Genomic DNA, 60,948 nt, shown 5'->3' with positions numbered 1-60,948 from the left:
TAAATTTATTTTGAATTAAAAGTGGGTATAAAGAGTAAATTTATTTTGAATTAAAGGTGGATTATCTTTAAACATGTTTCCTTCTTTTTGATTATTTATGTCTCAAAAGTTTATGTTTGAATTTTCATTTATTGATAAATGCTTTTATTACTTATGCAAAAAATATATTTATTTTGAATTAAAAGAGAATTACTCTTAAACATGTTTTATCTTTCTCATACAAAAAGTAAATTTATTTTGAATTAAAGAGAATTGGTTTTAAACATGTTTTCTCTTACTCATGTAAAAAGTAAATTTATTTTGAATTAAAGGAGATTGTTTTTAGACATATTTTCTTATTTTAATCATTTATGTCCCAAAAACTTATATTTGAATTTTCAAATCTTGATTTTTTATGCAAAAAGTAAATTTATTTTGAATTAAATGTGAGATATGTTTTCTTATTGTTTGAGAAAGTCTAAACATTTTTTGAATTTCAAATTTCACATTAACCTTTTCTTTAGTGGCTAAAATACTTATAAATATCCCTCAAACTCATTTTTTGAGTATTCATTGCACATATTACACATCCAAAACTCCCAAAAGCTCTCAAGTTAATTTCCAAACATTCAAAGCTCTCAAAGATTTATTGTTCATCTACCGAAGAGCCACAAGGCAAGAAGAGAAAAAAAGATCACAAAGTCAAATCCGATCTTCTCCATTCAAACTGAGGTCACCGTTTATTTATTTATTTAAATATTATTGCCTTGTATAATTTGTTCTTAATTGTTTATTTGTGTTAAAGTGTGGACAAATTATTTGTAAACATTTAAATTACTATTGTGGATTGTATATGTTTCATAGAATCGTTAAAATTTAGGTGAATCTAGTTTCCAAGGTAAGCTAGGGAGAAAACCTTGGTGTTGGTGGTTTTCCTAAAACTCATTGTAATTTAGAAGTGTATCTAGTTTTCAAGATTTGTTAGTGTGAAAACCTTGGTGAGATTAGTGAACCCCAAGAATGGTTGAGACTTCGGGAGAGTGGAGTAGATGTGTATGGAAACACCGAACCACTATAAATTGTCTTATATCTAATTTATTTATTTTTACTATATCTTGTGGCTTGCAATTTATTAATCTCAAACTTACATATACATAGTTATAAAATCTTAATTTGTTTAAAATTAAATAACTAGAATTTAATTAAAAGAAAATAATTTATATATATTCTTAGAGAAAGTAATTAATCAATAATATTTATTAAAAGAGAGAAAATTTTTAAACACTCAATTCACCCCCTTTTGAGCGGTCATACTATAAGAGACCAACAATTTCCTATTCAGTATTATATATTATTTGAAATGTCAAGGCATGATGATTTATATTTGTTGCATTGATTCTATATTTCCCCTCATTATAACGCTTGTTACCCCTCACTAAGTCAGTGTCAGGCTTACCCTTTAATATTTCAGATTTTGTAGGTTGTCATACATTTTGCCGATAAGAGTCATGGTATACGATTCTATTGTATATACCCTAGCCACCATTCGATATAGCATATACACGTCATTTCATGGGGTTGTGCATGTGAAGGTTTAAGTTCTTCTTATTGCGAATTGGTAACTTGTGATTTTTGTAAGTACATGTTTAATATTGGGCCGATGGCACCTTAATTTTTGCATACATGTGATGGTAGTATTTTTGTAAATGAATTGAATGTTTATATGTTAGAGGAATATGTGTATTATAGGCTTGCTATCCCCTATTGGAGTCTTCGACTTCTTAGGGGGTAATGCCGGTCATGGCCGTTAGATTTTGGGTCGTGATATTAATAAAGTATGTTTATTTTTCCAAAAAGAAGATGATGATTTCATCGTAACTGTTAATCTAACACTATCATTGTAATACCCGGGACTTTTGTAAGCTCTATTTATTTAATAAATAGGAAATATCTCGAGAAATTGCAAGAGTTCGGGATTAAAACCACTACTTTAAGAACAATTGGGTTAAAACGTAATTTCTCAAAATATCAAAAAAATGTTTAGGGAGACGTTAAATGGTTAAATGAACCTCTTTTAAGGAATCCAAGAATTAAAATAAGAAGCTACGTGAATGATTAAAATCTCAAAACTTAGGGGGGGCAAAGTGTAAAAATACCAAACTTTGGGCCAAAGTGCAATTATTGAAAACCTTTAACAAAACTCGCTTGAGTAACCAAACGGGCCAATCGCTGGCTGGAGTGGCCATCATGAACCCTCAAGAATAGGCTTGAGGTGGTAGGGGAGGTGGAAGAAGGAGATTGACCAATTTCTCCTATAAAGTTGAGCTTTTGGATAGGGGTGAAGGAAACTTAAGAGATTAAGGTAAGGTCGAGCTGTTTTGAGGGGATAATCCTGCTCTTAGGAGTGTGGATGGTATTCTGAAAGCAAGAGTGGGTGATTTCACTAAGAAATAAGGGAGAAAGAGGGTTACCGGAGTCGCAAGAGCACTCGCCGAAAACTGGGCGTGGGTCACCTGAAGCAACATGGTAAGTCAAATTTTTAAGTTAAAATCCTGTAGAGGAAAGTAAGAGGGAGGTGTAGGATCAAACATGGAGCAAAACGGAGGTAAAATGAGTGAGAAAAATGCAAAAAACAGAGGGTTGGTCGCTGTCGCATAGGACGCTGCCGAGGAAGACGATCGGTGCGTGTAACGCAAGCGCCAGATCTACTTGCGCGTACAAGCACGTGGGGGTGTGTGCAAGCTCCGTTTTACTTGAAATTTTCCAGAAAAATGCATTTAATTATTGTCTATAATCTCATGTAAAAATATTTAATATTTGATTTCCGAAAATATGTGGTTTATGTAGAAAATGTAACAAGCTGCTGTGAACAGTACCCTAGATAGATTGCTGAAGTGAGTGACTCCTGTTTGTGAACTCCCGTATTTCTCGCATGTCATATTCACATTTGGGTGACCGACGTTTCATTCATTTACCTTTGTATTGTATTTTATTTACTTGAGCACGCATCACTACATTCTTGGCTAGTGACATGGAACGGGCTGCATCATGCACGTGGTCTTGGACCACACCATTCCAAGTCAAGAATGGCTATGGCTTTATGATTACATGATGGCCAACGGGGGTGATTGCAATATTCTGGCGTCACTACCATCGGATTATTTCATGACATTTTGCATAATACATTAACGTGCACTATAATAATGAATAATCTCATATAGATATTTGTATCTAATTTGAGTGTTTATACCCCTGGCGCAATAGATGTTACAGGTACATCAGGCTCAGGCAAAGACAAAGGGAAAGCATCAACTTAGTGTTATTTTTAGTAGCTTTTGTAAAAATAGCTATTTAAATTAAGCTTCTAAAATACCGCTTGTTTTATTATAAACTTCTAGTTGGGTGTTTGTGAGATTTAATCTTTATAAGAAAATTAAGGAATTTAAATGTGGTAATTTGTAAATAAGTAATATATTTGTGGTTCATGATCAATTTCCCAAAGGAAACGTTATTAAATCCCAAGTTCCTTTATCCATTTGAAAAAGAAAATAAAAAAAAAACAAGTAAGAATTACTTTTACCATTTTCTACTAAAAATGATTGGTCTATGGGAAGTTCATTTCCAAACTAATTAATTAATTTATGAGCAGAGTCACCTATTTCCAAACTATTTTTGTGGTCATCAATATAAGAGACCTATGTTTTATATCTTCGTACATTGGGTTTTCCATTTTTAAACACCAAATATACGACCATGTGAACTTGAATTGTCCTTATTATAAAGGAGGTTTCTCCACGGAAAATTAATTTGGACACTTGAATATAAGTTATGGAATCCAAAATACATGACAATAATGAATTTTGAAAGTTTTCAATTTGAGTCATTCCTTCCATATGTGTGGAACAAAGATTTACTATTTTAAAATTAAAGAAGATAATGTTCTTAGCTCATTTCAAAAGAAAAAAAAATAAAGATAAAAATGGATTTACAAAATTAATTAATGCCTCCTTTATTTTAAATTTTTGAACTTAATTCATTAGAGCATATGGGGCGTTACAATCATATTTTTGCAAACTCTATCCAAGGTATAATACAAAAATCTAACAAAATTTCATCTCAATCGTTGGATAAAAAGTGATTTAATCTCAATCGTTAAATGGTATTCATATATCTACCACACCCTATTCAAGGTATGACACAAAAAGCTACCAAAATCTCATTTTAACTGTTGGATGAAAAGTGTTTTAATCTCAACTGTTAAATGATATTTTTATCTCTTACATACTTTACCCAAGGTATGACACAAAAATCTACCAAAATCTCATCTCAATCGTTGGATAATTTTTTTTTTTTAATCTCAATCGTTAAATGATATTCTTATATTTTCCACACTCTGTATAATACAAAAATCTACCAAAATCTCATCTCAACTGTTGGATGAAAAGTGTTTTAATTCCAACCGTTAAATGATATTATTATACCTTCCAAAACTAATCTATAAATAATGACTCATTCTTTATCAAAATATCTCAAAACATTTATCTCTTTCAATTCTTGCCACTAAACATATATTTCCACAACAATGTCTTCAAGTAGGAATTTAAGTGATAAGTTTTACGATACTCTACGAAGTGTTTCATATTCGAATGAGAAAGACCAACTCTTATGCCATGTATATCTTGGTGTTTCTCAAAATCCAATTATAGGTACGAATCAATTTAGTCTTTAATTTTGGTCTCATATAAAGATTGAATATCATAAGGCGTTACCAATGCATATTAGTCAAATTTGACTTAAAAGATCTCTAACATCGCGAATGCAAGTAATCAATGCAACAATTAACAAGTTTTGATTAATAATTTATATTTCTAATTATTAATCAAAATATACAAATATAATAAAATTAATAAAAGAATTTATTTTAAAGTTATATCAAGAGCGACAAAATAAAAAATAAAACAAAAAAATAGATTTGGTGCGCAACACCAAATTTGATGCTAAAGATTCGTGCCATACATTAAGATGATGTATTCGTTAAAGCTTGTTTTGACACCAAATTAATGTGTTCATTAGAGATACTCTAAGAAATATAATCGATATATACACGACCCATCATTTTTTACCTTTACCCCAAATAGAATCTTAAATTTTATTAATTTCCACTAGTCAATATTATTTCAAACATAAGCTTTTATCCTCCTGAAATTTAAAACGTTTCATCAATCCTAATTATAAAATCAACTTTACAAAATGAAGACAAAATTACAAAAAAGAAAAAAAAGAAAGAAAAAGAGAACATTTACAGGCTAAGAGGTTTCCTGCACTGAGATGGCAATATTAGGAGTGATCGAGATTAAATCGCTTGGCGTTGAGGATGCATGCAAGTAAAATAGTCTCTTATTTTTTTACGATGAATTCACTAATTTTATACTTTAACTATAAATAACTATAAAATTTATATGTGTATGTTATACTTTTTTCCTTCTCCCCACAATCCAAAAGATTGACATTTTATGCTGTGCATGTAAATAAATAGAGAAAATTAAGAAAATTTAAGGTATGTTCTCTTTACTATTTTGAATTTTTAATTTTTTAAAAGATTGAAAATATGTTTATTTTCATATTTTTTAAAAATTATAAAAAAATTCAAAATAACAAATTTTGAGTGTTTTCAACCAAAACAATCTCAAATTCAAAAACACGAAAAACATCACTCCTCCCCGACTCGAGCATCCATCTCGCAACCTCTCTATGGCAACAACCCACTTTTCTCTTCCTTCTTCTTCGTTCTCACACCAAGCCATTGATCAAAGCCTCGATTTCCTCTAAACCTATTTTTCTCTCCCGTCGATTGTCACGGAGAAAAAGAAGAAGACATAGTAGTAGAAGACGAAGAAGTCAAAGCAGAAATAGAGTAAAAAAAAAGATGAAGAAAATGAAGATGGAATCAAATATGATATTTGAGCGTTTCAAAGATGAGTTTGAATTGAAGAAAGGAAAAGGGAATAGAAAATGAGAAGGAAAAGCTCTAGGCGGCCGTTGCAAAGAGAAGAATTCGAATTTGGAGTTTGAAGTGAGGGGGAGAAGGAGAAAGCTTGGAGCCCTAAGGCTCTTTTGGTGTCACATGGGCTTGGCTCATCTTGGACCTCTCTAAAGAACAACCACAAATGCCTTCACAGACGTAGCACAGATGGTTCACAGAGTAAAAAATTACACTTAAGGATGCAGGTTCGAGTCATAATAACCGCAGTGTGAGAGTTTCATCATCTTGTGGGGTGACTCTTTGTGGGCACTATGCATTATGCCTCTTATCTCGAGAGCCGCTATGTACTTTGATTAACCCCTCTCACATACGTGGGATAGTGTGTGAGGGCTCTTAAAATAAGGAATTTCATCATTTACCTAAAAAAAAAAAAAAAAAAAAACCACAGATTGGACCTTACAGAAATACTCAGAAACCACGTGCATCATTTCCACTACTTCAGTAACAAGAAGTTGGAAGTACAAAATGGGTACCTGTTTATATAGAACCCATTTATACATATATATGTAAGATGGGGGACTGATTAGGACAGGAGACCAAATCGGTAAGGCCCAATCTGTGAGAGGACGTTCAGGTAGGGACGTGTATTTCCAACCACAACCACACGCTTGAATTCATAACTCCCGATTCGGGCAGGAGAACAAATCGGCAAGGCCCAATCTGAGAGGAGAGGACGTTCAGGCTCTCTCTTTCTATCTCTCATGGCAACGAAGCTCGCCTTCTTCGCTCCCTTGAGCGACCTTCTTCCCATTGCCACTGACAAATTTCCAAAATCCCGTCGAATTGTAATCCCTAAATTTCCTCATCTCTTACCAAATGGTGGTCCTGGTTACGACCGTTGCTCTAATACGAGCATTTTGAGCTTCGGAGGGGGAGTAGCAGGTGCATCATCACCATCGCATTCATCGCTTATTTGTCATGCTAATGCTCCTCCGAAAGAACTGGATATTCGATCCACCGAGCGCTCTGAATCTATTCACCCTTCCTCCAAGCTCGTCCTTGTCGTTGGCGGCTCCGGTGGCGTCGGTAATCTTCAACTCCCGCTGTTCACCTGCTTTTCTTTTCGAATTTGCACAATCTATTTTTTTTTTCTTCTTATGTATACTTATTTACATATATAAAAGGAGTTCCCCCATTCCACTTAATTTCTGACAATGTTTGGGAACACCAGACAAGGAAGGCTTCAACCAAAGGGCTCTATTTAAACTACAGAGGATCTTATCTTATGTAAGGCTCCTAAAGTATCTTCTTGAGAATAACGGGCAAGAAAACCTACAGTGGTCTTCATTTGTTTTAAGGGATTTCTTGCCTTCTGCCAACATATCTTAAGGTGTATCTTTAACCTAAAACTTTATAAACATTTAACATGAAATGCTCTTTTTGCTATCAGAATGATTTCCAAGGAGAGTGCCCAGCTTGGGATAATTACTTACTCTTGAGGTGAATTTAAAAGTAGACACGGCATTTCCTGAATTCTATTATGGGATGTGAAGCTTACGATTGATAACAATGTTCATACAGTCAAACCTTGAGCTCGTTAAACTGAAAATAAGTCATGATGATCCTGCTTACTTTTTTCATACCCTTCACACAAAAATTTACATCTCAATGATTTTTGGTTATATCTTGTTACAATCCGTTCATTATCCATGTGCTATTAAATTCTTTATACAGGACAGTTAGTTGTAGCATCATTACTCAGCCGGAATATCAAGTCGCGGCTATTACTACGAGACCCTGAGAAAGCAATTACACTTTTTGGTAAGCAAGATGAGGAAAAATTACAGGTGAGGCTTCAGTTTCTCTTTGTGTCGTACTTTGTTGGGGATGACAATAATTTTTTTTTTTCCATCCCAATTCACTTTTCTCATCTGATCTGAAAATGTTCTGCTCGAACCTTCTCCTTGTTCTTCAAAATGCATATTTCTCTAGCTGAAAAGATCTAATGATTATTAGGTGTGGAAGGGGGACACTCGAAACCCAGAGGATCTACATCCTTCAATGTTTGAGGTGTGTGCTTTAAGATCATTCTGACTTTTTTTTTTTTTCCCAGTTCTCTTCGAAGAATCAAACAGCTCCTCAACTTTATGAAATTTATGATAATTTATTCTAATTTCATATGCTGCCAAATAGGGTGTCACACATGTTATTTGCTGTACGGGAACAACAGCCTTTCCATCAAGGAGGTGGAATGGAGATAATACACCAGAAAGAGTAGGTCAGGATCATATTTTGTGAAATGAGATTTGGAACTGGTATTATATTTTGCATCTCATTATATTTTCTTGACTTTCTTAATAGCCTTAGACAGAGTATGACTTGATGTTTCAAAGAGCTGTTTGTAAGATAAAACAGTTAAAAATATCTTGTCAAAAGAAACAAAAGTTACAGTGACCACAGTTTAAGAAATATAAGTTTCAGTCCTTTGAGTTTGCACAGTGGGAGACTCTTAGGTATAATATAAGGGCTTTACAGAAGATAAGGCTATAGATAGAAATGAATGATTAAGTAGAATTCATGTAGCCAACCTAACATAGTGGGATTGAGACTTGAAATTCTGTTGTTGTATGTTTACACGGTGAGAACAGATTGCTGTTGCTACCAAAATTGTTCTAAATTTCCCTACATGTTACCAAATTTGTCAAGTTGAGGTGAGTTGCTAAAACTTTTGTTTACTAAAAGATTACATTAAGGGATAAATATCAGTTTTGTCAGTATAACCGAACCACACATTGTATATTAAGCAACTATACTATGATTCACATTCCAGATGAACCCACAAAAGAAGAAAATGAGGCATATTAAAAAAAAAAAAATACATATCCTCTTATTACTACTCAATTTCTAACTATGCTTGGGACCTTATTTATCCCCCCCTAATGCAGAAAAGCTTTGGATCGTATGTGGGTCTTCAAATTTCCTGCCTTATAGTGCACTATATTTCTCTTTTGAGTGGAACTTCTTTAGTGCCTTAGATGTGATTAACTTTATATATTTACCTTTGAAGATTGGGAAGGTGTAAGGAATCTTGTATCTGTTTTGCCTTCGTCGGTGAAAAGAATTGTTCTTGTTTCATCAGTAGGAGTAACCAAGTTCAACGAACTACCTTGGAGGTACTGCTGTTATACTTGATCAGTAAGTAGTGTTTAGTTACATAGTTTTGATTGGCATTAGTTCTGATAATTATATGGAATTACGTACTAGTCACCTGAAAATTTGTTATGATTCCCCAACCACTGTCTAAATTATCTGGTATCTTTTGCACTACACTGATTAAAATATGAATTAGTTAATGATCTTGCTTGTCTGTTCACCATTTCATGTCTTTGCTTACTCTGGGACACTTTTCTATACTCTCTCTATCTACTTTAGTCGATGGTTCAGTCAACCTCTAGTCTACCTGGAAAAGAGATCAAATGAATTTGTAAGTATTGTCTTAGAATGGTAAGTAAGATCCATACAGCTGAATGGACTGTGATAATAAGCCAAACAGAAAATAAATTCCATGACACTAACACAAGATCAAAATCAGAGAGACAAAAATTTAATGTGACTTGACAAATCTTTAACTAATTAAAATAAAATATTAAACAAAAATAAAATGTAACAAAATAAATTTAGTACTAACGTTTCACACTAAGTAGAATTTAAAACTGTCGACAACAGAATTTCATATTTTGAAAGCATTGTAAAATCAACTCATTATCGATGCTATCAAATACATCCATCTCAATGTATGTTACCAAGCAATCATTCATTCAACCATGCCATCTGATTACGTTATCGATTTTTAATTATCTTCATAGCTGAAAGTGCTCTTTCCACGGTTGTTGTAGCAACAGGTAAAATCTTTCTAAAAACTTTAATATTTAATCTTTATAAAGACTTTAATAGTTATGATTTATCCATTCTTTTTTTACCATAAATATTTTAAAAATATTCTATAATAATTTGTTATTTATGTTTTATTTTTCTTTTAAATTGACCCCTATTATACACACACACACATTAGGGGACAATTTTAAAAAATGTTAAAAAATTCATACAAATTCAATATAAAGTGAATTTTCAGTGAAGTTAAGGGGGGCAATTGCGCCCCCCCCTCCTGATAATGTAGCTCCACCAGTGTCCATGGGCGAAAGAGGAGCAGAAACTCACTATGTGAATAAAGAGATACAAAAAAGAGATAATCTTAGTCTCAACCCAGAACTCCAGTACACCGAATCTCACAAATCTCACCTGCACCCTAATTGGTGCACCCACCGTTATTAGTCAAATGTGCAACTATATGAAAAGAGAACAAGATGGGTTTGATATCCTAACTGATTACAGAAATCCTTTTTTTATCATACTTTTGAGTTGGATTATCTAAATTTGAATTCAAGAAAATCTCAATAGTCTCCATGATTTAGGCTTATACTTTCTGACCTGGTTTCAGCCTCCTGGTGCATCAACTAAATAGTCCAAGAGGCAAAGGGAACTTCCCGTTGATCTTATACCCAAGAACAAGAATGGAAAGATGACCCATCAGCAACCTCCCTCCTTGTCTTGGATAATGCCCGACAGACTGACCTGGATGCTTACAAAAATTAATTGAGCCTGTTCTGCATGCATGACCTGAAATAAAAGCGCTTCAAGTGGATCTGTCTGCTTGCTTGACCTAACTATGTGAATGCTAACACCAGATCTCCTGAGAATGATAAATGCTGCCACTTTTTCTAAGAATGGGCAATTGGCCCAAGTCCCCCATGAATCCATTGACCCTTGAATGCCATCACTTTTAGAGCCAGTACGTCTTCATCATGCATCCTGCATCATCCCAAATCATTTTTCATGTGTAGCTTGACCCTAAACTTATTAAATCCATAGTGACAAGATGCATGTGGCCACATGGTAAAGGTTGAGTCTCAAACCCCCTTGCCCCCATTCCCAGAGTGCATGCAAGACCTATGTGCACTCAAACATGGCTGTTCTAGCTTGTGAAATGGAGATAAAAATGTGGTATGACACATGTTCTAAAATGTTGGATATTAGGATAGAATTCAACTGGTAAATACTGTCAAAATCAAGTACTGTCAAAATTTAAAGTTCTCTTAGAACAAGTTACTTTATGATCACATGTCCAATTGAACTAAATATTAAATCCTTTTCCAAATTAATCATGTAAACCACATTGCTTAGAATGCAATGCTCAATTTTTGTGTATTCAATCTTATCAAACTCCATTATCCCTAGGTTGTTGTTCATCATATTTGATTTGCCTGCTCACTTGGTAGCCCTTTAAAAATCAGTAAGAAAATTTGTGGATAACTTTACATTTCCAAATTTACAAGTATTTTTAAAGCTAGTACCTGATAACATATGCATTTTAGTTTTTAGTTCTCAACCTGGGAAGGAAAGAATTTATCCAAAAGTTTTCCTTGCTTCCTCTAAAAGTGGAAATTAGAGAGGATTTATAGTGGATAAAAATATGATTTTTTTTGGTTTCCTTTGCTCTCCTTCTCTCTGTACTTTTCCTGCAGCATCATGAACCTTTTTGGTGTTCTCAAGTATAAGAAGATGGGGGAGGACGTTGTCTGCAGCTCTGGTTTTCCGTTTACCATAATCAGGTCTATGATGGTTAATAATGTCTTATTTTAAACTCACAAATTTTTATGTTGTCTGTGGTCTTTTTCCTCAAATTTTAGTTGCTAACTCCGAATTTTGAGGTTTCAAGGACTGGTTGAGTAGGGGAAAAAGAGATTAACAGAATTTAGTTATTTTTTAGGCTCCTTGGATAAACTTCTATGCTCCAATTCTTTCTAAATACATGGGTCATAGCTTATTCTGACTTTGTTTACATTTTTAGAGCTGGGAGATTGACAGATGGTCCATACACATCTTACGATTTGAACACTTTGCTGAAAGCTACTGCTGGAGAAAGGCGTGCAGTCCTTGTAGCCCAAGGTATCTGACATCTGTTCTTCCTTTATTCTTTATTATTGATTGAACATACTACTACATCACAAATGAATCATGAGCATTTGAGCCTGATATCAAACTTCGCATTTGTCAAACTTTATGAGAAAATATACAGATAAATGCAAGTTTTTTTTTCTCAAACCCTTGATCTATGGGATGGGTCCACCCAAGCACGGCGGGGCTATGATTTAAACCCAAGATTGAGGGAATAGCTTTTAGTGTGGCCATTTTGGAGAATGTTGCTTTTCATACCTAATATAGACTATGGAGCATCTATTGAGAAAGAATCCAAGATGGATCTTGTTTGTGGTATGCAGCTAGATATATTTTTCCACATTGAATACGATATTTCTTCAATGATTTCCTTTTTATTAATATCTGCATCTTTTATACCAGTATTTCTGTGATAGCTCTACCTTATTTTCATATTTATGCATGGGTATTTTATTTTGATAGTTTTGTGAATGGCTTCCAGGAGATACGCTTGTGGGTGAAGTTAGCAGACTTGTAGTTGCTGAAGCATGCATACAGGCATTGGACATAGAATGTACACAAGGCCAAATCTATGAAATCAACTCGGTGAAGGTAATTATCTTAGATTTGAAATATATTTTGCACAGTGTGAACATTGTTGATGCTTTATACACGAATTATTCCACTCCATTCAAAACTTGAAGCTCTAAGCACCATTTAGAAGTAGTCAAAATAATCACCGGGGAAACATACAAGTCAATGCAAAAAATTTGGTTGATGCAAGAAAATAACAAGAACCTCATGCAAAGTACCAGTTCTTTTTTGAAATATAAAAAATTATCAAATATACAGTAAAGGAACCAATCCAGTTGCTGCAGAGAACATATTGCATTTGCTTGAATGCTGTATGAGCAGCTGATTTCTTCCCAATGAATGCTGCACTGCTCTACAGAGTTACTGCCTGTTGATTTTCCTTTTTCTTCCATAATGTGGATGTTTATTTTCCCAAAAGAAATGAAGTAAGCCATGAAAAAGATGAACAAGGGTAAAGCAGTTGGATTGAATAATATCTCGATAGAAGCGTGAAAATGCATAGGAGAAGAAAGCATTTTATATAATGGTTAACAAAACTATTTAATTTGATCCTGATAGATGGGCTATCAAATGGGGGACATATTGATGTTTCACTGAAAAATCATAAAACACGGTCAAGGTTGAAACTTTTTTAGTGTAACTTAAACTTTGATTTTGTTTAGGCTTTTGCAAAATTTCATGGTAGCTTGACCTAAGGTTGGAAAAGTTTGTCTTCATGTTTAGAGTTTGAGTGAATGTTATTGATAGGAAAATAGTGAAATGTGGAGCTTTATAGTGGTCTCTCCTTTTCTAACCAAAGTCAGTCTTTATGCACTGGCTTCTGCCAAAAAGGATTATAAATAAAATTTTCAAACTCACTGTGTCCAGTGAAATTGTGGTTCTAATTCTAAACCATGTGTTTATTGCTTCTGACTTTGTCTTCTGTTAGAAAATTCAGCCATGGAGATACTGACATTTTGGGTGCAGCAGCTACTTAAGTAAAGTTGTAGCTTCAACCCCCAGCTTCATGACAACAAGATCATGTCTGCAACGCAGTTAGGGATGATCAGAGATGGTGTTAAAACCAAGGCTTGTTAACTCTTGCAATAAATTTGGTTGAATCTGTGCAGAAGTAAAATGAAAACCAATAGATTCATGGGTTTGAACCACGAGTTATTGGACGCACAAGATTTCAGGATATTCTTTTGAGTCCATAGAATTGGTAGAAGTCGTACAGACTAATTTTGATTATAAACAGAAACTCTGCAACAGAAACCCTACATGTGTGTACTTCACAAGCGCACTTAGTGTGTTGCCTTTAAACCATCGGGTATTATTACTACCAAGTTACCGAAGGATAAAAGGAAAATCATAGCTTCAAATGTTTGGGAGAAGCCTTCCTTGTGGACCCATAAACGCACTTCTATTTAGCTTCTAATTTGAGATGCTCTTCTATTCAGTACTGGTTAGATTAGATATACTCTTTTTCACAGTTTTATCACGACCGTGTCGTCTGCCATTGTTGTTTGTTGAGTAGATATCATCCCTTCTCTTGCTGGACTAAAATGAGTGGAAACTGTGCACCGTGCAGGGTGAGGGACCAGAAAGTGATCCTCTGAAGTGGCAAGAGTTATTCAAAGCTGCCCAACGTCAAAATTGAAAAGTGGTCATTCCTATCTACGTTGGAATGATAGGGTTCATATACACGTGCCTGTAAATATGTTATGCTTTAATATTTAAGCCCATTAAACTTGTCTATTATTTGTGAATTAAGTCATAATATCTAATTCTATCCGTACATGGAGCTCACGACACATACATTCACACACGCTTTGCATATGTGTATATACATATGTGCTGTTATTTTGGAGTTGGTTAGTCCTCTCTATGGTTGAAGCTTTTTTCTTGTGTTCAGTTTTTTGTTAGAAAATGAAAGGCCATCACATTATTTGACAATTCTTAATTTTGAAAATAAAAGTTAAACCATAATGCTTGGTGAAAATTTGGTGAGAAGGAAGATCAAAAGATAGATGTGCCTAAGGCTTGAGGGAAACATCCAATAAGATCTAATTAAGTATAACATGTGAAAATATTAACATAATAATTGAATAGAGATGATATGATTATTGTGTTATATAAGAAAATATAAAACTAGAATAAAATTACTTAGAATAAGGATAAAGTTAAACTTGTTGATGTTAAAATCCAAAAAAATAAAATAGAAATATTTAGAGACTAAAAACTAAACAGGAACTCAGTGAAAATTAGAACATAACAAAATATATTAGTCCTGCAGAAGATACATTCACAATTTAAGTTCATAAAAAGCTTGATAGTTTGGTTAACTACACCCATAAACAAAGTAAATATTATCTCGTAAAGTACATATATATATATATAATGATGTTATACAAACATTTCATCATTTTATATTTTCTATTTTCCTTTTGTTCCCACTTTTTCTTCCCCCAAAAGTTTGCCTTTTTAGGTAAAAAAAAAAAAGAAGCGAACAAATGCTTTTTGAGATTTTTGAAAAACAAAGGAACTACAAATACGAATCATTATCTGTTTACAACCCTCAAATGAGTATGCAATAAGCAATTCAGAAGGCGTCCAAATATGCAATACTTGCTGTTTTGTGAGGGAGTTAAAAGACAAGTGCTGAAATAACGTCCAAGAAACAATCCTTGACCTTAAAGACCACGAAGACATCTCAAAGAAGAAAAGCACCACATGGCATGTTCACAGACTACTAAAGTCATTATGAATTGGCTAAGATAAACAGAAAGTAAAAATGAGGACCACAAAGTAAAGAAAATGGTTGCTAGTCACTAAACATCTATATTTGCAGACTGTCGATAAGCCAACTCTTGTAAGCAAAATGGAACCAACTTATTTGGTAAACTGAAATGCAGAGATTAATACGACCTCCCGCAGTGTAACAAGCTGCCCGCACCCAAGAAAAGACCAAAAATGGCAGCGCTGCCGAGTGTGGTTTGCCCGATATACCTGATTTTCAGTAGTCCAGGAACCTGAGTTGTTCAAATAGAAACATGAGTACATTGACATGAAAGCAAGAAGAAAAATATAACATAACATTTTTATGGGCACACAAGGAATGAGTCAACTCATCAACTTATAATCCAAAGCAACCCAATGAATGAGTCAGCTCATCAACTTATAATCCAAAGCAACCCAATAATCATCTTGAAGCTAAACAAATTCCAAGTCTAAAATTGCTATGGCCCCCAAAGCAACTCAAATCAAAATATTTTTGAAAAATCCAAATTTTTCCTGGAACAATGCCGGGAGATTATTTAATTCGACATTAGCTGCCAACAAAGGTGTAGAATCTACTATCTGTAATGTACGGTAGAGATCACAGGCATGTAAGATCAGAAAAGCTACCTATTTTGTACATACTTTTCTGAATCACCCCCACTCTGTGGACCGTTCCAAGGAAAACATGAGAAAGAATAAGCCACTTCAAGCCCCCAAACATATTTCAACCATCCTAGGTCAGGTATCCTTGAAAGCTCTTGAACAGCACATCAGAAAACACAATCTCCCTGCATGAGCCTTCAAAAGAGGTTCAAAGCGCTGCCTAAAGATTACAAGAACCAGCCAACATGCAACAATTCCCACATCCTAAAGAACACTTTCTTTCACAATTTGTCTCTTTAAACTATATGAAGGACATGTTCCAAGACAGGAGATTCATTAATGATCAAACAATAATCCAATGTTCATAGAGTTGGAACAAACACAACCTGCCCTGTCTCTCTACCTATTTAGTCTCTTTTTTCCCCCTGCTCTTTAATCCTCTTTTCCATACCAATTTTCTTTCTTGCACTACCTCTCTATACTATTAGAACTGATGTACTCAAAAGTCTGTGTGTGTGTGCACGTGTGTTTCTCTTCTAGAGAATAGCTTGATTTGGAAATTTGCATATGACAAGTGAATACATAACTGGTTGGGTCATTCAGGTATTCTTTTTGAATTTTGACATTGTATGCATTCTATGTATAGGGTTACACTCAACTAGGGTCGCAAATGAGCTGAACTATTTGTGAGCAGTTCGGTGTTTAGCTTGATAAAAGCTTGCTCGACTTCATTCGTTAAAGTAAATGAACCGAGCTTGAGCCTAACTTTAAAGCTCAATTTGGAAATGAGCCAAGTTTGAGCTAAGTAAAGCTTGATTCATTAGTTCGCGAATTGACTCAATTAAAAGCTCGCAAATAGGTCCGATTAGAAGTTTGCGATTAGCTCGTGAAAATAGGTTCATTTATAAATACATTAATAAATTTATTCATAATTTTATAAATATATTATTTTATGATTAGATAATATATATATGTATAATATATTAGATATATATTTCATAAATATATTATTTAACATATATACATATACATACATATCATTATAATTTATATCATTTATTAGATTTTGTGGGTCTCTCCCCCCAAGAAACCCTTCTCCCTCTCTTTTTTTCCCTTTCCATTGCTGCATGTTCCTCTTCTTCCCCAACAATCTACATTTGCCTGTTCCTCTTCCCTTCGCTGTCGCCTCGCCTCTAGCCGCCGACCGTTGTCGCTGCACACCCCTCCCTTTGTTGTCGTTGTTGCACAATATCCTCTTTTAGTGGTGGTGAGCCCGAGCTTGACTCGTCAACCAAATTGACGAACCGAGCCCGAGTCGAGCTCAAGTTTGTCAAGTCGAGCTTAGCCTCGACTCGGCTCGATTGCAACCCTACACTCAACTATCTTGGTGCTATTCTGAAAATATTTTCTTGCCTATCTCATATGCACATAACTAACATGCAACTGTAAACAAGCTCAACTTTTTTTCCTCTTTTTTTTATAAGGAAAAAAATAAAGCTTGATTTAGGAATTAAGACAATTAAAGGTCACATAACATCTTGTCTGCATTCCAATTTTTGCCATACTACCCACCATGTGAAATTTGATACCTAAATTATATGTATGTTATAACAAAATAAATAACAAAGTGGAGAGCAATGTGGACATAAAAGCTTTTTGCCATTTTGAAACTTCAAGTCAGGAATGGGTATGTAAGTCCAACGGATCTGACAAGTATATCTCATGAATTCCGCAAGGAATTCTAGAGAATTGTGTAGAAGAGATTTGATCGGAGAGAGAGAGAGAGAGAGAGAGAGAGAGAGAGAGAAGAAGAAGAAGAAGAGAGAGAGAGAGAGAGCGCGCGAGAGAATTTAGAGAGAAATTCAAGATTCAATTCATTCATGCCTTCTTCGAGTGAGATCAGTGTGTATTTATATTGATCTCACCAGCCAAGTGGACAATCAAGTGGACATTTGAATAGTTCTTGCCAAAATTTTATATAACCGTTAACTACCATGTGCTACGGCTACTATAGAAATACAAAGTAGACTAGCTACCCTAGGGAACTGTGTGAACAAATTAGGGAGATATTCCCATGTGTTGTGGTCGTTGTGAAGACGAGACCATTTCACCAGCACTTGGGTTATGGGGGCTCCATCCTTGTAAATGACCCTTTTATCTAGAACAACTGTGGGTTTTGCCTGAGCTGGACTGCTGCTTATACCCTGAGGCAGACTTGCACTCACATGTTGTCCTCTAACGCCCCTCTTCAATAGCGACACATGGAATATCAGATGAATATGGGAATTCTCCAGTAGTCGCAGCCGATATGCCACCTTACCCAAATTAGCCTCAATGGGAAAGGGGCCATAGTACTTGGGGCTTAACTTGGACACTGGTTTTGTAGTTAATGCCCAGATGTGGGTTGGCCTTAGTCTCAGATAGACCTCATCCCTTACTGCAAATTCCCTTTCGCTTCTTCCCTTATCCGCATGTTATTTCATTCTATTTTGAGCCATAGCTAAATCCCTCTTTAGCTGTCCCAAGATTTCTTGCCTTTGTTGGAGATAATCTTCTACAGTTGCCACATTGGTAGTCTCCTAAATAGCAGGAAGTAGGGGAGGCTTATACCCAAACAGAGCTTCGAATGGTGACATCCTGATAGAAGTGTGGTGGCTGGAGTTGTACCACCACTGGGCTAGTGATAGCCACTTGTGCCAGCTCTTGGGATGGTGGAAACATAAGCACCTCAGGTAGTTTTCCAAACATTGATTGACTCTCTCCGTTTGTCCATCAGTTTGGGGGTGATAGGCTGATGATATGCTTAGCTTAGACCCAAGGGAAATTAGTAGAGCCTGCCACAATAGACTGGTGAATACCTTGTCACAGTCAAAGATGATGGTTCTAAGAGTCCCATGTATCTTAACAACCTGATCAAGGAATACTCTAGCAACTTCTTGCATGGTGTATGGGTGAGAAAGGCTCAAGAAGTGAGCAAACTTCGTGAACCTATCCACCATCACTAGTATGCAATCTTTCTCTTCCGATCTAGGCAGTCCTTCCACAAAATCCATTGACAAGCTCTCCCATGCCTGGCCCAGAACAGTTAAGGGTTGTAACAATCCGGGGGTAGCTACATTCTTATGCTTGCATCTCTTGCAAGTATCGCATGCCATCACAAATTTAACCACAACTTTCTTCAATTTAGGCAAAAAAAAAAGTTGCTTTACCTTATGGTATGTGCTATGAATCCCCGAGTGTCTTCCTAATGGGGACTCATGGAGGGTTTGCAGTATCCTTTGTTTGATGTCTTGTTTGTCCCTAATCACTATTCTTCCTTTGTATCGGATCACCCCATTTTTAAGTGTGTACCCTGATTTGTTGGTGGGACCGGAGATCAACTGCTCTAGTAACCCTTTGATCTGCTCATTGGAATCATAACTGGAGGCCACCTCTTGATACCAATCTGGTACCAAGGCAGTTATCGCTATTGCTTCTCCCTCCTCCTGACATCTAGACAAAACATCAGCCACTACATTATCCTTCCCCTTCTTGTATTGTATAGTGTAGTCAAAACCCATCGGCTTTGCCATACCCTTCTTTTGTAATTGAGTGTGTAACTTCTGTAGAAGCAAAAACTTTAAACTTTGATGGTCAGTCTTGATCACTAATTGAGCCCCTTCTAAGTAGTGCCTCCACTCGTCCACTGCCATCAACACAACTACAAACTCCTTCTCGTAAATGCTTAGCCCCACATGTCTAGGGGTTCAGGCTTGGCTGAGAAATGCTAGGGGCCTTCCCTCCTACATTAATACCACCCCAATTCCAGTCTCATAGGCGTTTGTTTCCAGCACGAAGGTTTTGTTAAAGTTAGGTAAGCCCAACACTGGGGCCTCACTCATATCCCTCGAGTTGTTCAAAGGCTGCTTCAGCCTAAGCATCCCACTTGAAACCTTCCTTCCTCAGTAATTGAGTTAAAAGCCTACTAATGATCCCATAGTTCTTCACGAACCTCTTATAATACCCTGTTAGGCCTAGAAACCCCCTCAAGGCTTTAAGGGTGTTAGGCCTCGGCCAAGACTGCATGGCTGTAATTACAAAAAAAAAAAAAAAAAGACTGCATGGCTGCTACCTTCTTCAGGTCTGTGCTGACCCCTTGGCCCGAAATAATGTACCCGAGGTATTCCACCTGCCTTTGAGCAAAAGCACACTTCGACCTTTTGATATGCAATTGGTTGACTCTGAGGATCTCAAAGGTGGCCTTAAGGTGTGTCAAATGTTGATCAAAAGTACGGCTATACACCAATATATTGTCAAAAAATACCAGGATGAAGTTTCTTAGGTGGGGTTCAAAAATGTGGTTCATCAAAGATTGGAAAGTAGCCGAGGCATTAGTAAGGCCAAAGGGCATTACCAAGAACTCATAATGGCCCTAGTGGGTTCGACAAGCAATTTTGGGTATATCTTTAGGGCTCATTCGAATCAAGTGATAGCCAGCTCTTAGATCAAGTTTAGAAAAAATGGTTGCATCCCTTAATTCATCTAGGAGGTTTTCAATGAGTGGAATTGGATATTTGTCTTTGATGGTCATGGCGTTTAGCAGGCGGTAATCTATACAGAAACACCATGATCTATCCTTCTTTACCAGCAATACCAAGGATATGTAAGGACTATGGCTAGGTTGAATTAGGGACTGTTGTAACAATCTTTGACCATTTGCTCTATTTGTGTTTTCTAGGCTGGGGGGTAACGATAGGCTTGTGCATTAAAGGGTTTAGAATTGAGTTTCAAATCAATGGAATAGTCATGGGTGAACTCACTAAAGATATTCAGACAGAGGTGCCATGGTGTATGCTATTTGCAGACGGCATAGTGTTGGTGGATGAAACAAAAGAAGGAGTGAACACTAAACTTGAGTTATGGAGAAACAATTTAAAATCTAGGGGATTTAAATTAAGCAGAAAGAAAACAAAATATATGGAATGTAAATTTAGTAAGAATGCAAGAGTGGAGGATGTTATAATAAAATTGGAAGACCAAATCTTACAAAGAAAAGACCATTTTTGATATTTGGGATCAGTGATTCAAAAAGATGGAGAAATTCATGAGAATGTCACACATAGAATTAAGGCAGGTTGGCTAAAATGGAGAAATGCATCCGGGGTGTTATATGATGGTAAAATCCTATTAAAATTGAAAGGAAAATTCTATAGGACAGCTATAAGACCAGTTTTGTTGTACGGCTCAGAATGTTGGGCAGTCCAATACCAACATGAGCAAAAGACGAGTGTAGCGGAGATGAGGATGTTAAGATGGATGTGCGACCATACAAGAAAAGATAAAATTAAAAATGAAGTTATTCGTAATAAGATAAGAGTAGTGCCAATAGAGGAGAAGATGAAAGAGACTAGATTGAGATGGTTTGGTCATGTGAGAAGGAGACCAAGAGACGCTCATGTTATGAAAGTTGATGAAATGGAACAATTAATCAAAAAAAGAGGTAGAGGCAGACCTAAGAAGACTTTGAGGGAGACATTAAAGTTTGATATGAAGTGTATGGATCTCAATGAAGATATGACAAAAGATAGAAATACATGGAAGTCTAGAATTCATGTAGCCGACCTCACATAGTGGGATAAAGGCTGGATATGTTGTTGTTGTTGTAGTCATGGGTTCTAGGAGGAGGTAGACTTATTGGCTCCCTAAAGAGATTCTCATATTCAAACAAAAGCATATGAAATAGGTTGAGTTGATTTACCTCCCACTTTGCTTGAGAGGGGCTGCTAACCACTAGCAAGAGTTCACAGTCTATCCTTTGATCCTTCTCCTCCCCTTCTTCCACTGCCTGTATAGAGAAAAGTTGGGCCACTTGAGTTAGTTTTTGCTTGAGCATCTTCTGTAAATGCTTCCCCGTGATCATCTTGCACACTCCGACTTCCTTACTGCCCACCAATGTCATTCCCTTCCCTTCTTTCTCAAAAGTCACCTCCATCCTGTTAAAATTGAAGCAGATGGGAATTCTGCTGCAAATTTTGCCCATGGACATTCCCCCCTTGTCTTGGCCCATCCTTGGTACCAATCATCCTCAGCATTGTTAAGGTAGGTCACAACCATAGTCACCTTCTGGTGCTCAAGGATTCCAAACCACTCAAAAGCCTTCTCACATCTTCTAATCCACCATTGAGGTGTACTTCCATCAAACATGGGGATATCCAATTTTGGCATTGGTATCCCCTAATGGCCAAGCCCTCCATTCACCCCTTGCCTTCGACCAGCCACATTCTCCCCCATTTACCCTAGTTCCTCTCAAATCTCAGAAGTTCCCGGTCTCCTCTGACTCATCCCATGACTGAGAAGGATCAGATCTTCTTTTTCCCTAGGAGGAAAATCTGGGGAGAGGCTTACCAATTGTTGTTGCACAAACATGACCATGAAGCCTTGCAGATGCTCACGAATCTGCGCTCCTACTTCTTCTCAAATCTGATTGACTGCACCATCTAATTTGAGATCAATGGAGATGATCGCCTCGTGATTACGATTTGATCCCGATTCTAGCTGATCTACCCTTGCCTGCAAATCCGATACTGGGGACCCAAATTGGTGTAGTTGCGCCTTCATACTCTTCATCCTCGTGCTGTCTGCCATAACCGGATCTTTCCAGCAATTTCGCTTGGCCTGGATCGCTCTGATACCAAATTGTCAGGTCCAACGGATCTGACAAGTATATCTTAAGAATTCTACAAGGAATTCAAAATTCTGGAGAATTGTGTAGAGGAGACTTGAGAGAGAGAGAATTTAGAGGGAAATTCAAGATTCAATTCATTCATATGTTCTTCGAGTGAGATTAGTGTGTATTTATATTGATCTACCAGCCAAGTGGACAATCAAGTGGACATTTGAATAGTTCCCGCCAAAATTTTATACAACTGCTAACTACCATGTGCTAAGGCTACTACTACCTTCCCGCCTCTCTTTATTTAGTAAGCACATTTTAGGCACATGACAGGGTACTACATGGACTCTAATATGCATATGTTGTGGGAATATGTATTTAAGGATCAAACCTCTTTAAACTCTTAATCTAAAATTATGAAGAGATTTATTAAAAAATGAGTATGGGTACATTAAAAGGGTCGGGAACATTATTTATGCTTATTATATTGTACAACGAGCTAACATAAGATCAAATGATTTAGAGATGCCCTTAAAATGAAATGAAATTTAGGAGAGAGGAGATTTAACTCCATCCATTTAAAACCTTAGAAATCGATGTTTAACATCAAACATGGGTTTTTTCTAAACTGAAAAATAAGAGGATCCAAGTACTTATTTGGTGTGAAAAGAAAAACAGCATAGTCCACATAAGACATTCACATTCTCTTACCTTGTATCTAACAGCTTCATAGGTTCCATACACAGCCCCTGCACAAGGCACATATGTTAAAAAAATCACAAGACATATACAACAAAATACAATCATGCATAAGAATTGAAACTCTCTGTCTCTCTCTTTTATGTATTAGATTTCCATTCCTTAAGGTTATACAGCCTCGTGGATGGAAAAGCTACTAAAAAACCACTGGAGGGATGAAACATAGGGAAAAAGACAACATTGTATATGAACAAGTATAACTTAGAATACAGTATCCCCAGAACAAAAGACATGTGAACTAAGAACGCATCAATCCATGAATGATTAATATAAGCATCCTATTTAGAAACAATAAATTTTTGTTACCATTATGCCAGCTTACCAATACATTTTATACTGGAGAAGTTCATAAAGGAAATATAAACTTGATCTATTTTCTCAGATTTGAGGGACAAACAGAAAGATAAGGAGCTATAGGAATCATTATGTCAGCTTAGTCACCTCCGTTACAAAAAGGAACGTCTATCTTACCTATGATTTTCAGATAGCCACACTTCCAAACGAACACTTCCTTCAATACTCAATAAGCTATCTCACTATTTCAGGAAAAAAAAAATCACTATTTCAGGAGATTTGAGGGAAAATGTCTTCTTGGTTTAACTTCGACCAAACATGTAATTGGACATCTAGAGACAATTACATTTCAGGTTCTTTCACATTCTTTCAACCCTTCAGGATGCAAGAGATAGAGGGTTTAAAAAACTGCTTCAGTTTACCAGTATGCATCCAGTTTTTCTTTCTCACATTCATACAAAGATAAAAAGAGAGAAAATAGAAGGAAGAAGAAGAGAAGATTGATAGCTATTCAGGCACACAAATCATCAACCAATAGTCGTTTGTAAATGTATTTTTAAGAGCAAAAATCTTCTAAACCAATGGATTGTGACTGCAAAAAGGGTTTTCAAGCTATGGTTACACGCACAAATTTAAAGGTCTTACAACACCACATGATTCAAGTGAACGAATCGTGTTGCAAGACAACAAGGAGAAGCAATAAAAATTAGGCTTCAAGAGCATACAAGCAATCGCTTGCTTAATTACCCAGAAATTGCACAACCATTCGCGAAGCAAGAAAAACACAAGGGCATCAAAGCAACACAAAGTCAAGATTTTAATCACATGGACACTTGTTCTTCCTACGTCTTCTGAGGAACCAAAAAGAATGTACGCTAGGGTTTTGGTAGTGAGAGAGATCTAGACAGAAATTACCGACAGCGCCTCCAACAGCACCACCGAGGGCTACACCGGCGGTCACCCTAGCCAGACAGCTATCCCTCGCCATTGCCAATCTCTCTCTCTCTCTCTCTCTCTCTCCGGCTGATGAGCGCAAACGTTTGCCCCAGAGGCTTACTCAAATCCAACGACACCGTCCGGCCCTTCACACGACACCTACTATTACGCCAAATATCTTCAACTTTTAAACTATTAATTAATACTTTAATAATAATAATAATAATAATAATAATAATAATAATAATAATAATCTCGTGTCAAGATTTGAGACGTGCGTTTTGGAAATCTGATGAGAGACGCAATCGACTAGATTTGATAAAACGCTGGGGATAAAGACAATCTATACATTTTAGTATTTATTTTAATTTTAAATTAAATAGAGATTTATAGAGAGCGTCAGTTTAAATTTATAAAAAAAAATTACATTTAAAAGCAAAGAAGAGAGATTTTTATAGAAAATATATGACTTGAGTTCATAAAGAGAGAGGGTTATATTATACTATAAAAAATATAATTTTTTAAATATAAAACTACTAATATTCAAAGTAACATTAAATGTTTTATACATCACAAGTGATATGATTATTAAAGCAGTTAATATAATCCAAAGTTATATGACTCTTGACACGCAAATAAATGAAATGATATCTTAATTAAGAAAATTCACCAATTTCATAAAATGATGGTTAAACATGGTCACTTGGACCTATTAAGATGGTAATGGAACAACCAAACAAAACAAAAGCCCCACAGATAGGAAGAAATATAATACTTGGCCGTGGGTAACTCAACTGTTTAACATGGCGACAAAATTACTCGAATTCGATCAACTCAAGCCCGGTCGAAAGGGGCATAGAAATTTCTCATTCAACTGATTACAAGTACATAATTAGGGTCTCCACTGATAATCTAATCAAATCTCACCTCAAACACTCTCACAGAGTTGTCAGCTCCACAAGAAGCAAGCTGCATGCTCCCAGAGGCTGTGCTCTGCACCCGGTTTCTCCAAGCTAGCCGGTGAACTGTTGAAACATGGCACATGAATGGATCCAACCGGACGAGAAGAGCGGCGGTTGAAGGCCCCGTCGCCGCTAGGCTGCCGTCTTCTGTTCGGACAACAGAAAGACTCCACAATTCAATGAGTCCATTTTCCAGTCCAACTGCAAGACATCCAGCGTTGCTCGAAAGATCAAGGCCGAGCCAGGATATGGCTGTGACGCTATTGTGGAACTGCGGCAGAGTCATGAGCTGTTTTACCGAAGAGCTCTTCTCCACGGCCCAGATCTTCACAGTCTTGTCCCTTGAACAGGTGGCAAATTCATGTCCAAATGGGTTCCAGGAACATGCCCATATTATTCTTTTGTGGGCCTCCTGCCGTGCTAGAAGCTGGTAACTGATTTTGTCGGCACCTACATTACAGCAGCATGTCAAATAAGCAGTTATGATCGGATATGTATTATGCAGCCCAAATCACTTAAAGACCAGTAAAGAGTATTAAGATAATCCCATTAAATTAACTAACAGCTATATTTTCTTCTCGCCGCAGAATTCTCCATGGCTGCATATGTTTGCAGAGAAAACAAAAAGTAGGGATAATTGTTTCAATACACCCTTCAATTTCGTAGAGAACAGAAAACAGGAAAGGCCTACCACAGTATTAGACAAAAGAACCTGAAAAGAATACCTCAATTCATTGAATAGAAAATAGCTACAGAAAGCCTTTAAATACACCATGCCCTGTTCCGCTCTAACTTAGCAAAAACACCAATAACAAAACCACTGCTACTAGCCGTACTAACCAGACTAATGCCAACTGTACTAACTGTACAAAAATACAAAAAATACCAATACATTTGTTACACAGTTTGTTTATAGAAGTCAGATACACTGATAGTGGCAGTGCATGACTTTATTCACCAGAAAGCAATCATCGGGGTAATAATATGCTCAACACGTGTACATTATGTTTGTCCCACTTTGTCCACCCTTACCCTAAACTTTTGAATGCTATCAACTAAACTGCAGAAAGCATACATTTGAATGCTTGTTTTTCTTCTCTTCATCCTAGGTGACCTACCTTACATAATATTTTAGCTGTCACTTGTATAAAGAGACCACTTATCGGTACTGAAATGAGATTTATTTGGATGTGCTGTACTGAAATAACCAGTCTACTACAAAAATCAGAAGCCTTAAGAAAGGGAGCATTATCTTGGAATTAGTTAATATCTCTAATACCTGTTTGTTTGATGGAGAAAACAGAGAAGTGGCGATCCCTTGACACTGCCAAAAGAAAATTGTCATCATGAGAGAATTCCATTTGTGTCACTGTTAAACTATGAGACTGCAAGCGACCAATTGCCTTCCACGAACCCACTTGCCATAGCCATATTTCTGCAACCGAAACAGATTGGGCCTACAAGACATACTGCTTATGAGCAGAAATATACACCAAATGATACAGTTCCTATTAAAATATTGATAAAATAGAAGATCAATTATTTTTACTAATGTCATCAGAGACAAGTACTTATGTAACTTAGACCACAATGCCAAAGTCATCTCATATTAACTCTATAGCTATTTAGCTACTAGTAGTTAAATATTTCTGCTTTATGAGGGTTGATTATGTTATTGGCACCCCACAACTAAATAAGTTCTTTAGTTGACATATGGGCCAGTAAAGTTTACACAGAAAGGACAAATACTAGATAGTCATAGGATTGTGTCAATTTGTATTACACTGAGAAAACATAAGACATGGATATTACGCCTACCCCCTTAATAATACACCCAATTACATAAATACCTATTAATATGCCCTGTCAAGCAGGTGCATATATGTCATGTTACAAATGACGTTTTCTTTCTCCCCCTAAAATTTTGGTAAATAAATTTGCAAGCTGATATTCAGACTTCTCATAAGTAGTGTGATAAACACTTTGTAAAACCTCCCATTAAACGTCAACCAATTTCAATGTGCATAGTCCTTTCAATAAACACAAGATGGGGCCTGGTTATCACACATTAATTCTATGGATTATACATTTATAAGAATATGTTTTAACCATATCAACTCACATGTATTGGCTCTATACTCAGATTCAGCACTAAACTGGGCTACCATCATATATCTCTTACTCTTCCATGATTACTAAGTTTAGATACAATAATCTGTAACAGATCTTCTGTAGAACAAGATCCACATCTTTATATCCCAGAATTCATGTATAACCATGACCTTGATATAATAAACAGCACACAAATGCACACTTAAGCTATCTCAAAATACAAATGCATCCCAGAAAATTGCACAAGAAAGCCTTAATCACATTAAGTGGGATCCACTACATGAATTTTAGCTCGCCAATCATCTTTATTTAACTATATCTTTTATAAGGCAAATATATCTTATGTTATATCTAAGAGTTTCCCACCAAGTTTCTTATTTTTAAGAAAATTTAAGTCATGAAAGATTGATGATAGTAGCCTACTGGGTAACATGACAGGTAATTTTTCAGGCTTAAAAAGCAAAGGCATCTGGTTCAGATCAATCCATAAAAGCAAAGGACTCACGTGAATCTTCTACCAAACAACACCACCAGTAAAAGATCTCAGGCAATGGTAATGCTAATGGGGAGAAAAAAACAAGGGAAAGAAAAGAAACCATGGTGGTGTCATCATATCAACATTCCTGGTAATATAACCACAATATGAGATGTGATACCTTACATGATGAAGCAACAAGCTCCCCTTTATGATCACAACATAGTGAAAACAGCTCATTCCCATGACCGTAAAGCTTGTGTGACTCAGGCCATAATGTATGCCATGCCAGTTGTTCTTCAATGGGAGGTTCAGTTAATTCAACAGGAACTGCATCTGGTATAGTTTCGAGGGTATCAACACCTTCATTACTATTTCTCACTGTAGGCTCATGTGCAGCTGCATAAGAAAAATGCTCCAAGTAAATGATTTGTGTTTATCCCAGTCACACATACCTAAACCCACACATATAAACAGGAAGTACAGGAGCTTCCCCACTAAATGCATTAACAGAGAACGCCGGATACTAGAATATAACATTTGACCACTGATGTTAGAAACCTAGCAAAGAAACAAAGAAAACAAAACAACGGAAGAGATCCCTTTACAGTTTTACCACAAACTTCAAACCTCAAATTGAAATTATCAGTATCCCCATGAAGTATGACATAGGTGCAGTCAAGAAAGCTAACAGACAGAAGTTCTCATAAAAGACATGAAGAAACTAAAAGGAACAGGGGATATAAATCTTTAGTTCAGCAAAGCTAAAATCAAAATCATTTGATACAGAAGCAGGATAGTGATAATTTGGTAAAGCTAAAATCTTTAGTTTGATTTTTCTTGACAATGAAAGATTAAGGAAACTAAAAGCAACCTACAGAATATAATGACAACGTTACAGCCTAAATAAAATTGCACTTGTGCCTTCTAACAAGTTTTTCAAATTTAATGTGTTGGGCCCCAGCAGGGTTTGTGGCCATGGGGGAAAGTGGAGAGGGGAGAGGGGAGAGGGAGAGGTGGGAGTTGTGTTCTACGCTCTGAAAAACTGGAGGTAGTAATGCACCTACAGACCAAATCTGTTAGCAACTGGGGCTCACCTCTTTGAGCAGTAATCAAGCATTTTTCAATATCATATCTGCCTTGTTGTTGCAGATTTTAATCATATTAAACTATAGAACAGCACACCATGCCTTATATTCACTCTAGATGGGTTTAGCTACATGGATTTTAGCTTATCAATAATCTCTTTAAGCCTAGTATAATTCATGTAATGACTCTCCTGTGTAAGGGTTTTCCAGAGTTTTCCTTGGTCTTCTTTTTCCTCCTTTGTTATCAACTTCTTCCATTCTATTAGAAGTGTCAAGTGCGTTATGCTGCCTGCCATGGACGGCCCATCACTATGAGAAGGGGGTCATACTGAGACAAGGTTCCTGGGCACATGGTATTGCCCAGCATGGCCCATGGTGACAAGGAAAACAAAAACAAAGGGTAGTCAGGAAATGCCAGATTTACATAGTTAGGAAATAAATATATATTTTGTTCTCCCTTGATATAAAGAATGGTGCACTTTGACACATGAATTACTCTTTTGGGGGGGGAGCTATACCTTGAACATAAATAGGTTTCTGTGACAGCCCAAGAGCAGACATATTTGCACCTAAAATCTGAACATCAGCTTGCATGTCTTCAGGAAATGTAGATTTGTGTAAAGCAGCATGATTCAATGTCTTTAAAAAAGATAGAGGTGCTTCAAATACTCTTGCAACTTTCTCCTCAGCCCCACTAACAAAACGGTGGTTACCCTTTCCTTGAATGATTGCCACACAGTTGATATCATGCCCATGAACTTGAGGGCGAGCAATTTCATGCCAAGTGTCCAGAGTTTCCAAATGAGGTTCACTAAGCCATGGAGCAAATATCCTTGTAGTCTGTAAATTTCAAGAGACTGTGAAGCAGAGAATTGGGAGTACAGAGAAATTAAATAGAAGAACCACCTTGAGATGGTACTGTTTGCAAGAAAGAGTTGTGTGTTGATTATGGTACAAATGATTTAATACTTATCAGGTGTGATTAGTGGTGCATACAAATATAAGCAACTTGAAGTTTCAATCCTACATAGCTATAGTGTGATTAGTGCATACAAAATATAAGCAACTTGAAGTTTCAATCCTATATAGCTATAGTTCAAAAAAGAATGTACTCTACAAGAGGTTTAACATATATCCACACTCAAAGTTGATAGAAAATTAATATGACCTGCTGCTATTGAATAGAAGATTACATTTTTCTTTTGATAAGTATGAAACATAAATTTTACAATAGAAAGGGTTGGAATGAAGCAACTAATCAGTGAGATAAGGGGGCTTCCAAAAAAAAGCAGGAATTTGAATTGACTGATTGAGCTGTAAATCATATCAGATAAAGTTTTCAACACTTCCTAGAAAAAAACTTACAAGGTCATCCAGAAAGCAAAAATTAACAAAGGAATTCAACATAACCAAGAAAAATAATCTGTGAAATTTCTATTTGCTACAATACACTCTGGAGAGGACAAGACCAACGAAAGCATGCAGCTTGAACATAAAGGAAAACGAGAATAATTCAATACCTGATCATGACTGACTGAAAGCAAATATTCACCAGACTTGGCCCATGCAATATCTGCCACTGCTGCAATGTGCCCAGACGGAACTTTTTGTGGCTGCCAATTGTCTGCATCAACACCAACATTTCTCCAGAGATGGAAAGATCCACCATAACCATGAGCTAGAATAGCATCTCCACTTGAGCTCCAGTGTCCACCATAAAACCCTAAAGCACAATGACTTAACTCTCCAACTGTAACCACATTCATCCAGATACCAGTGGTTCTCTCTGGTTGCCAGATCATCATTGTCTTGTCCATGGATGCAGATAAAATGCTTTGCCGTTGATGACACTCAACTCCTTCGGCTGAAACTAAAGGAGGTTGCCATTCCACCGAGTACACCCAATCCTCATGTCCAATGAGGAGAGACTCTAATGATATCTGGTAGGAAAATGAACCCACAACAAATATAGGACCTTCGATATAAGAAGTCAAGCTTATATCTTCTCTCCTTCTAGAATTAGCAAGAGAATTGTGTGGAGTTATCTTCCAGATGCGTATGCTTCTGTCTTGAGATGAACTTACTAACAAAAGATTACTCATTTCACCATTTGTGCATACAGGTAATGAGAAATCCAAACTTCTTATCCAATCATTATGCCCTTTTAACTCACAAGCGCGAACAAACTATATGCATAAACAAATGAAAGAAACATGCTTTTTTTGAGCAACGGTAAGTATCAGATGCAACATATATAAGATAAAGGAAAAGGCTGTTATCACATACTTTTCCTGTCCTCTCACCACAAAAAAGATGGATCTTGTTATCCAAACCCCCCATTGCTAGGAGAAAATGCCCAGTAGTTCCAGGCAATTCTGCTATAGAAAGTGTAACCATAGGCTTTGGACCAACAGAAAGGGTGTCTAGACATGACAAATTGCAGTCACCTACAGAAACCACAAACAGTGGTTAGTTGCCACTAAAGTGAAACACATGCTATTAATCATATCATATGAGATGATAGCAGGAAAAGTATGATAAAAATACCTGGGAAAGACGCAGTGAGGATATGCAATGCAAAAATACATAACATGAAATTATGAAGGAAAATTAAAATTCTTTTTCAGAAAACTGAAAATTTATATCAACAAACATAACATTGTGAATGGCCACCTTTAACCATAAATTACCATAAAACTAAAAATGGCCCAGAAAAGGGAAAAAGAAAAATAAGAGGTCAATCTCTTTCAGTCAAGGTGGAAAAAACATACAAATTTCGCTACCATCATTGAAAATAAGAATACACAAAAAATACCCCATAGTTCTGATAATGTGAGGATACACAGGATATGTGAACAATGAAAGTGCCCTTTTCAACGTATACACAGGATACAAAACGTATGACAGTATTAGAACAATGAAAGTGCCCTTTTCAAGTAATCTTCGACATTAAAAAATTCTGAAGGACTGAGGAGACAGCTATGGTTAAGAGGAGCCAGTGTCATCTCAACCTCACATGCATTTTTAGATGCATATTCCCACTTCACAACTGCACAAACTAACAAGGAACTCTACATATTGAAATTCTTCATGAGACAGATAACATAGATTTGATTTTCATAAACTTTGCAAAACAGTCATAATTGTATTTCAACAAACAAATGAATATACAAAAAGTAATGTAAACAATACTCCCAGGAGCCAAAAGTAGATAAACCAGAAACAATAACAAGCAGAGATAGAGGAAGCTCACAAAATACTGAACACAAGAAGAGAGAGAGTCTCAATTCTATCCATATAAATTATCAAGTACTCAATTTCGACTCAGCAAATATTAATTCTCTTTTGCTTTGACAAGTAAGAAGCAAAATTAACATGGAGATATCTGATGCCTAATATGTTCCTTCAGCTCCACAGAGACCTGCCCTTCATACATACACCCATCACATATTAACTGACATGCAATGACACTCAATTTGTCATTTGAGTAGAATGTGAACAATTGTTGCACCTGGGTGTAAAAAAGAGAAGGATGTTCACTTACCTAATGAAAAGACATCCATAGTCACATACTTTACCAGTATCAAATCAAAACCAAAATTCCAACTCAAAATAAATAAAAAATGTAACATTAGAAACCATCTCATAAGCAACCAGTGAAATATACGGAACTTACAGGAAATGTTCACAAAATAGAGAGATTATTTACCAGTACCAAATCAAAACCAAAATACCAACTCAAAATAAATCAAAAGTGTAACATTAGAAACCTTCTCATAACTAACAGTGAAATATACAGGAATTACAGGAAATGTTCACAAAATAGAGAGACCATTTGCCTTAAATACAGAGATCATGGTAAGTAAAAAGTAAGACTAACTCATTTTCCAAATCCACATACAATGCAGTATACAAAGCAAATGGTCCTGATATTTAGCCGATGCTCTGTATCAAAAGGAGATTATTTTGCCACTTTTAGCTAATTCTAAAGCACCATTGGACATGGTGCAATTAATGTGACACCAAAATGCCTGCACATTCCTTGGCACATTTGACCAAAATGACTAGGATCTCCAATATGTATAACCAAATGTAAAATGTATATCCCTGGCCATTAACATGCTACTGTCCTCTGACCCATTTAGAGAATAAGAGAACTCTGAGCATAAATGAACTCAATGAGTATTGGGCATCAAACAATAATCTGAGACAGTAAATGCAGCAGTTAAGATAAAGCACCAACAAGCAATACAGATATAAGGAGCAATAGCAGTTAGTCTCAAGCTGGAATAATGATTAAATTGTTAAAACAGTTCAAACCTATGTCACTCACCGCCAGATGAAGATGGAAGGGCCAATTCCCATACATAAACTGAACTGTCGGAAGAAGTAGACGCAAACACTGCATCAGTTTCAGAAATCATAAATCCAGCAATGCATGTGACACCCTTCTTGTGTGATTGCGGTACTTGTAACACATACCTCCACTGTGAAAGAACCATGCTAAATTTCAGTAAGTATATGTGACAGGACAGGACAGACATTCTACATCATGTTATTCATTCCAAAACTTTCAAATAATTGATACATGAGAGAAAAATCTAAGAAAGCCCTTTCAAAAGTTGCCAGCATTGGTATTTAGAGGGGTGGCATCCTAAACAGCGAGGAGGCCGTGCCAGGACAAAATAGCAAGTCAACAATGTGACCAGACCAATTAAGCTCATAAGCATCAATAACAAGTTCATTAGTGCTCTATGAACATAACTAAAGGCAAATAAATAAAGATCAACAGCAGTTTAGTCATTGCGCTCAAATGGCGGCATTTGTTAACATCCGAGCTCATCGGTAAAAGTAAAACTGGATAGCTACATTGCCCTATTTTAAAACTGAACCAAAAAAATTACACTGATTCCCATGAATGGAGGAGAAAATGCACCTGTTTGTCTAGAAGAGATAACTCCCACAAAATAATGACACCCTCAGCATCACCAGAGAGTAAGAAATGCCGCTCCAAGTGTTTTGCTGTGAGCAGAAAGCAACATACATCAGTCAGAAGAAAAAATTATTAGCATAAACATAGAAGTTCGCTAGTGCTTTAGCTACAACTACCATTAAAATTAATTCAAGCTTAATCTTGAAGAGAGTAGAAGATACCCTTAAATGCGAACTTAGCAGATGGAAGCCAATAGGTGCAAGTCACGGAGGCCTTGTGACCCGGAATCGTGGTAAGAATTTGCGCAGTCTGCGGGAAAGTGTTAACACGAACCGATTGACTAAAACCGCAAAATATTGAATAGAAGGGAGAGATTCAGTGGGGTTGAAGATAACAACAACCTCGGGGCAGAAGATGGCAACGGCGTTTTGGGCACCGAAGGCGACTAAACCGCAAGCCCCCCACGAGACGTTGTTCACTATTCGGTTGCACCCTGCTCCGATGAAAACCCTCCCCACCTCTGGGCCGCCGTTGGACATCCCGTGTGTGTGTATAAAAGTGAACAAGTGTTGAATGGATGGTTAAGCTGTTCGAAGTTGGAACGGTGGTTTAGAAGAGGTTTCAGGCGAGGAAGCGGCAGAACAGGACGAAGCTGGTAAGCGCAAGATGCTAGATAGTGGTGGCGACGGGCCACGGCCCGTTACTTGCTGGAGGCCTGTAAACGGACCATGCCCAGACCCGAACACGATCCCTTTAGCTGGCATTCACACGTAAATATGATGCCGCAGCTGTTGAAACTGGATTTGCATTCACACGTAAATATTTGTGTTTACTTTTACTAAATTTAATCTTAATTGATATTTATTTTAGGTAATTTTTGTGTTAACTTTCATTCTCAAATTTAAAAAGTAATTTAATTTTAAACACCACTTGCTTCATTTTCTAAGTAGGGTTAATTACATAAAAAAAAAATATATATTTTTTAATTTCATCACGAACTTCACTTTTTATTAATAAAATGTTCAATTTTAGAAAAATCTTTCGCAACCGGGCAACCGGTCATCCTCGAGAATGACCAATTGCCACATGGACATGAAATAGAAAGAATAAATAAAAATAATTATTCACGTTCAGGTAATACAATTTGTTTCTGTTTTTTCATTTGAGTAGAGTTAAAAATTTACCTTAAATTTCATTGGTATAATCACTAAATAAAAATCAAATAAATCACTAGAATTACTGTTAGGGGGAAAGCAAATACATTTTGGGGGAGAGGTATGGATACAAATCAATTGAAAATATTTGACATTTATTACATAAGATTTAATGTCAAGGGACTTTATGCTCCCAAGAGATTCTCCTACATTTGCATATAAACTCTAGTTTATCAATAATACCCAAGAAAATTATTTTAAATTATTAATTAACCATCAGAGATAGCGTAAAACTAATAATTTATTATCTAATAAATATTTCTATTCTAATACTCTATCAAAGAATTTTCAGTATTTATCAAATATCTTCTTATCTAACGGAAGGGTATTGAATCAAATGACTGAGATATTAATGAGTCTAAATATTCAACAATTTACTTAATATTCAATCAGAAAACAAATTTTAAAGTGAGGTATGATGCAAATTATTGTTATAATATTTTTAAAAAATGACTAATATTCTAACATAATCAAGAAATATGCAAATTACTAATTTACCCTTGACTAAGAAATACTCTACGTTATTTTATGCAAATTTCCTATCATTGTTAAAATGTTTTTATGTTTTATGTGTGTTTTCCTTTTACCAAAATTATTCTCATCTCTTAGATAAAATTTAGTTTTTTTTTTTTTTCAAACCAACCCTCAATGTCAAAATCAAATTTAAGGCCATCTTAGTGAATAAATTAGAAATATGTTAAATTATTATTCAAACTTGTACTAGTAAGGAAAAAAATAATGATATTGTTGGTGTGAGAGTGAAATTTTCTCTTTGTCCCCTTGCTTCTCAAAGAGGGACTTTGGCTTTCTCACTACTTTTGAGTCTATTAATATGTTCGATAACTATATTCGTGTTATGTTTATTATAAAAAATATATATATAATTATAATTCAAAAAATTTTAAAAACTAAAAAAATAACAAATCAGCTCAAGGTCATTTCGCCCCGTAACTCTTAAAAAACAAGTGCTAATCTTACATTTTACTAAAACCTAGCTCAAGGTCGCTCCCCCCCCCCCCCAAGAAACAAGTGCTAATCTTACATTTTACTAAAACATCAATGCAATTGTAATAAATTCTCTTCTTAAACTCGTAAATCATGTGACAACAACTAAAAGCCTAGAGAAGATCACTTTCATTTGGTTTGCTGACAAAATATCACAAAATAAGCAATTAAAGATTGATTGCTTATCCTCAAGATTTTTAATTCTAAACTTTTTTTGGTTAGCAAGAATACATTATCAGATATCCTGTTTTAAGATCCTGTATTTAATTATATATTCTAGTTGGTTAATGTAAGGATAGACACATGATAATATGAAAAATGACCAAAATACCCTTGTTACAAAGCCCTACTTCATGTGTCGATCAGCTTTTATACTTGGCGGTAAAAGTCATTTTATGTACCTATCTTCCCCGCTAGACAATGAATCTCGAGCCCCCCTCCCCCTGGATTAAGTTATCCCTCGTCTATGAGATTCGAACTCTCATTCCATTTATCATTTCACGTGCAAGCAAACGGTACAAGCAGGATCCAGGACTACTAGAAAAGGGGCTCAGAATGGTACAAAGGTCCCCCCACAAAAATGTGTTCACATGCTCAACAGTTAAATCCCTCACTCCGTTGTTTATTTCCTAGCTAACAGGGCTAAGCTCAGGCATGGAAACAACAAATAAACAATCACCTCACCGTACTAAGAAACAGGATAAAGAGGAAGACATCTTCCTGTTTATGTCCATGCACCCAATTCACAAGAAAAACAAATTAGCAAATAGCAGCCTTCATCTAACATTCTACTTCCAGCTCATTCGGCTCTTGATCAATTCAAGCAAAACTTTTTGGTTAGCAATGAATGAACCTTTGTGCAGCCGGTTGTCGTTTCAATCACTGGGCACTACCAGTCTCTCGAGAGCATCAACGACATGCCTCATCGTGGGCCTTCTTTCGGGGCTATTCTGCACGCATGCCATCGCGATCTTTAGAACTGTAATAATCATCTCCTGCTCCTTGTCTACTTCTTCAGCTAAGTACGGGTCCAAGACATCTGAAAGAGGCTTTTTTTCTTCAATACAAAGCTGAATCCAGTGAACGAGATCAATTTCTGAGGTGTCTACTTGAACCACTGGCATTCTTCCTGTAATCATTTCCAGCAAGATCACTCCATATGAGTAGACATCCCATTTCTGCGACGGCTTCACCACTTTCAGCACCTCGGGAGCTTGATAATAGGAACCCGAGTTTGCTGGAGAACTGGCTGCCACAAACTCGGGTGTGGCACTACTTTGCTGCCCCAGATGTGGTTTCTCAGAGGTCATTCGAGCAGAGTGCTGGGTTGAGGATCCTCCAGCTATATTAGCAAGGCGGCCAAGTCCAAAGTCAGAGATTTTAGGTTCCAGGCTGTCTCCAAGTAGTATATTACTCGGCTTGAGGTCTCCATGGACGTACTTTTTCGGACTGTACTCGTGCAGATAAACCAAACCTTTTGCCGTTCCTTTCATTATTTTCAACCTAACATACCATGGTAACGGCGAAAATGATACCACTTCAGACTTCCCTGTCAACATTACAAAGGCCCAAAATAAATGAGCCAAAGTATCAAAATTATAGTTAAAGATAAGCAATAGATCATCAATAGTACTTGATTAATAGTAACAAAAAGCAAAATGTTTGTACAAGTCTACAAGAAGAGGATTGGCGAGGCTTACCGTGAATTGCAGTCGCAAGGTTTCCATTAGGCATGTAATCATAGACGAGCAGCTTCTCATCAACAGACCAGTAATAGGCTCTAAGAGTTACGATATTGGGATGCCTTACCTTCCCAATCGCTTCCACTTCAGTCTGAAATTCTTTAAACCGCTGAGAGCCACCCGCTCCTAACCTTCTCACTGCCAAGGTAAGCCCATCTTCAAGCACAACTTTGTAAATGATCCCGATACCACTCTTTCCTAGCACAAATGCTGATGCTTTCAGGAGTTCGTCTAGATCAAAAGCCACTTGTGCATCCAGTGGTACAAGATCATACTGCTCCACATTCTCTGATAAAGTTTCAGATTCATCCCTTGTAAAGCACAAACACTCTTTCCTCCTTTTTCGTCCCTTCTCAAATCCATGACCATTTTCATCCCTTGTTCTGCGGCGAGAACAAACACTCAAATAGCAATAGGAGAACAGCAGCCCAATTAGGCAAATTCCAACCACATCGCCAACAATAATTGCTCTCACAGCACTTTTGGTAAGCCCTCCTCCACCCCTGCTCTTTCCACTGCTATCACTACTATTTTGTGGCGGATAATTACTTGGCAAGAAAGGGTACGAGGAAGGAGGGCTCAAACCCGAGGCGTCAGATAAACACGGATTTTTCAAGGGAGGGCCACAAAGGCCCTGGTTTCCAATAAAAGCAGTTGGTCCTCTGTTCATAAGAGCACCATTTTGTGGTATCGAACCGCTTAAATTGTTGTAAGTGAGATCAATATAGACCTTCTCAGGAAGGTTACCAAGGCTAGGTGGGATTGAACCACTATACAGATTGTGAGAAAAATCAACAGTTCCGTGAAGATTAGACAAATTTCCTATGTCATCAGGAATTGGGCCACTGAATTTATTGAATGAAAGGTCCAGTTTCTCAAGGGAAATCAAGTTTGTTCCAAACCCATCAGGTAGAGAACCAATGAAATTGTTGTGACTGAGATCAAGGGTTGTCAATCTTTTGCACTGAGTCAATGATGTGGTTAATGACCCATTGAAGAAATTTTGTGACAAATCCAGGGTTTGAAGATACTTAAGCTTCCCAATCTCAGATGGGATGGGCCCAGAAAAGGAATTTCCATAAAGGACTAAGCTCTGAAGCCCCTGAGCCTCAAAGAGCTCAGAAGGTAAGCTTCCAAAGAACTTATTGTTCCTTAGATTCACATGCCTGAGCTCAGGGAGAGACCCAAGAGAAGAAGGGAGAAATCCATGGAGATTCTTCATTGGAATGGTGATGGAAACAACTTTTTGTTCTTTGCATGTGACCCCATTCCAAGAACAAGGGTTTTCATCAGAATAGTTCCAGTTGTTGAGTGACCCTTCTGGGTCTTCTTTGATTGACTGCTTGAATGAGAGAAGAGCAATGCCTTCACTATTCAAAGAAGCCACTAATACTTGGGAGTTGCTAATGACAAGAACGAACAATAACTGAGCAAACATCTCCCAAAATACTAGGAGAAATGGAAACTGTTTGGGAATACAAAGATGGGTTTCAAAGGGCTTACCTCTCTTCACCAGAGAACACCACAAAAAGAGCTGCAGACAAAGCTAACAGAAGCAATGGCGATGTGCAAAAGAGAACTGCAAAGTTTGTTTTAGCCACTGCCAGAGCAGGAGCTTGGGTAAATAGATGCCAATGACTGGAAAAAGGAAAAGGACAGGGAAGAAAAGAAAGCTTGGTTTGGTGAGAGAAATACATTAGTATCAGTAGTATATCATTTCTTTGGTTCCCTGGCAGGATCTAGCGGTTCCCATCAAAAGGCAGTAAAAGTTCATTATTCTTGGTGGTCCGGATTAAGTCTGCTTTACTTGCAATAGATTTCATTAACACAATACTTTCATAATGGGTATGTTTGACCGTTATGATCACATCACATGCCACTTTTGTCCCCTCAATTTGTGACCCGTGAGATGTTCCAGTGGACTAAATTATTTTTATAATTTTACCTTTTAAAAATTATATTAATTTCCTTTTCCTTAAATCCACGTCGACCAGTTAACGAAACTCCATGAAATTTGACAAACAGCCCCAAACTTTGCTGTTATCTCCTTGCCTCCAAGTTCAAAGGTGGTCTAGCAGAGTACTATATACACGTACCATATCTTTATCACTCACTCTTTTCCCTTGTCGTTTGTGTATATGTCAAGGCACTAAAGCAGCGAGCGTGACAATACAATATTATACATCAAACAAGTACAGACCACAAAGCCATCTCCCTGTCTCTACTATCTTTTCCAGAAAATATTTTGCGTTAGCATGTTTACATCAATTATACATTACAATGAATGTATTTATGAAAATTTATTCTTATTATAAGCACCTTCCAGTCTTTTGCAACCTTTTAGTCATAAGTGCAGTGTTGCTATTAAGGCTTTCTTTCACTGTCTTATCTTGGTATTACACAATAAAATTATTTATCAAGAAGAGGGACCCGCATGAAAAGAAATAATGAGGTACGAGAAATAAAAATTGAAAAAAGGGTAACAAATACAAACTGACTTATTATTTTCTTAATATTATATCAACAAAATAACATAATATTATAATAAATATATCTTATAAAAATAATACGTAGAGTGCCATCTATAACAATCTTACTTGTACATGAAATACCAAGATTAAGAGGCCAAATTGTACTTTATTTGGTACTCTAATGAGAAAGCACGTTTATAATATATAATCATATGATTGCTCACAAATTTTGTAAATAATAATATATATATATATTATTAGTTATTCTTCTCGTTAGACCAAGGAACTTGGAAATAAGAAGCCAAAGCAGGGAAGACTAAGACTTTTTGACTTTGTTAGGTTCTTAGCTGGAATAAACCTCCGTTCATCACGGAGAAGATGCAGGAGAAGCTGATTCTAATGCTCTAAAGGACATTGTAAACACGTCTCTACTGTCAACTACTGTCGACGACCCATCGCTAGAGTTGCCCATTGTTGGTGACTCTAGGGTCACCGTTGCAAGGCTCCGGGGCTGCCTTGTCCACCGTGGCAAACAATAACAAGGCTCCTAGATTAATGGGGGAGACTCATCGCGAACGACTTGTTGGGTATCACCAATGACTTGAGAGAAGATCGGAGGAGTCGCCGGCGACTCTTCTAGTTGTAAGTTATGATAATCTAAACACACTCAAGATTGATAGTTAACTCTAAAGATACCTTTGTTCAACTTAAAAAAAAAAAAATGAAAGTATAACTGTATAAGATAATTTTATATATATATATATAAAATATTTGATCTCTTTAATGATTGAGTTACTGAGTAACATTACTTATAAAAGGTTCACCTTCTCAATGATTAATTAAAATCAATAGTGATCCAATAGTTAGTTACATTTAAGATTATCCTTATTCATTATGATAATTATTTACAATATTTTGCAATTAATTGCACATTAAAACAAATAAGCAGTTATTGTTAATGGTTCTTAATATTTTGAAGATTCTATACAAATATATGTATTATATATATAATTTCACACACACACACACACATATATATGAAATTTGTAATAAAATTTTGATTTAAAAAAGAAGAATATCTTTGATTTTGACAGGAATTGTTTAAGAAATTAAAGGAAAAACGACTTAAAAAATGATAATAATTTCTAAGGTAGAAGAAAGAGCTCAAAGATGGGTTCTTCCACCTTTATGGATGACTTTGAAAACACCTTATTAGCTTTAGTCTCTACTAGATGAAACAAAGGTTATTTTATGTTCTTCAATCGATCAATGTATGTATGATTAAATACTTGAAATTATTTTAATTTTTCTTACTCTTAGTAATCATTTATGATCGAGAATTTTAAAAATCAGTCTTAATACATATGTTAAATAATTAAATAGTTTTTGAAGAACTACATATTATTACAATTATATGTTGATTGATCTTGTAGAATAATTCTAGTCAGTTTTAAATGAATTGCTTGATTACTTAATTAATAATAAGTTGCTAAATAATTATATATTTGCATTAATTTATGTTGATTTAATCCTAATAATTCTTGAAAAACTATTTGATTACTCAAAACTCAAAAGTTTCTCAACAACTAATGATGATGTCTGCCAGCTGATCATTGCTTGACTCATCTAAGAGTTGTGCTTGTGATTGATTTTCTAAGAGTTATGCTTGTGATTGATTTTCCTTGGCATTTAAGGCATTCTTAGTTTTCCTTGATCCTGAGCTTGTCTAGGACTTGCTTGACTTGCAAAAAGAAGACGGGGCTCTATCATTCGGTGTGTTTTCAAACGATCAAGTCAATCATAACTTGACACTGAGTGACACAATGATGATGCAATTAATGAAGTAAATGACTCTTGGGATTTAGGCCTTTGTATAGGCACACTATAGAATTGAGGGCCATGATCATACCACGTGAACATTCAGATGTAAACCTAATAAATGACTACAATCATGCCCCGATTTGATTTGAACCCCACAAGTTGACCCTGATGAGAAGTAGTGTGGACTCGAGTCCAAATCTGATTCTTTGAGTCAGATTCTTTATTTTGGCTTTGTAGAGATTATACCTCGTAAAACAATCACAAGATCCTCACATTAGGGTAAAGAAATCGCAAACATAGTATGTAAAACTAAACGAACAGCAAACTGAAAAATAATAACATCACACTCCCTGTTGATGCTCGGCAATAAAGAAGAAGAAGGTGGATTTGCAAGGCTCAGTTTTGATCGATTCGACACCCACAAAAGGTAACCAAGAATCGATTCCAAGCACAACCCAAGAACCGCATTCAACCGACACCCACAACAGCCTCAATAGCAAAACCCACAACCAAGAATAGCACACCCACACAAAGATGAAGAAACCCCACCAAGGAGAACTCTCTTCTCACTCTTGGCTCTCTCTCTTCTTTCTTCTAGCATTTTTTTGCCCTTTCAGCACCCCCTATTTCCCCCAATATATCGATCAAAATCACCTCCCAAGAACCAGGTAGATCTCTCCAAGGATGAGGTTAACCCCTGGGTTATCCGATAGGTTGAGATAAAATAAGGGAAGGGAACCATACCTGCGTTGGAATCGACTGAAGAAGAAACAAACCTGCGTTGGAATTGGCCAGAGAACAGAATGGAGAAGCTAGGTCAAACTAAGGATATATATGTGGGCTTTGAGATAAGGTATTGTGGGTTGTGGACAAATGGGCTTGGTCTTTGTTTTGAGCAATTGGGTTAAGCCCAGTTTTCCTCAAACCCAAAGTAAATGTGCTTGGGCCATCTTCTTGTTGGGCCACCTCTTTGTGGGATTGGACCTCTCAACAAAACTATCAATCCTGGGCCGAAGCCTATGATAGACAACTTACCCGACCAAAAACATCATCGCCTTAGACTTGTTGGGTATCACACCTCAACAAATCTCCACCTTAATACCTAACAAGGCCTGCACACAAGCAAATAAATTTATTAGTTGACACAAGTACCAAACAAATTGAAAGTTCACTTACCTTTTACCAACGTTTAGAAATGTAAGACAGCTTCTAAACTTGGCCAATGTGAAAACCTTAGTTCCCATATCTGAAGGATTATACTCAAACAATATTTTCTCAAGTTTAACAATATCTTGAGACACAATGTCACGTATAAAATGAAGTCTGATATCTATGTGCTTAGTGCATTCATGAAACACAGGATTTTTGCACAAATGAATAGCATATTGACTATCTGAATATACAATCACGTCATCACTCAAAACACTTAGTTCTTTAAGTAAACCCTTAAACCACAATGCTTCTTTAATTGCTTCAGTGGCAACTATATATTCAGATTCGGTGGTAGAAAGTGCAACTATGTGTTGAAGTTGTGACTTCCAACTAATGCAAGCATCACATAAAGTTAATACATAGGACAACATGGACTTTCTATTATCCCTATCACTAGCATAGTCAGAATCTATAAATCCGTTTAGTTTCACTTCTTCTGTTTTATGTTTATACATTAAGCCAATGTCACATGAACCTTTCAGATATCTTAACAACCATTTCAGAGCTTCCCAGTGTTTAGGACCAGGATTAGACATAAACCTGCTAAGTGTACTAATTACGTGAGCTAAGTCAGGTCTAGTACACACCATTAGATACATTATAGATTCAATGACATTAGAGTATGGTATTTTACTCATGTATTCTTTTTCTTCTTCATTAGCAGGTGACTGTTCTTTAGACAATATGAAATGGCTAGTCAAAGGTAAGGAAATAGGTTTACAATCATGCATACCAAATTTTTTCAATCTTTTCAAAACATAAGATGATTGGTGTAGAAATAAACATGAATTTGACCTATTCCTCTCAATTTCCATTCCTAGGATTTTTCTAGCATTTCCTAGGTCTTTCATGTCAAATTCTTTATCTGGAGTTATTTTTATTTCATTTATCACCTTCAAATTTAGGCCAATTAAAAGCATGTCATCAACATATAACAATAAGAACACACAGTTATTATTATGTTGTTGAAAGTATAGGCAGTGATCAAATTCACTCCTCTTAAACCCAATGGAATGCACATAAGAGTCAAAGCGTTTGTACCATTGCCTAGGGGACTGTTTCAAACCATATAAAGATTTCTTAAAGTAACACACATGATTAGGTTTATCTTTATCTTCAAAACCCTTAGGTTGACACATATAAATCTTTTCTTTAAGGTCCCCATGCAAGAATGCAGTTTTTATGTCTAGTTGTTCAAATTCCCAATTAAAATGTGCAACTAAGGCAAGCATTACTCTTATAGTGGTATACTTGACAACGGGAGAAAAGATTTCATTATAGTCTACCCCCTCTTTTTGTGTGAACCCCTTAGCTACCAACCTAGCTTTAAATCTTATTGGTTTGTTCCCACTAGTACCCTCTTTCACTTTATAAATCCGTTTGCAACCCACTAAGGATTTGTCTTTTGGCTTAGGCACTAATTCCCATGTTTGATTTTTATAAAGTGAATTCATTTCTTCTTTCATCGCTTTGACCCATTTCTTAGAGTTTTCACTTTTAATTGCCTTATCATATGTATTTGGATATTTGTTAACTAATTCTTGATAACTAGCATAAGTAAGACTATAGTCAGTTCCTAATCTTTGAGGAATCTTATGTGGTCTTCGCTCTCTATCTCTAGTCAATTGGTAATCGGTTAAAGGGTCTTGGTCAACAGGATGTTCTTCTTTTACATCCTCACTACTCTCTTCCTCAGTAATAGGCTGATCTTGAGTATCATTCTCCACCCTACTAGGGGTAACGGGAATGTGGGTACTCACTCTCTCCACCTCAACCTCAGGCTCTTCATTATCTTGTTGTTTCTCACTCACCAAATTAAACTTATCCTTAAGACATGACATATCTACTTCATTAAATGTGATATCCTGACCCTTGTTAGTAAATACGCGAATAATTCGCGAATTATACGCGAATTATTTTGTTTTTTTATTAAAAGTATTATACTTGCGTATTTTTCAAACATACGGATTAATTCGCGTATTTTACACTTAAGAAGTATAATACACGTATCAGCCGAATTTTTAAAAATTCGGCTGAAAAATTCGGCCAGCTCCATGTGCAGCAAATTAACAATGAGATTTTTTTATTATTATTATGACTAATGACCCATAATAATTTTATTATTTAATATATTTATAATCACCACTAAAGAAACATGCCTCCTTATTGTTTCTACTTTCCCACTTTCCAATTCCACCCACATATCTTTTAGTTATTTCTAAATATTAATAAATATTATTATTCATTCCTCCCATACACATTTCTCCTTTAATTATTATTCATTCCTCCCATATATGTCTCTATCATGTCTTAACAATTATTATTTTGTAATATTGATAAAAATATAGAATTATATTTTTATGTTTAATGAGTTATTTTTTATTTATTAAGAATATATTTGTGTGTGTATATATATAATATGCTGAATTTTTATTGCTGAATTTATTTAGTTGAAACGTTTTAAACACGAATTAAGTCTTTACCGAATATTTTTCGAATGACGAATATTTGACTGTATTTAAAAAATATTAGTTAAATTTGGGAAAAAATAAAAAAATATATTTAAAAAATTATATATAAAAAAATTAAAAATAAATGCATCACGAGCCGGCCCAAATAGCCAGGCCCACGAGCCAGCCCTGCTCAGTAGGCCCACGGGCCAGCCTAGCAGGCCCATGGCCCGGCTCGGCCCACTTTGGCCCATTTATTAAGGGCCACAGGGCCGTGCCGGGCCCAAGTTTCCATTTCCTTGGCCCGGCCCGGCCCGTCTCTTTCATGGGCCAAATTCGGCCCGGCCCACCAAATGGGTGGGCCAAGCGGGATGCGGGCTAGGCCGGGCTGGGCCAGCCCACCCATTTCCCATCTTTAGATCTAGCTTTCCCTCACTCTGATGAGAGAAAGTGACACAACCAAAGGTCCTCAACACAGAATAGTCTGCACATTTACCATACCAACGTTCATAAGGAGTATCACCATTCAAAACAACAGAAGGAGTTAAATTGGTCAAATAGCAAGCAGTCATAATAGCCTCACCCCAAAATGACTTAGGCACAATAGAACTCAACATCATACACCTAACTTTGTCAAGTAAGGTCCTATTCATCCTCTCAGCAACTCCATTCTGTTGTGGAGTATAAGGGACTGTTTTATGTCTAGTGATGCCACTCTCAATTCACATATTGTCAAAATTAGCATTACAAAACTCAAGACCATTATCCGTTCTCAAAAAATTTATTTTATTGTCAGTTTGATTTTCAAATTGAATTTTTCAATTTTTAATTTTTTGAAAAGTATCAGATTTTTCCTTTAACAAATAAACCCATACACGCCTAGAGAAGTCGTCAATAATGGACAAAAAATACTTATTGCCTCCAAAAGTGGGATTGCTCCCAGGACCTCACAAGTCCGTATGAATATACTCTAAGACTTTAGACATCTTATGACTACTAGATGAGAAAGAAAGCCTATGGTATTTTCCAAGCACGCAGTGGTCACAAAATGACAAATCTGACACCTGATCCTTACCAAACACACCCTTATCTTTAAGAAATTTAAGTCCCTTAACACTTACGTGAGCTAACCTATTATGCCACTTTTGTGTGTGATCAGTGTTAACTGATGCAATAATGGGAGTAGTGCCACTAATTACTTCAACATAGGTGATATATATGCCATTTTCCCTAACTGCCTTAAAGGCTCTAAGAGCGCCTTTAAACATTTTAATCATGCCACCGCCAACCCCACCCGTGAAACCTATCTTTTCTAATTCCCCTATAGAAATTAGATTTCTACCCATTTGTGGAATGTACCTAACTCCATTTAGTGTATGCACAAAGCCATTTTCAACTCCAACAGTTATGTCACCAACACCAACAACTTTATAAGCAACATTATCACACATAATGACATGCCTATGATCAGACTCATGCAAGTTTTCAAACCAGTGTTTATGAGATGTGACATGAAAAGATGCACCGGAGTCTAGGATCCACTCATGCATATCGGAGTTCATAGATAGATTAATTTCAGAGGGTTTTTGGTTCATCAATATATATACCTCCCCAGTATCACATTGAGAAGATATAACATTAGCCTCACTCGTTTCTTTCTCTTTTTGTTTGTTTTTCTCTGCATAACAGTCTTTTATAAAATGCCCTAATTTTCCACAACCATAGCATTTTTTACCTTTTGCCTATCCCTGTGACTTAGACCTACTTCTACCTTTTTTCTTACCACTCTTGTTTTGTCCCTCACCACCCCTATTTTGAGGCCTTCCCCTCACAAGATGTATTTCTCCTCCTCTTCTCTCGTTTCTTTCAGCTTTCATTTCTCTTTCCTTACACTTAAGAGATTCAACTACAATAGCTGGGGTAAGGGTTTCCCTCCCATATTTAGTTGCATTCTTGACCTCCTTATATATGTCGGGAATAACATTTAAAAGAAGAATAGCTTTATATTCTTCGATGATTTTTTCCCCCACAATTAGTGATATCTTGAACAAGTTTATTGAAAATATCAAGATTATCATCTATATCTTTCGAGGGATCAATTTTAAAGCTAAAGAAACTTTCAAGTAAGAAGAGTTTGTTAGGAGTGACTGGGTTAAATAGAGTTTCTCTAGTTTTTTTCAAAGTTCTTGAGTAGTGTCATGTTTACCAACTTTGCGTAAAATTAAGTCAGATAAATGCAAGATGACATAAGTATATGCTAACTTATCACTTTCTTGTTTTTCTTCCTTAGTGAGAGCTTTGTCAAAAGTATTATCAATTGCTTTTGAAACCTTTTATTGAACCAATATTCCTTTCATTTTCTGTTGCCAAATTGCAAAATCACCTTTTCCATTAAACACACCTAACTCAAAGTTATGTGCAGCCATGATATGCATAAAGCACACAAGAATGCAACACAAAAACAAGATAAAAACATATTCAAGTAAACTGTTTTTGGGTCCTCTTAATGTCAATTGAAACAAATTCTAAAGACGCGTAGGGATTAATTGTTAGGGTGCAAGATTTGCAGCAACTTAAACAAACAAGAAATCAACAAAAAACAGCAACCACACAGAGGATTAAAGCACAGTTAATGAGCAAGTAATCACATAATAACCCTAGTTCTAGCAACACGTATTGGTTACCACCACAGGGTAACCCCCAACCTAATGGCCACCCCCACCCGATGACCTGCTAGTTGCTGGAAATTTAAACTTGGGTTAGGAAATTTCTCACCGAGCAGACTGACAAATCAATCAGTAAATGAAAGGGAGATTTTGAAAGAACCGACCACACAGGAGTGAAGTGCTCGTTGGTATGAGCACGTTGTTAGGAGTCGCAATCGTTAGAGCCGCCACGCATCGCTGCTGCAATCACCACGCGCCGTCGGTGCCAGTGCCGTTGAGTGACACGCGTCACACCCACTGGTGCGCTTCAACGTTGGGAAACCCACGGAGGGTCTCACGCGCTGAGATTTGAATGGTGCGGGGAGATCTGGCCGAATATTCAAATTTGGGTTACGTTTTTGTGAAACGTCCCAGATCTGAAATCAGCCTAGAAAATGCCGATTTCTTCCACCCATGAAGCCACCAAGGCTCTGATACCACTTTGTAGTGATTATACCTCGCAAAACAATCACAAGATCCACACGTTAGGGCAAAGAAATTGCAAAAACAGTATGTAAAACTAAACGAACAACAAACTGAAAAATAATAACAGCACACTCCCTATTGATGCTCGGCAATGGAGAAGAAGAAGGTGGATTTGCAAGGCTCGGCTTTGATCGGTCCAACACCCACAAAAGGTAACCAAGAATTGGTTCCAAGCACAACCTAAGAATCGCATTCAACCGACACCCACAACAACCTCAATAGCAAAACCCACAACCCAGAATAACATACCCACACAAGGACGAAGAAACCCCATTAAGGAGAACACTCTTCTCACTCTCGGTTCTCTCTCTCTTTTCTTTCTTCTCGCATTTTTCTGCCCTTTCGGTGCCCCCTATTTCCCCCAATATATTGATCAAAATCACCTCCCAAGAACCAGGTAGATCTCTCCAAGGATGAGGATAATCCTCGAGTTATCCGATAGGTTGAGATAAGATAAGGGAAGGAAACCATACCTGGGTTGGAATCGGCTGAAGAAGAAACAAACCTGCGTTGGAATTGGCCGGAGAACAGAATGGAGAAGCTAGGTCAAACTAAGGATATATATATATATATATATGTGTGGGCTTTGAGATAAGGTATTGTGGGTTGTGGACAAATAGGCTTGGTCCTTGTTTTAAGCAGCTGGGCCAAGCCCAGCTTTCCTCAAATCCAAAGTAAATGTGCTTGGTCCATCTTCTTGTTGGGCCACCTCTTTATGGGATTGGACATCTCAACAAAACTATCAATCTTGGGCCGAGGCCTATGATAGACAACTTACCCGACCAAAAATATCATTGCCTTGGACTTGTTGGGTATCACACCTCAACATGCTTGATAAGCCTTTGGGTTAGATCTTGGTTCTAGACTCAGATCTATACGGCCTCTTGGTCTTAGCCTAGGCTCAAGACATCCCTGGCCTAGCATTATTCTTGGAAAGCTCTTAAGGGGCATTTCCATATTTTTCAAGGAATCGGGATGCTTCATCATCACTCCCTAAGGCGTTCCCAATTGCTCTTGACCTTGAGTGTGTCTAGGACCTTTTTGACCTACAAAAAAAGAAAAGAAAAAGAAGGGGTTCACCCTCAGTGTGTTATTTGACGATTAAGTTAGTTACACTGAGTGACACAATGATGATACAATGATTATGTAATTAATGAGTACATAACTCTTAAAATTCAAGCCTTTAGATAGGTACACTATGGAGCCAACAAAAGGCGTCAATCATGCCATGTGCATGATCGGATACAGGCTTAGTGGATGACCATGATTAAGTTAGTCACATCGAGTGACACAATGATAATGCAATGATTATGTAATTAATGAATAGGTGACTTTTAAAATTCAAGCTTTTAGATAGGCACACTATGGAGCTAACAAAAGGCCTTAATCATGCTACGTGCATGATCGACTACATGCCTAATGGATGACTATCTTCATGACATGTAGAGGGTTAGATTAGAACCCATGAATTGAGAAATGATGTAGGCCCAAGTACAAGTTTGGGTCTAGATCTAGTTCTTCAAGTTACTTCTTTCACTTTGGCTTGATATTTCCTTGGCTAGATTTGGGCCTCAAACCTACGGTTTGTGGTACCCATTGGTCTTAACTCAAACCCAAGGTGCTCTTGGTCATGTGTTACTAAGGGGATTCAGAGGGGTATTTTAGTACTTTCACATAGGATTAGAATCCCCATCATATTGTAAGGATTAGACGGTGATAAACTTCAAAATCCTTATCAAACTCTAACCTTCATTTTTCTTAAGGTAAGGGATATGAGCAATTTCGCTACGAACATTATTTTGACATAATAAATAGATTTCACATAATTATTTTGAATATCCTACATAGAAATGTTAAAAATGGTCATGCATGTGCTAATTTGATTTTATTTGAAATAATGTTTTTAAGTTGCAATCTATTAAAGCTCTATTGCATTTTGTGTTAATAAAATATTATTCATGTCAAATGTGTTTATACATGATGTTATATATATAAATGCACAAGCAAAAGGTCCCAATGCAAAATCGAAGGCTTTATGGGTGAAAAATAGAGTCGTTACATTGAGTTTTTTTGTAATTGTTTTTGCAAGGCTAAAGCTTATTTTTGTGACATTAGTAGGGAGACAACTAAGTATAACTTTTGAGTGTGTAGGAATATGGTGAGGCTTGATGTAATGTTGATTTTGGTACATTTTCATTAAGTGCAATGGAAAGCTTGAATTAAGTATATGAAGTTTAATATTTGAGAGTTAAACTTTGGAGTTTGTTGGAGATTAAATATTTGATGCAATGGAAAGCTTGGATTTCAAATATAAATGGATAGAAAGAGAAAGAAGAAGATAGAAGAAATAGTAATGGCTAAGAAAGAATTGTCGATTGGTAATCGAGAAAGCGTCCCTCGAGAATGCCCTAAGGGCAACCTTTGACCAAACGACCAAAAGACAACCCTTAGCTTCATGGCCCCTTTGAGATTGGTGAAGTGGGGAGTGATTTGCTCCCAACATGAGAATAAAAAGGATAGGGTGACATTTATATGTTTATATTGTCGAAATAAAAAGGGAACGAAGAGTTTAAAGAGAGAATCACATATAACTTCTTTGTTTGGAATATGTTTTAAAAGAAGAGGGAAAGAGGATTGGAAAGGACCCACCTCCCTTCCTTTCCCCTACTTTTTCTAAAATTCCATATTCACAAATGAGGGCATGAGGTATTTTTTACTTACTTTTTTTTTTTAATTTTAGTTTTTGTATCCCTTGTGCTATGCATTGGAATATTAAATATAATGATTATATTGAAAATTTAAATTATAACCCTTCTCTTCACTTTATTTTACTTAAAACTCTCAAATAAGAGTAGGAAAATTCTCTCTTTTTTTTCATTAAATATCCAAATAAGAGTAAATTTACTCCCATTCTTTCCCCCTCTTCCCTTTCTTTTATAAACCATTTATTTCCCTTTCCTCAAGAACTCCCAAACATACAATTAGGGCCTCTAAACAATCAATTTGATTACCGAACTGATTGAAATGCAATAATCAAAAAAATTGAAGTGGGCTAAAAAATTGAATTGAACCGATCAATTAAACCATAAAACTAAACTAATTGAAAAAAAACAAACAAACAAGAGTTGGAAAAATCAAACCGACTAAAGAAACCAAACAAATAGAAAAAAAAAATGAAAAAACCAAACAAATTGAAACAATCGAATTGAAATAGATTAAGCAATAGCAACAAAAACTCACCTTTGTAGGGTCATTAGTGGATTAGTCGTGAGTCGTAGGTCGAAGAAGATAAAGGCGGAACGGAAGGAAGGTCAAAGGCAAAGGGGACTCAGATAAGTTAGTTCTTCATTCAAGTCAACGGGAGACAGGGATGACGTTCATTGGTCGAAGGTTGATGGCGAAAGGGAAAGCGAAATAGAAGGAAGGTTGATTGGTCGAAGACAACATGAGAATAGGAACGACAATTGTCGGTCGATGGCGAAGAGGAAGGCATAACAGAAGGAACAAGGAAGGTCGATTGGTTGAAGGCAATGTGAGATGGGGACGATGGTCCTCGGCCGATTGCGCGAAGTGGAAGGCGGAAGGTCAAAGACTCGAAAGCGGTGAAGGCAAAGGCCGAAGGGTTAGGGTTCGACTCTAGGTTCTTTGATTTCTCTTATTCCTTTCTTCTTTAGTGTGTGTGGTGAGTCAAAAACGATGTCATTTTAAAATTCGATTGGTTCAGATATTTTTAACCAAAAAATCAAACTGAAACCAATTAATCGAAATTTTTCAAAAAATTAATCGAATCGAACCAACAATTTCAATCAATTCGATTCTATTATTTCAATTAAACCTAAATTTTACACACCCTTACATACATTGACACCCCAATGCAAAATTATATATTAGTATAATATTAATTTATATATATGTATACTTATGAATTTAAATATATATATATATGTACATATATAAAGGAAAATTACTTGAAAATAGGATAAAATGAAGTCGTGCATTTTAGAAATAAAAATTCAAAGGGACACTTCCAAAGACCAATTTGTAGTGTTTAATTGAATTTTAATTGTAATTTAAAATTTAATATTCAATCTTACACTTTTTTATAAATTTAATTATTTATTACTATTTGATTAAAATAAAAATTAAGGATATTACTACTAAAGCTCGAAAGGATAAACCTAACTCAAAGTTCAAGGTTTTAATGAAGTAAAATAAGGGAGAAGTTTATTCTCATGGCGTTAAATAAATTAAAGAGAGTATATTTATATTGATTTGACATATTAGATATTATAAAATAATAATATTTGTGAAATTTATATGGATATATAAATAAAAAAATATATAATTGGATATGAGATTACAATTGAACAAATAATAACACATGAAATAAAAAAAACAAGGTGTTGCAAAACACATCCTAACAACTAATATGAGATTAATTTTTGCACATAGATCTAAGACATCATTACTTGGATATGTAGATGTGGCTTATATATCAAACTCACACAAGCTTAAGTTCAAACACGTATATATTTCTACATGGAATTATATCATGCAATCTATAAAATGTACAATTATAACTTCTTCTAACTATTTAGAAATACTTGTAATTCAGGAAACTAACAAATAGTGTATTTGTTAAGGAAATAGTGTGAGCCAGATGGGCAAAAAGGTTTACCAACAACAACCCTTAGGGAATGGCACAAGTAGTAAATCTCTTAAATTTTTTTAAAAGAGATTAATTTCTAATAGAGATAGAAATGTTCTATTTAATGGAAATTGACCACGTATCCGGTTGAGAGTGTATAATCTTGTGACCGTATTCGATTTACTCGAAGGGTGAACCAGGAAGGAAGGCCAATCCTTCTAAGATTAGGCGTGTAAAGTCGGGACACCTGGGTCATAAAAAAAAAAAAATACTTGAACTAATCATATTTTTCCAAACATCTTTTATACACATAATATTCAAAGGAACGATGAGATTAATATTTGACAAATATATACCACCAAGCAAAAATTTAACATAATTTTTTACAAATAATATAAATTTTATGAAATTGGTACACAAGATTGGGATGCATTGTCTCAAGGATGTCTAAGTGGGACAACTCAATATAGTATTGAGTCTTTATTAACAGGAGTTATCGATTACATGAAAATAGTGTACTCTATTTCCTTGACCAATTCTTTATCCCCTTGAGTTTTTACTTGGTAAGGCTTTAACTAAACTTATTTTAGATAAAGTGGTTATCAAAGGGGAGTGTTGTGAATAATTATCATAATAGATAATTATTTAAAAAATGTATTCTTTAAAGTAATTATTTGATCGTTATCGATCTTAATTGACAATGAAGGTGAAGTTTTATGAATAGAATTATCTTGCGACTCACTATGTATGGTATAAGATTAGAGATGGTTCTCAGGGCATAAATCAAGCAGTCGGGCAAGCGATATGCTAGATTTGCATCGATAGGTTGTGAGTTCAATTTTCATTCTGCGCAATGAGATAAAATCTTACACCTATAATTTACTTTATCTGTTGGAATCGAGAGTATGAAGGAGCCGCACAAGTACTATCATCCCAAGACTAGAGATGAAGTATTTTATATAGGAAGAAGCTATCTTCTATTTTATTCCCTTGTTCTATTTCTTTTAAGTTTTACAACACAAAATTATTATTATTTATTTTAAATAAAGTACTAATTAATAACATCATTTTTCATTTCTATAACACTAAATATTTAGAATATATTTACGAAAACCAAAGTTGATAAAATAAAATAAGCATTATTATCTCAAAATTAATATGTGTAACACCAACATATATATATATATATATTTACGATTAATAATATCAATTTGTTTTCAATACCAATTGATTTTTAAAATAACTTTATTAAATTGAAGTGATACGACAAAATAAACATTATTATGTTAACATCAATATTACGAGAAAGATAATTAATAAATAATACTATAAAGTGTGAGTTTAGTGTCGGCTCAAGACATAGGATACGAAAAAGGACCCCAAAATCTGATCACTAATATTATTAAAAAAAATTATTTTTTTATTTTTTGAGATATAAAATTACTAATTTATTTCATGATGGATTTTGTTTGAATTCATGCTTTATTTATTTTGTTATTCCATTTGGATAAGATGGCTCCCATAGAGTGTCGTTTAGATGATGAAACTCCTCAACTCGCTAAGTCCACATATTATTTTTCAATGTTAGACAATAAATAGTGAGGTGTCATTTAGATGATGAGATCGCCTAACTCCTCAAATCCATGGATCATTTTTCAATATTAGACAATGAATAGTGAGATGTAAATAAGTAACGCAACGAGAAAAAAAAAGATAAGAAGTTGTGTTATTTTAGAAGGATAATTTGATAAAACAATTTTTTGAATGATTGAAATTTCATTTAGGGAATCCACACTAATCTGGGCATTAAAGAAAAAGACCAAAATTAAATTGATGATCTTTTAATTTGCAAGCCCTGAATATGGACTCTCCATATTTTTTGCTTATTCAACTCTTACGTTTTCTGATATTTTTCTCTTATTTATATTGTCAATTAAAAATGATTTGATTTTTAAACTTAAATACAAAATTTTAATTAGTAATTTTGTATCTCAAAAAGTAAAAAAATTAAAATTTAAATAATTTTTAATATTTATTTATATTATTAAAGAGCTTCTAAAATAACTTTTGTATAGGGCCACAAATATTTTTAAGTCAGCCCTGAATGTCACAAAATATTTCATAGTTGCAACTTAATGCCACACTTTCATTATGAATTAAAATGCATTTTATGAACCCTAATTAATATTTATTTAGTCCCTATTTCATTAATACATAATAAATTATACTATTTTAAAAGTACCATGTTACTTATATATCAAAGGTTACACCTTTGGTTACATACATGCGTAAATTACTAAAATAGCTCTCATGCCTCGTCACTTTGGATGATAAGTATTTTTGTCATTTTAACTATATTATGCAACTTAAAGAGTATAAATAATATTTTTATTTAAAAAAATTAATAATTATACTTTCAACTACTGCACATGATATATATTATTAGTTGATGCTTAAGAACTCAACAATTTTTATATAAAAAAGTCCCATGCCATACACTAATTTACCCTTGAACAATCTTACTGAAACCATGCTAGCATCGGAGTTGCCACGTCCATAAACATACTTTATGAGTATAAACTTTTAGGATTTTGCTACTTAGTATGCCTTGGGTTACACCTAAGCTATTGAAAGATTTAAAAATAAAAAATATTAGTGATATATTATTATGTACATTTTGAGTTATATAATGATGTACTAATGTCTAAAATGTCTTTATCCAAGACGGTAAGACATAGTGAGATGAGGGGTATTTATGTTATTTATGTGTATTATATAACCTAAAGTGTACATAAATAATGTACAAATAGCATGACCCTTTCAAAATTAATTTTTAATTTTTTTTCCTTCCTTTGCAAGGCCCAATGCAATGCTAGCCACCCAAAACCATTTCTCTCCTTCCCTCTCATGACCATCGTCTCTCTCTCTCTCCCTCTCATGACCATCACCCTCACTTGCCGACCACCCTTTTCACAACTACTGTCCCTCTCTTTCTCTCTCGCTCGCACGACCGTCGCCCCCATCTGCCAACCACCCCTTTCATGACCGTATCTCTCTATATCTTTGACAGTCTCACGACCATCGCCCCTACCCACCAACCACCCCTCTCACAACCATCTCTTTATCTCTTGCTCTCATGACCGTCGCCCCCACTTGCCAGTCGCGCATCTCACGACCGTCTCTCTCTCTCTCTCTTGCTCTCACAATCGTTGCCCCCACTTGTCGCCCAGAAACCCTCAAATCCCCAAACCCCTAAACAAAAACCACGACTGTAAGATCTCATATTTTCGTGAGGTTGCCACATAATTTAAGTAAGTTTAGAATACCGAAAAATTGTCTTAATAGCAGCTAAAAGTACCGAATCGATTACAGGGAATGCCTCGGAATGTAATTGTCTAAGGAAAATGATATGGTCTAGATGAGCGTTCCGAGATAGGATTTATGGTGTTAAAAGAAATTAGAATTGAGTCTATTTTTGGTACAGCTAAAATACAACTTCGATTCACGCTGAAAAATCGAATCATTGTAGGGGACTCCCGAGAAGTTAACGGAACCCTAAGGGGACTTCAATTTTTCGTAAGGATTAACCCTGAAACAGTTTCGAGATGAAGCTATAACCCGGTGAGGACACTGGGGTGAAATCGTTTGTATCAATAAGTCTCGAGTTATTAATTTTGTATTTTCAAGTCGTAGTACAAATTAATTGGACGTTAGAGGGTGTATTTGTAATTTGAGAAAATTACCAAGTGTAATTAAGATAAACTATGGGGATCAAATGTGTGAAATATATATTATAAAATATATGCATGTGGGGCTGGCTCTTTAATTTAGTATTTTGTCTGAGAAATTGCAAAAGCATTGGTGAGTAATTTCCACCGAAAGGTTGCGAATAATTTCCACCGAAAGGTTGCTAACAATTTCCACCTAAAGGTTGCAGAGAGATCGAGAGTTTGGTCAAGGGATTGGCCAAGGCTCTTGGGGCGGTGAGTTCTCTATAAATAGAGAAAGAAATGGGAGCAAAATGCAGAGGAGAAACGGAAACAAATGGTCGAGAGCTCATGGCTGAGAGAGATAGATAGTTCATGGGAGCTTGGCCGAGAGCTCAAGAGATGGCGAGATCGGTGGCTGGTGGCTGAAGCAGAGGCCGAGCTTGGGAGAGAGATGGTCGAACTCGGCCATGGCAGTGAGCTCCAAGCAGCCATGGCAACAAGCTAATGCGATGCAGGAGTTGCAAGCAGGGAGCTAGGGCGGTTGGATACATGTGGTGGCGAGGTCATCGGAGGCCGGTGCGGCTGCTAGCTAGGCTGAAGGCAGCTCGGGTTGGCTGCACAACAAGTTCCCAGGCGCGGCCATGGCGGACGCGCTAAAGCAGCATTGCGGGAGGTGGCTCGCGGCGGCTAGTGGCTGATGGCATTGGTCGAGGTGGTGGCCGGGGAGGCCCAGGCGGTGGTTGGCGGAGCCTGGCCAAGCGACGGCAGCTAGTGCATGCTGGTGCGCCGATGGAAATGCGAAGAAGAAGAAACAAAGGTGCGGGTAGAGGAAGAAGAAGAAGAAGAAGAAGAAGAAAAGAAAAGAAGAAAAAAGAAAGAAAAATGAGAAAAAATCCCCAAAAATCCTAGAAAAATAGGAAATGAAGATGTATTAATATTCTGGAGATTTTAACCAAAAAAAATTGTCTGGGCACGCGTTTCGAGGCCAGACACAAAAATTGAGGTATTGCACTAGAATTGAGGTAGTGCACGAGAATTGAGATAGTGCACAAGGATCGTGGTGGTATGCAAGAATCGAGATAGGGTTCAGGAATCAAGGGTGTGTACAAAAATCAAGACATGTCGCGCAAACCGAGGAAGCTTGAGGGGCTAAGTCAAGGTGAGAAAAATTTCCTAAAAAATTTTAAAAATTCAAGAATGTTATTTTATGAATTGTTATAGTAAAATATTTGAGAAATATTTAGTTTGGATTTATTGAGGAAAAATAGGAAGAAATAGAGAGAAAAAATAAAGAAAATGTAAGAAATTATGGAAGTATAGGTTTTAATGCTTATTTAAATAAATATAATGACTAGGGTGCTTTGAAACTTAAGTTGAAGTGACTTGTGCAAATTTTGAGATTGACATGCAAATCGCGATGATGCACGTATTTCGAGGCAATGCATGAATATCGAGGTAGCCAAATAAACTTGAGAAGGTAAGTGGTTCGACCCCAAAAATATAATTTTATATAAATGATTTTATCATGTTGTCATGTCTTAATGTGAACATGTCATGTAGATTGCATTTACATGTATTGATGATAAAATATACATATGAGCATGATGAGATTCACGGTCATACGATACTTGGGTTTGGGATTAAGGATTGGCGTCATTGCTTTGCCAATGGTACACCCATACACCTCGATCTGGAAGGGAGAGTGTAAAAATGACGGATAACAGTTGGGTGCGGTCGACTCAAACGTAAGAGTTATGATATTATGTGCATTGCATTCATACATGTGCATTAAATGAATGCACCGTTACTTAGATGATTTATCATCTAACTTGGGCTTTGCCTCTAGAATATTCAAACGTTCCAGATGAAGATTGTAGCAGAAACGAGGATAAATGAGGCATGATATGGCACTTAGCAAAGTGTATGATGAATTGAATGTATGTTATGTAGCCTATGTATTTAAGTTCTGCTACTTCGAATTCTGAATGTTTTGAGGAATGATGATGTATAATCTTATTTATGGTTAATGAGGATGCAAGAATTCATTTATGATTAATGTTAAGATGTTAGGTTTGATTTAGTTTCTGCATTTGATGTTATGATGATTCTCTTTCGAGATAAATGTATGAAAATTTTGGGATGGATATGAGGAATTATATGGTTTAGTAGTAGTTTTAAATAGAAAAAAATTTATTATTCTAGAATTATCCTAAGTTATAATACGCTCGAGAAAGTGGGATGTTATAACGACCCTCTAAGGCTTTAAGAGAGAAAGGGAAACTCCTGACTGCTGCATTTGCCACTGTCGACTAACACTCATTTTGTGTGGTACTTTGAGTTTTATATATTAGTTGTCCATGTCTTCATGTAATAGAATTCTCGTATGGTGATATTTTTCAGTTTTTAGTCCATTTACTGCACAAAAAAAGTTACAATGATTTTGGATCAAAGTCGTCGTTAATCTTAGTCCTCCAAGATAAATGGATTTTGAAAATAGTTTTGTTGTCAAACCAAATGAAATCATGCACTTATTCTTTCATCCTTTTTGTGCTCAACTTGCATTAACTTTCAATAGTCTCAAAATTTAGGAAACTTTTCCAAGAGAGGTCCCAAGTGGTTATAAGGGGAGAAGGAAGCCAAAGCCATGTTTATTATTCTTGTTGGGTTGTTTATTTACAGTAATAGGTGTTGAAAGGCCATGTCCAAACATGAACTTGTAGTTTGGGCCGTTGGGTTTTATTGTTGATGACCAAATTTTCTTTGTTAGGAGAAATATTATAGTCCACTGTAGAGGCAATAATTTGCCCAAGTTGGTTGCTAGAGTGTCATCACTAGCTCCTTTGAATTGCATCCCCAACCGAATCAATAATAATAGATATAGTCATAACTGGCATTTGACTTGAATTTTTCATGTGTAATTTAGGTGCACCTGATTTTGAATTTGTACAATGCATAGATAATCAATTTTGTGAGGTTGAAATCTTATGGCTAGATTGGAAATGTGTAACACTATATTTCTATAGAAGCCTTGTTAATATGAATCTTCTTTAACTTGTGTTGTTGCTAATTGGAGTGCAATCTCTAATTCACAATGTTACAATGGCGGGATGAAACGCAAAAGTATGTTATAATTGTAGACAACGGGGGCACTAGCATGTCCAACAAATCACCCATACCCATTGTGTAGATGAGCCGTTGTAAAATGTTTCGAGGTGGAAAAGGAGTTCGTAAACAAAGGGAGATTATTCAATATTTGTAGTATTAAGTGTAGATTTTGGAAGTGGGTCGAAAAAGGTGAATCAAGTGGATTGTTTGGCGAAGGTGAATCTAGTGGCAGTACTTTGGCTAAGTCTATAACCA

The 60,948-nt window shown here is 36.0% G+C and overlaps 4 protein-coding genes across 6 annotated transcripts; 1 reads left to right on the top strand and 3 right to left on the bottom strand.

Annotated features, from left to right (window-relative positions):
- Positions 1-6,593: 6,593 nt before the first annotated feature.
- LOC127796780 (sanguinarine reductase) lies at positions 6,594-14,399 on the top strand. Of its 2 annotated transcripts, XM_052329161.1 has the most exons (9): positions 6,601-7,048; positions 7,697-7,809; positions 7,979-8,032; positions 8,156-8,240; positions 9,030-9,135; positions 11,545-11,631; positions 11,871-11,968; positions 12,459-12,568; positions 14,121-14,399. In XM_052329161.1, the coding sequence occupies exons 1-9, from the start codon at positions 6,724-6,726 to the stop codon at positions 14,187-14,189; spliced, it is 1,047 nt and encodes a 348-aa protein (XP_052185121.1). In that variant the 5' UTR covers positions 6,601-6,723; the 3' UTR covers positions 14,190-14,399. The 2 variants fall into 2 exon arrangements, with proteins under 2 accessions (XP_052185122.1, XP_052185121.1); XM_052329162.1 differs by lacking the exon at positions 11,545-11,631 and having other exon boundaries at positions 6,594-7,048.
- Positions 14,400-15,071: 672 nt separating this feature from the next.
- Positions 15,072-24,714, bottom strand: LOC127796779 (uncharacterized). Of its 2 annotated transcripts, XM_052329160.1 has the most exons (3): positions 24,534-24,714; positions 23,277-23,314; positions 15,119-15,561 (listed from the first exon to the last, which is right to left on the bottom strand). In XM_052329160.1, the coding sequence occupies exons 1-3, from the start codon at positions 24,604-24,606 to the stop codon at positions 15,448-15,450; spliced, it is 225 nt and encodes a 74-aa protein (XP_052185120.1). In that variant the 5' UTR covers positions 24,607-24,714; the 3' UTR covers positions 15,119-15,447. The 2 variants fall into 2 exon arrangements, 1 of the variants encoding a protein (XP_052185120.1); XR_008022096.1 differs by lacking the exons at positions 23,277-23,314; positions 24,534-24,714 and adding an exon at positions 15,938-23,267 and having other exon boundaries at positions 15,072-15,561.
- A 597-nt stretch (positions 24,715-25,311) lies between these two features.
- LOC127798202 (elongator complex protein 2) lies at positions 25,312-34,877 on the bottom strand. The gene is made up of 10 exons (XM_052331589.1): positions 34,526-34,877; positions 34,346-34,433; positions 34,128-34,213; positions 33,525-33,678; positions 31,478-31,638; positions 30,712-31,377; positions 29,710-30,031; positions 28,285-28,502; positions 26,796-26,973; positions 25,312-25,966 (listed from the first exon to the last, which is right to left on the bottom strand). The coding sequence occupies exons 1-10, from the start codon at positions 34,661-34,663 to the stop codon at positions 25,467-25,469; spliced, it is 2,511 nt and encodes an 836-aa protein (XP_052187549.1). The 5' UTR covers positions 34,664-34,877; the 3' UTR covers positions 25,312-25,466.
- A 1,933-nt stretch (positions 34,878-36,810) lies between these two features.
- Positions 36,811-39,802, bottom strand: LOC127798471 (receptor protein kinase-like protein ZAR1). The gene is made up of 3 exons (XM_052332052.1): positions 39,589-39,802; positions 38,044-39,488; positions 36,811-37,892 (listed from the first exon to the last, which is right to left on the bottom strand). Exons 1-3 carry the CDS (start codon positions 39,780-39,782, stop codon positions 37,219-37,221), a joined length of 2,313 nt encoding a protein of 770 aa, XP_052188012.1. The 5' UTR covers positions 39,783-39,802; the 3' UTR covers positions 36,811-37,218.
- Positions 39,803-60,948: the final 21,146 nt, after the last annotated feature.

The sequence above is a fragment of the Diospyros lotus genome, chromosome 3 (assembly GCF_014633365.1).
Source record: "Diospyros lotus cultivar Yz01 chromosome 3, ASM1463336v1, whole genome shotgun sequence".
Classification (NCBI taxonomy): Eukaryota; Viridiplantae; Streptophyta; class Magnoliopsida; order Ericales; family Ebenaceae; genus Diospyros; species Diospyros lotus.
This window is presented reverse-complemented; position numbering and strand designations above follow the sequence as displayed.

Excerpts from the sequence above, each read along its gene's own strand:
- LOC127798202 (XM_052331589.1), bottom strand. The coding sequence starts at position 34,663 with ATGTCCAACGGCGGCCCAGAGGTGGGGAGGGTTTTCATCGGAGCAGGG. Across the intron at positions 33,679-34,127 it reads TATCTCTTCTAGACAAACAG|TGGAGGTATGTGTTACAAGT; the intron begins GTGCATTTTCTC and ends GTTCTTTCACAG. Across the intron at positions 31,639-33,524 it reads CCTTCCATCTTCATCTGGCG|GTGACTGCAATTTGTCATGT; the intron begins GTGAGTGACATA and ends TGGTTTCTGTAG.
- LOC127796779 (XM_052329160.1), bottom strand. The coding sequence starts at position 24,606 with ATGGCGAGGGATAGCTGTCTGGCTAGGGTGACCGCCGGTGTAGCCCTC. Across the intron at positions 23,315-24,533 it reads TGCTGTTGGAGGCGCTGTCG|GGGCTGTGTATGGAACCTAT; the intron begins GTAATTTCTGTC and ends TGCCTTGTGCAG. Across the intron at positions 15,562-23,276 it reads ATGAAGCTGTTAGATACAAG|GTTCCTGGACTACTGAAAAT; the intron begins GTAAGAGAATGT and ends TGAACAACTCAG.
- LOC127798471 (XM_052332052.1), bottom strand. The coding sequence starts at position 39,782 with ATGTATTTCTCTCACCAAACCAAGCTTTCTTTTCTTCCCTGTCCTTTT. Across the intron at positions 39,489-39,588 it reads GTGTTCTCTGGTGAAGAGAG|CAACTCCCAAGTATTAGTGG; the intron begins GTAAGCCCTTTG and ends TCTTGTCATTAG. Across the intron at positions 37,893-38,043 it reads CCTTGCGACTGCAATTCACG|GGAAGTCTGAAGTGGTATCA; the intron begins GTAAGCCTCGCC and ends TAATGTTGACAG.
- LOC127796780 (XM_052329161.1), top strand. The coding sequence starts at position 6,724 with ATGGCAACGAAGCTCGCCTTCTTCGCTCCCTTGAGCGACCTTCTTCCC. Across the intron at positions 7,810-7,978 it reads AAGATGAGGAAAAATTACAG|GTGTGGAAGGGGGACACTCG; the intron begins GTGAGGCTTCAG and ends AATGATTATTAG. Across the intron at positions 11,632-11,870 it reads TTTCCGTTTACCATAATCAG|AGCTGGGAGATTGACAGATG; the intron begins GTCTATGATGGT and ends TTACATTTTTAG.